This window comes from Egretta garzetta, unplaced genomic scaffold (genome assembly GCF_000687185.1).
Source record: "Egretta garzetta isolate BGI_Z169 unplaced genomic scaffold, ASM68718v1 scaffold126, whole genome shotgun sequence".
NCBI lineage: Eukaryota > Metazoa > Chordata > Aves > Pelecaniformes > Ardeidae > Egretta > Egretta garzetta.
The window spans coordinates 5791549-5863637 of record NW_009260128.1 but is presented as its reverse complement, the minus strand read 5'-3'; positions in this window follow the sequence as shown (position 1 = coordinate 5863637).

Here is a 72089-nt window from a genome sequence, read left to right as displayed (position 1 = left end):
AACTCTTACACATCTTTGAAAGACCGTGGGTGAACAGAGTCTCTTCAGTTTCCCCACTCACGATGTTAAAAAAAAGGAAAGAATAAAATCATAACTTCACTTCAGAATCTGATTGGATCCCAGAGAGGCTAGAAGGGCAAGAAATTATCTTTGCAACTGCATACACTAAGAGACTGACTTTTATCAAGGTTGATACTAAATACATCATTGTCTCGCATGAATAGTTGTGCTATACTCAAATTCAGTAAGCCTAGTGCCTTTAGAATACTGAAACCTTATAAAAATTTTGGCCTCTGTAATGAGTCTTGAAAAACTCTCTATATTGTACATATAACCAGAAATACACCAAGATAGAAATTTTCGTTCCTATATACAACTGGTTGTATAATTCACCTTTAACTCAGAGGTGAGTTTACCATCATGCCTAATAATTTTAAAAGTATTTGCTAAAGTATTGTTCTCATTTTGAAATTGCTTAGAAAACAAAATACAGTATCTGTTATATTTTCTTTATTGCAGGTTTTGAGATGTTTTGAGATCTTTTATTGAGATCTTATTTTGCAACAGGAGAAAGCAGTGACTCACTTTTTACCTTTCTTACTCTTTCAGATCAGAGTCTGTCACTTCCATGAAACTTTTTTTTTCCAGTGATGTTACATACTCTGAGCCATCTCTTATGATGGTAGAGTCCATCATGAATGTTTTAAATATCTCTTTCAAAGTAGTGCTACAAGTCATTGTCCCAGGCTGGCAGCTACAGCTAGGAAGTTGAACCATGATGCTAAACTACAATGAAGGATGTATATGCTAAAGTGTTAATAGACCTCTGTCTGCAGTCTGTCATGCCCTATAGCTCTCTATGTCAAGTACAGCTGGTCAGGAGGTCATGGTGAATAATTTATTTGCATGTGACGTGTAAATTAATAGGAAAATAGAGGAAACCTATATATCAAAAGAGCTGTCTCAGTGCAATGAAACATAGGGAGTGAGCCAAAAGTAGGATGTGGACTCTGTTCTTGAAAAGTATCTACTATGGTGGAGCTCAGCCACATCAAACCATTTATTTAAATGATAGAGTGAGATCAGCTTACCAATACCTTTTACTTAGCTCTGATAATGAAGACACTGCAAGATTTACAAAAAAAAGCTGTGTTTAAAAAGAAGCCACAAGCATTGAAATCCATGTTAAGTGACTTCTTATTTGGCTGTAAAATTGTTACTTGGGGCCTATTCATTCATGCAAGTAACTTTTTCTTTTTTTTTCATACTGAAACAACGGGGGTTTTATTCTAAAAAGAATATAAATGTCAAAGGAGACAAATGGCTTATGCTAGGTCTGTCTGAAAGGGTAGAAAGAAGATGGCCTTGGAAAGTATAAAGATTGGGATGACTTTGGTAAAAGGTTGAACTAATATTCTCTTCTTTAGAATGCTTTAGAAAGGCAAAATAATAGAAAATAGGAAAAGGAAAGGAATAAGACATCTGGGAGATTCTTTTATGAAGACTGAAATAATGAGGACTTGATAGTGAATGTATCTGTACAATCAGAGAGGTGACATTCTCAAGGCATCACCTGCCTTAATCTCAGCCAGCAAACCTATGAGGGCAACAAAAAACCTAACAGCTCTTAAGAGTTGAAGGAAAAACAGAGACATGTTTTTACATCACAGCAAGAACCTAACAAAAGGCTGAAGGTAATAAAAAAAAATTGAAGCATTTGTTATCTTTTTATAGGGAAAGTATTCTAAGAACAAGAACATTAGGTAAGCCTCAGTAAACTCATCATTTATTGTAATCAACGCTTTCTATGAGGATTCAGAACAAACCCTGGAATTTTCTGTGGTTTAGTTCACCATTTGCATTTTCCTAATTTGTAGAGTTATTTTAAAGATAAAATCTGTTCACCCAAATACTGTGTAGGTTTAAACTGAATAGGAGACCAACTCAGTGCAAAGCAAAGTAGCATGAATGTAGCCAATGGGTTGTCCATAATAATTTATGTAGTTTAAATCAGTGGGTCTATGTGAATGTGGATTATCCTCTGAATCCTTTGAAAAATCTTAGAGTCATCTGATTTGAATTAAATTAATTTAATGCTAGTAACTTCACTGGAAGTGTCAGTAATCGCAATCTGTCAAAGCAAGAGACTCTTAACCACTTTTTTGAATCATTTGCTCACAGAGAGTATGCCTGCTAAAATGTCATGTGCTGTCGAAGGAAGATTAAATGAATTTATGAAATAGAGTCCATTGGAAGTTGATAGAAATTATGACAGGCTTAAGAATTTTCAGAGCTACAAGTTTTGGAAGATAGACACATTCTCAAGAAGAATGTCATCTATCTCCTCCATTTCTTGTATACCTCCTATCTTCTTTATGTATGTCTTTGTAGCTATTGCTGGAGACAGGATGCTGGCTTAGGTGGATTTTTAGTTCCGTCCATGTACAACTGCTTTTATGCTCTCTTCTCAACAAAATACCTTCTGAGTCAAGTTAGATAAAAGATGACTGAAAGTTTGTTTGTTGTGTCTTTCCTCCCACTTTGTTTCAGCAAACTGTTGTTAGTTAAAACTGTTCCTAGCTTCCCAACTCAGCCTTCTGAATTGTCCAATTGGAAAATCTCTTTCTAATTGATTGACTCCAGTCTTGTGAATTCTTCTACTAGCTTTTTCTATAACAAAATATGCAAACATAAAGAATCTGAGCCGACTGAAGTATTTTCGGCGCACAGAGTATACCGAAAACAATGCAGTTCAGAATGAGAAAAGGTTTGTAAATATCAAATTTCAATACATTGAAAAACTAAGAAGGAATAAAAGAGAGGGAAAAAAAAAAAAAAAAAAAAAAAAAAAAAACAGGCTCTCACTTTAAAATGTGTCTTTTTAGATTAACTTTTGGCTTCAGTTTTGGATTTCTGGTTTTCAAATTTTTTGAGGGGGGGTCAAAACATCTATCTGATTTGGAACAGTGTTTAATCATTTTTATTTTTGTCTGCCATCCTGAAAAATCCATTATTTCACTAGGTTGGCCAAAGATATTAGTCATGTGACAGACTCTGTGATAAAAAGATGTTGGTTTCATTACCTCAGGTTTTAACTATCTTTGGGCAATTAGAAACTGACTTAGCTATTAACTGCTATTTTCTTTCTCTAATGATTGCTGCAAAGACTCATTTTCCACCTGTAGTGATTTCCAGATTGCCTATTTTCAGTTTAAATTATTGAAATTATTTAAAATCATGCTTGTCTTACTAGAAGATTAAAGATATAGCATGCTGAGAGAGACATTGCTCATTATGAGACTAATAGGTAAACTCTCTTTTTCCTCTGTGGTTGTTAGAAAGAGAAAATTATTAATTTTAGATTTCTTGTCATGGCACAAAATGTACAAAAAAAGGTAAAATGTCTGATACTGTGAATTATGAAGAAAAACAAACTGATTGTTTCAGAGCTAACGGTAGACCAATCCTTTATTTTGCTGTTTTTTCTTGTGTGGAACATTTCTACTTACAAAGAACAGTAGCTCTGAATATAACTAACTCAACATAGCCATGTCCTGCCCTGCCCTCAGCACTCAAAGGAAACTATCAGGAGATGTTTTGGGTGCAACCAGAAGAAAATTATTTCTGTAAAGCAATTTTAAAGCCTAGTTGGATTTAAAAAATATGAAATACAAATCCATATGTAATACATGCATATTATAGAAGGCATCTTTAACTATTTATTGCTATATACTGCAAACTATCTCCTGGGGAAAAAGGATCCAGCTCCAAGGTCCTAGTTTGTAATGAATGTAAGATTTTTTTTCTCCCCCACTACTATTTAAAAAAAAAACAAACAGAACCCCCCCATACAGAAAAAAATAACCTATAGGCTAAAAACATTTCATATTGAGCCAGATATATCATTAAATGGTGCAGTTTGGAGTGAGTAACTGTAGAGATTTCACTGTAAATTATGGCTGTTCTTACAGTCAGGAAGGAATTTATTTAAAGAACTGTCACATTTACAATTGTCACTAAAGTAACTTAAGTAGTAGCAGTTTTGTAGAAACAAAAGCAAGGATGCCGCAGAATATTTGTGAGGGATATTTTTTTAACAAACAACCTCTTCTTTAACACTCTTCTTCTTTAACAAATTTAACAAAGCAGAATATTTGTGAGGGATATTTTTTTAACAAAGCTTTTCATAAACACCCTCTTCAATTGTAAAGTGCTGGTTGATTCCATTCTTCAAGGTAGTTTATGAGTACTGTGCTGTTTGCTGTGTCTATGGATCTCTCCAAGATATCCACAGGCCATTTTGTTACAAACCCCAATTCTGTCCTTGAGGCTTTCCTCCACTCCAGCAGAAACACTCCAGAGTTTTAGTGAGACAATCTTTTCTGAGATAATCTTGTAATGCCTTATGGTAATGAAGACAGCTGCTGTCACAGGGAAAAACTGTTCAGTTCATATTGTTTAAACCAAATCAGATCTGAAACAGTTTATTGGTTGGCTAACGACATGCAGTTAACTTGCAAACAGTGAACTATATATCCAGGATCAATATCAGTTGCACAACGGATAAAACACAAGACCAGATATTATGAAATGTTAATAAATGCCTACAAATTTCTAAGCACTCTTTTATAACTAAGCCCCTGAAAGTCTAATGCTGTAGATGGTTATGTGTGCTCCCTCTCCACAGACACAGGCCACAGGCGTTCCAGACTTGCACCCTCTCATCAGGGAGTGCTCCATCCCCCTGCCTGCAGACCCTCCTGCAGGATATTAGGTGCTGTGGCTCTACCCAGACCCATCCCACTTCCTGTGACCCCGCAACAAGTGTGCTGGTGAGAAAGCCCTCATAAGATCACTTCCATACCCTCTGATGCAGGTCTCCCGGTGCCATACCCCCATGAGTGGGGTGCAGGCTGCCCCCAGCATCTGTCCCACAGGAGAGGACTCTGCCTGTGCCCACCCTGGTGTGCTGCAGCTCTTCCTTCCCTCCTCAAGGTCTTTCCCTTCCCATTGTAAATTATCATGTTTCTTTTATGCTTCTTTTTGAAGGTGACCTCTTCTTTGTTTCAAAAGTTTCTGCAATTACCTGTAATTCTCTGATTGCTCTTTAATCTGGATGTTGGCCATTTTCCTCTTAAAAATTACATATTTTTTTTGGCAAATACTCTCCCAGAATGTTTTATCCCCACATTATTTCTAATCACATTCCTGTCTTTACTGGTGTGGTTATCCAGGCTATTGGCTGAGGCTGGGCCATATAAGGACCCCCACAAGTAGCCTCATTCAGTGGGACTGCTGTTTTGCTCTCTTCCTGTCCTGTTTCCTCGATACCCACCCTGGTGTGTCCCTTCTAGATGTGACATCAATAAGCACATCAGATCTGTGGCTGATATTCTGTGTGTGGCTTCTTATACTGACTTTGGCAGTCTGTCAGAATTCTTGGTTGAAAAGTCTCCTTGTAACTATTTAACTATTTCACTATTTCTACTTTCATTTGGCTTCTTGCACCTTCCCCCTTTAATACCTCCCAGTTATGTGCTGTAGGAATTCTACATCATTATGTATATTTTTTCTTTAAATTAATTTCTTTTCTGACTAAACAAAATTATTTTCTCAACCTTTTGTTAGCCTCAGCTTCCTTATTGTGTCATTTTTCTCATTAGATTTTACTATGTGTTTTTGGCTCTCCAACCTGTTATTAAAGTTGGTGATATAAACTCATCTTCTACTAGTGTATGGGATTTAGGTTTTCAATACCTAGCAAGCTCACCTTTTCTATGCCTGAGGACAGACTCTGTCTCATTCTGGGAATTAGACTTCTTGGGATTGAGGAATAAGGAATGGATATAGGAAACACCAAAATTATTTCCCTCCTCTTTCTTCCCAACCCCCTACTGAGAATTTTACTTCCTCACTACCATCTGCTCTTGTAGGTTTGGAGTATCAGATTATTTTTTTTCCCTTCCTTGAGGAATTCTCCTGGCTTTTCTAAAGCAAGTTTTTCTATATCCTTCCTATATGTGTTATAGAGGTGAATATCTTGCTAAATGTCACATTTTTCTTTTTCTTATTTCATGTAGCTTTGTGATATAGGGCAAATTTTCAAAACTTGTGTCCTGTTTTTGGAGAATCTAAAAGTGCAGACCTCTGGGAGGATTTGAGACTGTCGTAGAGAAGCTACTTTCTGCAGTCTAAAACAATACTGTGATTGAATACATAGAATATAAAGAGGTCTTCAAACTGCAGTAAGAAAAACAATATTTGGTTTTCCTTGGCATTTTGTTGAAACACTTTTTCAAAAGGTGAGCTAATTTTCTGCACAGGTGCTTTCTTAGCAGCATGGATATTTCCTATTGAATTAGGTGATGAAGCTTCTGGAGTGATTCCAGGATAAGAATCTCAGTTTATTAATGTATATTCCCTATCAGTCTTTATTGCTGTTTATTCATCTTTAGCAGTTCCAGATTTTTGCATTGCTTTATTTTTGCAGCTTTACTAGATCTTTGAAAAACCCATGTAAGCATCTGCTGCATCTCCAATCTTTACTTCAAACCAAACATGAACACTTGGAAAAATTTCAGCTGGTCAGCTAGACTGCATGACTCTAGGTCAGGCTAGCATTGGGTACTGAGATTAATGTTTGTTTCTTTGTCTGCCTTTTATGCCGCAAATGATTCTTTACTGATTTTATTCAGTGAACACTTTTCAATACCTGAAGAAAACTTTTCACTAAATCATTCCTGCATTTCATATGTGTTCTATATTGGGTTATCTCTCTTTGCTTAGATGGTTTCACATGCTTCTTCTTGATCTTCTTAATTAGGTCATATTCTCAACCAGATTGTGCTTGAACAAAATTTAAATTATTTTTCTTGGAAGATAGTTATCAGATAAAATGTGCTTTTATTCTCCATGTTCTATGGATGACCTTGTACAAAAACTATATTTAATTTGAAAAGTTTTTGAGTTTCTATCGAATGAGTTAGAAATTAGATGGTTTTATGCTAATATTATAGTCAGATAAAGTCCTGCTTTACTGTTATACCTCAGGGATGCAAGCTTTCATATTTCTACTTCTGGATGGGGGAATTAGAACCTTAGTGTGTGACATGTAGGAATATGCTAATAATCACTTCTCTACCTTCATAAAATGTGGACAGCACATATGATTTATTAGTAGTTCTTGATTAAAAATAAAGATTGTATTAGCCAGGTAGTTCTGGAACTACAGATGACTGTAAATCTGGACTATGAGAAATACAGCGACACAAACCAATTTTAGGGTCCAAAAGATGTTACCTCCCTAATTACAGGTCTGGTGTCAGCATGCAACATGAGGCCATTTTTCAGATTAGGTTTAAGCAGCAGTTCCTATAAAGAAGCTGGTGTTAATGCTCTGGTTCCAAACAGGTCTGGAATTGGGATTCAGTCCAATGGGAGTTGATACATACAGATAAGGGCTGGAATAAAGAAGAGATACCAGGCTATATTTTGAGTCGGTTCACAAGGATCTTCTGCTATGCTTATATCTCAGATGTGTGTAAGTTCCTAAGATAGACTTGAGTTGAGCTAAGGTTTGGCTCTTGTGAAAGGAAATCCCTACATAAATTTTGCTTGCACATGCCATTCCCATCAGTTCTGGAGTCTGCTGGAATAGCTGTCTACTCTAGTCACCTCTGACTCTTCTGAAATTTCTTCTGCCTCCTATGACCACATCATGGGATAGCTATATTTTGGATATTCAAAGTCATCATTCTTAGCAGACAGGTTGGCAGTTTGTTGTCTGGAATCCCCTCTTATGATGCTGTGACTTGTAAATAGCCCTTTCTTTCAGTTTTGCACCCTCATGGGTTTGTCAGTATACACAACCTCAGCAGGCATTTGCATTAGGAACTGTCATACTAAATTGAGAATAAAACCAGGGAAAAATAGCTTTTCGGTAAACTTATCATAACTAATAGAAGTAAAATGCAGCTAAGTATAAGCAGTACTGTTATGAGTACACTGACAGTTTTAAGAATGCTACTTCCAGTACTTGTTAATACACTTTTTTCAATACAACTGGATAATCTGTGAAGTAGTAAACAATGTTCAGAAAAGAACTATACTTTTTTTCTATTTAGTGTTTCTTCAACACAAGTTCCATTCTTGCCTCAGTAAACAATTTAAAACAATAGGGAGCCCACATGGGATAGTGCAGATTTTATCTGTGCTTGCCAAAGATAAATAAAATAATGAATTTTGCTTTCACACTCCCGATTTGGTAAGAAAGAAAAAAAAAGAAATTGAAATTGCTTAAAATCATTTACTCAGCAAGTGTTAATGTTAGTGTCCTGAGTGACAGAGATCCTGTGAATAATTCATTCTATTATTAGCATATCAGAGCAGCACGGAAAGATGCCTTGCCAAGCATCTTAAACCTTTGATTTGAACTTGTCTGTGCACACTGGTACCTTATTCATTTGTGTTGGATTGCTAGAGTTAATGCAGAGAAAGAAACAGCTTATTTGAAAATTTTAATTCTTTAGTTTCTTACTGTACAAGCAGAAGTGGGAAAAGAAATATGTATCATCCAAACGTCATTGTTCCTTCAATCTTCTTTTATCCATCAGATATTGAGCTTGTATTATAACATGTTATGAGATGATGGAAGTTTTTTCTATCACCAGCAATTTCATGGTTTGATTATATTTTTTTATCAAAACTGCATGAAAATCATGTTGATGGAATCAATTCCAGGATGCCCCAAAATGACAGTGAATGAAACTATTAATATAAGAAAAAACATCCCAAGACTTCAGAATCAGAACTGTTCCTTCATGGTGATGCCTGATAATCTCTGTATTTAACAATCAGTCAAACCTTCTGCTATGAACACTCTAATTTTTTTCATATTTATCTCAGCCTATGTAAGGTAAATTCCATTGGCTTATGCATGGAATATAGCAATGACTGTCAGCACAGATAGATATTTTGTTCATCAAAATCAAAATGTATTCAGGTTTGGTTTTCATTTTAGAAGAAACAGTGATGACAAAAGATATAGCTCAAATAGTTGGTGCTTTCTGAGTTCTCTTACCCACATGAAAAAAAAATCTCATAGTAATTATTTTAGGAGTATAGGTTTGTTGGCAAAGATAATAAAACATCTTTTAAGTCCTAGCAGAAGTTGTTTGTTAGAAAAATAACCATTCATATAAGATATGATTCTTCAAAATTATACACTTTGATGCTTACTGCCAGAGTCCTGCTTCACATAAAATCAGTTGTGGTACATAGTTAGATAGAATCAATAAAAAGAGAGCAAATGAGTGCCCCCAGTGACCAGCATGTATCAGAGTACCACATTTGTACTGGAAAGGTAAAAAAAAAAAACATCACAGAGAAGATAATGGTTATGTTGAATAAACTAGACTGCTGAGAACTACTTGTGAATCAAAAAAGAAATCACCAATCTGCTTTCAATAAAGGGCAGGGGTCAGGGGCTAAAAGGAAAGGTAAACCACAGAGGTAGAGTCTCACTTTTGCTTTGCCAAGCAGCCTGTCCTGAAATAAGTTTTTCTCTCAAATTTGCCCCTGAAACGCTTTGCTTCCTTTTTGAATAAAAACATTGATGGGGGGATTTGGAAGCCAATCTCCTACTTTTCAGGGGAATACAGACACCCATGAGATGATGGCCCTCTCTAAGTTTTTGTGGTAAGTTTCAAAAGGCCTTTTTTTAATGAAGAAAAGAAAATATTTGATGTTGAAAACATATGAAGTGTTAAGCCTCTTCCTTTTTTATCTTTTTTTTAACTCATTTTACATTTTTTTTAAAATGGAAAAGGTCTATAAAAACTATTTTAAAAATAGTATCAACAAACAAGTGTCTGAAACACAGATAGAAGTAACTAATAGCTGATGATATATTGATCGAGTAAATGATTTACCATTCCATATTTAGAAAAAATTGTATATGAAAGAGGAACAAATCTTTACTCTTCAAAATGATACTTTTATCATAATGCTTGCTACGGAAAGTTCAGAAAAATCTTTTTTTTTTTTAATTGTTATTTACATTAGTACAAAAAAGATCAAGTATGGAAGAATCACATATTTTAAATCCTCTACAAACAAGTATCAGAAACAACTTTAGAAACATCACAGCATGGTTCTGAGAAATAAAGTTCAGGGCATGAGTGGTAACTGGAAAACTCTATTTAAACCTTTTGTGAATTTATGATTTTTTTTTTTATTCCAAAGAATGAAAATTAAAACTAAAAAAATTTGTTCATTTAAAAAAAAAAATCTGAAAAGAAAAAAATATATGTATAACAAATATACTATGTATGTAATGGGAATGTAAATTCACACTTCAGTTTTAACTAAGCTTTCATTTCCTTATGTGTATCTAGTCTATTAACATTTTTCAATTGTCCTTCATTAACACCATGCATTCTAAATATTCTCATTGAAAACAGGGAATATATCTTACATAACGTGTATAAATCTCTGGAGAACTGAGGCTGAAGTAAAAGACAAAATGATTTTTTTGTCTGCAAGAAGGTGAAATGAAAGCAATGTCTGAATAATATATAAATATGCTGATTGGATTATTTTAATTTGTTTGTGCTTTAGGTGGCAGCTAAGAATTCAAGATACAAGTAAGATGTCATCTCTTTTTATATTATGGCTTTATGCTTTCTATAAATCTTCCTTTCTTCAAAGAATCCTTTGATCAGGCCATCCCACTTGTTCTTTTCCAGCAAATGAAGAGCACATATGATGTAAGAACACTTTAGTTGTAAGTGAAGCCTGTAACATTGCAAATATTTCTGTTGTCATTAGATAACTTGAACTTATAAGGACAGTATAATTTTCTGATACATCTCTGGACTTCTTAAAAGTTATTTACACTTAATAGCTTGTGTTTAGATACTGCTAAGAGGCGCTTATTGTATTATGAATGTCTGCTTTTCAGGCTTTGATTAACAATGTATAAGTTTTGTCTGTTGAGATATTTGAGTAATTATGCATCTGCGTTAGTTTTATGATTTTTTTTAGCTGGAAATTGAAATTAAAATAATCTTTACAAATTGTTCTGTGTGAAGCACAGAACACAACATTGTAGAATAATGTTGGAACTATCATATTCCATCTGATATGAAGTCTCTTCAAAACAATATTAGTTTCTGAAAGTTGCCAATAAGTGATTCAAGGTCTTCCTGTGTCTTGGAAATCAGATTTGAAGAAATCATGTTAATATTGACATTTCTCAAATTTGTGGCTGATAATTGATAAAAGTTTAAAATTATGAATTCAGGTCCCAGGCTCTTCAAAAATGTTTTGGGATCCTCTTTGACATGGAGAATATTATCAGTGTGAAAGACGAATTCCTATCATGCAATCTGTGGGGCATACCTGACCTGTAAGGATGAGTTTATGCTCCTCTTTTCTGGAACACTGGAAACGTGTTCATTTACCAGATGGAGATATATAAAATACAGATGAATCATTGAAAAGTGGTCTGAATGCACAGATTAATTATTTTCCAAAAGTGCAGTAAAGTCTACTTCAATGTGTGGACTTCAGGTTACTACTCAGGACTTTGGGGTTGTATCAGTACTGATACATCAGTATGAGAACGAGATCATATATACTAACAAATCTGTACCACATTTTTAGTGTATTACCTTTTTGTAACATTTGACCTGTTCTACCTGCTATCTTTACTAAAGAACTCTTGGGTTCAGTTTAGCTATTAGAACAGTCCATGGACTATTCCCAATAGTCTGTTTTCGTTCAGCTGCCTGAAATTGAAACCTAAGACAATTTACTGGCAGAGGTGTGGGCTATTCTGTGTCAATTAGCATTAATACATAGTATTGAGCTTGGATACATTTAATTTATTTTGTATATAGGTGTAAATAAATAAATAATACATACCTACATACATAAAATAGTCTAATATGTGACCACCTGAAATGAAAGAATTCTGGCAGTGATTTAACCTGCATCTGAGCATCATGAAGTCTTTAATATATTTTTCCCCAGCATTATACTATTAGGTATGGAGGTATTACTAGCCCATGTCTGCAAATAGGATATAGAGAAATTACGATTGCAAAAGTATGTCTTGAAGGACTCACAAGAAATATTCAGCATAGATTTGAGTCTGGATTACTTACATCAGTTTAACACTACAAATCCAAGCACTGACACATCCTTTTTTCTTCAGTATGGATAGAGAAGTATGGGTGTCTATCACTGTCTGTTTCTCCCAGGATTTTACTATCAAAGAAATATGAAATCTAAGCAAAACATTCAATAACTTAAACACTCTTCAGAAAGAGCTCTCAGAAGCATTTTCAATGGAAATAAACAGCTCTACATGGTCCTAAACCACAATTCATTGTCTTGCAGGTATAGGAGCCTGTACTATACTGGACGGGACACACTTTTGTGAGTTTAGCACTGCATAAAGAAATGTTTTTTCCAATATACTACTTATATATTTTTTTAACTTGAATTTTGTGACGGTAACATTATATGTACATTTATTTATCACTTTTACATGAGATTTTGTGGGAGTTGTTTCAAATTAGGTATGGATTTTAAAGCAATTTAAAATATTTATTTCAGAAACACTTTCTGATTCATTACTGAATAAATTTGCCATGCACAAAGAGAATTGATATTTAGGGCAAGAAAGCATATCTTTTATTAGATTGAAAAATGTACTAGTGAAAAAGCTTACATTATTTTTATTTTATTTATATATATATATGTATATATATGTATAAAAGAGAGCTCCTTTGATCATGCTGTCAGGTAACCCGGAAGAGTAAGTCTCTGATGCAAACAGTTACAATATCTTTAATTGTGGGATTTGTCACCTCTGTGGGAGATGTGTTGCTTGGTGGATGAGATTTTCTTCACACCATGATATGTGCTTCCACAGTACTCTTCTCTATTAACTTAATTAAGAAATTACCATCAGAGAGGCAGTGTCTATTAAGCATTTATTTGAATACAGAGTGTGTCTGACCTGTTGTTTTTTCTGTGTCCCACTGATGCTACTGTAAGATGAGCACCACTTACAGAAATTATAAGGAGAGCACAAGCAGAGGCAGCAGAGGTGGGATAGCTATATTATCAGAATACAAGTCTTGCAATGTTTACTCTTACTCATTAATGGAAATGATATTTGGCTTTGAGTAAAATATCTTTACTTTTTCCTAGCACAAGTGTTTCTTCTTTATTTCAATACAGTACAAATATTTTCTTTGGATGAGGAAAAATAGATGCTTCACTAAGGATAACAGATTTTTAAATTTTTTTTTTTAATTTGACATCACTGTATCAAATATTAGAGGAATATAACTTATTTCTGCAGTAATCAAATTAATGAAGCCTGCTTTTGTATGGATGTGTGTCTTACGTCTCTTTCTTTCTTCCCGGTGCTCCACTTCCAAAACTCTCCCATATCACTTCCCACCTTGACTGGGCAACTGGAAGAAAGCCCTCCCAGTGACAGAGAGCACTGACTGTGCAGGCTGACCTTCAGCTCTAACCAGCCCCAGGCAGGTGCTGCCTCTCATACAGTCCCTTCTCCTTTGAGGAAAGTAATTTAAAGACTGATCATAGAATACACCTAATCTTCTTGTCTTTGATATCTCTACTTGTCTGGCAAGCTCAGCTGAATTTAGACAACCAGTTTTAAAGGTATCTCAGGTGGGATGGCAGAAACAGTTGGAGAGCCAGCAAAATTATATGTACTTTGTTTACTTTAAAAAACAGGCTAAGAATCTTAAAATAAAAACCTCACATAGCTTTATCTGAAGTGAAAATGTTACCTAGTCTTAAAATAGTGCTTTGTTAATAACTGTGGTGAATTGACGTTGGCTGGACACCAGGTGCCCACTGAGCCGCTCTCTCACTCCCCCTGCTCAGTAGGACAGGGGAAAAACATGACAAAAAGCTCATGGCTTGAGATAAAGACAGGGAGATCATTTACCAATTATTGTCATGGACAAAACACACAACTTGGAGAACATTAATTTATTGCCAATTAGTAAGTGAGCAGAATAATGAGAAATAAGAATAAATCTGAAAACGCCTCCCTGCCCCTCCCATCTAACTGGACTCACATTCACTCCTTACTTCTTGACCTGAGTTGTTCAGGGAGATACGGAACAGGGGTTGCAGTCAGTCTATGACTCTTCATTGCTGCTGCTCCTTCCTCCTCATGTTCTTCCCCTGCTCCAGCATGGGGTCCCACCCACAGGAAACATTAATTTCATTAACTTCTCCAACATGGGTCCCTTCTGCAGGCTGTAGTTTTTCAAGAACTGCTTCATCATGGGCCCTTTCCATGGGGTGCAGTCCTTCAGGAACAGACTGCTCCAGCTTGGGTCTCCTGCAGGTCACAGGTCCTGCCAGCAAACCTGCTTCAGTGTGGGCTTCTCTTCATGAGTCTGCAGTTCCTGCAGGAACACGCTCCAGCATGGGCTTTCTGTAGGGTCAGAGCTTCCTTCAAGACACATCCACCTGACCTGGTGTGAGGTCCTCTGTGGGCTGCAGGTGGATATCTGCTCCACCATGGACCTCCACAGACTGCAGGGGGACACTGCCTCACCATTGTCATAACCACAAGCTGCAGGAGAATCTCTGCTCCATTGCCTGGAGCAGCTCCCTCTCTTTCTTCACTGACCTTAGTGTCTGCAGAGTTGTTTCTCTCACATACTCTCACTCCTCTCTGTGCTTGCTGTCACACAGCAGTTTTTATCCCTTCTTAAATATTATCCCCAAAGCACTACCAATGTCACTGATCTCAGCTTTGCCCAGCGGCAGGTCCTTCTTGGAGCCAGCTGGAACTGGCTCTGTCCAACATGGCGGCAGCTTCTAATATCTCACAGAAGCCACCCCTGCAGCCCCCCTGCTACCAAAACCTTACCATATAAACCCAATGTAATAGTACTTCAGAACAGTTTCCAACAGTAATATTTCTAAAATATGTTTCACAGAAAACAGTTTTCTTGACACCTTCCCTTTAACTACCTGAAATCTTCCCTGAGATGGTCTTGATGCCAGCAGCTTCCATTACATTAGTGTTTCTGTTGTTCCTTTGAAGAAGTAACACTTTACTCTTTTTAATTAATTGCAATCTAAATAATAGCAACAACTTTATAAAGAACATTTAACATTTATTATAATTGAATTTATAGGCTGAGCAGTTTTAGATTTGACGATCTTCTTAATAGGTATATACATGTATGCTCCTACTTATCACTTCCTTTTAGAAACAGAAGGGAAATCACAGGAGTGCCTATTTTGTTAAACGAAAAGAGAATATAGGATAACATGACATTTTTCAGTCTATTGCAAACAATATACTAGAATAAAACAACTGCAAAGTCATCAGCTGTAATTTTCAGCTCCTCAGGATGTTACTGTTTGCCAAATTTTTGAAAGGCCTTACTGCAGTAGCTGCTGGGTTTTTTCTAAGTTTGGCCCTAAGTATTGCAGTGGGAGTGATAATATGCTGAGCTCTATTGAAAACTTTGTTGGTGCAGAACAAGTGAATGAAAACTTTTGGCCCTGAGCCCTGTAGAATAACAAATTGCACATCACCAAGCTCATGGTTTTATTTTATAGCACATGGATGTGCTCTTGTTCAAAAAACTGAATATTGTTGATGGATATAAGCAAACACTTAACCATATAATTCATCTTAGATATACTCTGGGGGAAAGAAAGCCCCAAGGCCAACTTTTTGATAATAACCAGATGTTTATATCAACTGTTGCAATGCTAAGTGAAGATTCTGGGATGTTTCTGGTTGAAGTGCAGAATTTTCGTTATAGTTTCATATTTCATTATTTCTTTTTTTTTTTTTAATTTAGAGAAAGAAAGAAAGAAAACAGAAAAAATAATTAAGCAGGCAAGAAACTAAGCTAACTAAATGAAATTAGGAATGATGTCTTAAAACAGTAAAGATTGCTTACATAATTGTATTATCATTTTAGAAATAGTATATATTTTCCAACTTTTTTGTATTTTATTTTTTTAACATTAAAGATAGACTATTTGGTTTTCCACAACATAATTTTCCTTAGCACTTGTCCCCTAGGTAAATAATCTTCTCATACTGTTTGCCAAATCATCAACCATTGTAATTATTTCTTTCATCTGTATTCAGCTGGTGCCTTCACACTTTAAACATGAATGTGGTTCTGATCTCCTTCTTTTTTACATCCTCCCCCTTAATGTCAAAATACAGAAAAGGGCAACATGGATAATAAAGACACAGAATAGTTTCTGCTTAAGATAGAGATGATATGACTTAGGAAGGATATGAAAGAGATCTAAGAATCTTGACCAGCTTAATAAAAACGATTAGGAAAAAACTACTTCACTCTTTTTCTCATAATAAAAGACTCAGAGACATGTAGTGAAGTTAGATTACAGGTTCAGAGCAAACAGAAGGGATTTTTGTTTAATTAAATATGAAACTCACTGACACAGGTTCCTGTGGATGTCAGGAGTTTGCTTTTTTCCCTTCTCTTTTATTATTGTAAAAATGTCCTCTGTTACTTCGAAAAGATAGTGAGCAGGTGAAGCGGAACTTTTTGGAAGGAAGGATGGGTTGTACTTTCCTCTGCTGAGTATGGTCATGGCAGCGGGGGAGAAGGGGAAGAAATTACAGTCCTTTAAATATCCGAATAAAGCAGGAAGGTGGAGATAATTCCTATCATATTACAACAAGAGGTGTTGCTTTATGGGATCAAGACAATCGCAGAGAACAATAGCAACAATATCAAAAATCTTTGTTAATGTGAATGTATTATATATGACAACCCGTAAGAACTTAGAAGCAGTGTAATACCTCATACTGACAATTAACACACAGCTTGTTGGGTCATCTGAATTGAACAAACTATTGACCAGTTGTTGGTCAGTGGATAGTAAAAGAGTTTCTGTTTAAGATAGAGAAGATAGGCTTTGATAGAGAAGACTAGGATAGAGATAGATAGAGATAGATAGACTAGAATAGAGAAGATATTTGTAGACCCCTGGATCTGAGCATGATTTTATTTGCTTTTTAATCTATTTTTAAGTTAGTTAAACTTATAACCATAATGGGAAAAAGTTAGTTCTATTCAGTTTATTTGTTTGTTTTGTGACTTTCATTAATAGATTCAAATAAGTCTCCCAGGAAGGAGAGTCTGGCTAATTAATTAATATATGTAGAGCTTACTTACCTGTTAAAGGAGATTTCAAAAACATTTTCAATATTTCAGAAATCAGCATCCCTTTTATCTTTTCCTGGGTCATCTCTTTGTTTCAAAGAATGTGTTTTTCTGTTTGCATGGCTTTCAAAAGGTATATCTTCTGCTTTTCCCTCCCACTAGTTAGTTGGTAAGGGTGACCATTAAAAGTTACAGCTGAGTGTCCCGCTACAGTTTAATTATTGTGGAAATCACTCATCAGAAGGAATGGCCTTTAGGGGAATCTCACATGCACAGATCAGTAATCCTAATCAATCTAATTAAGTTTCTGTGAAATAAGCATTTTAAAAAGACTTCCAGAGGTCCAGAAAGTTTGGTTTATTGTTTAGTGTTGCAGAATTTATCTTTAATCTGGGAAGGTTTCTCAAATGTTGCAATGAATTATGCATTAGATTTGAATGGAAAAGTCCTTGCACAAAACCACTGCAATAGCATAGTAGAGCATACTTCCCTTTTGAGGACAGACTTGATGTTGTAATTTCCTGCGCCCTGAATGACCGAAGTGCTTAAATTACAGGATTCTTGTAAATGTCAGCAGATTATTTTCACAGGTAGAGGAAGTCCTAATGTTAACAGAAAGCAAAGTGGGGGAAATCACTATTTACACTAATGTCTTTATAGTATAAATGTCTAACTTGCGATTCAATATGAGGTTGGTAACCATTCATTTTGCTGTAATTTACAGCCTTGACAGTTTCTTAGAAGCATAAATTGTTCCTCTGGATCCCAAAACACTGTTTCCCCTGATATCTACTCTCTATGTGTTACAATACTGTCAGTGAATGTAATGATCACTTGATCATAATTTTTGTAGTTTGCTAAAGGAATGCAATAATCTCTAAAAAGCTCTTTCAAGCATGTCTTAAAGATGGAATACAAACAAGCATACACTTAGTGTCTCTGCGTTGTACATGCAATGTCAGAACCTCAGGTTGTTTTGCTCTCAGTGCTGAACCACAGATGAATCTCACAAAGTTCTTGTCCATGTCCCTGTATCATCTCATAACTTATTCACATTCCAGGATAATTGCTGAGACAGAGCATTTGTATTCCCAGAAACAGCAAGTGGTAAAACTGTTGCTCTGTCACTCTCAGAAAGATTAATTCAGAGGTACAGAAACTTGCTAGTCTTTGTATTTGTTTTATTAGTCGTATTTCATCTTTCTGTATCTTGGCTGAATATATTCTACATTTATGGTGATAGGATCACAGGATAATTCAGGCTGGAAGGGAGGTCAGGAGGTGTCCAGTCCAGCCTCCTTCTCACAGCAGAGTCAGCTCTGAGGTCAGACCCGGTCCCTCAAGACTTTACCTAGCCAAGTCTTGAAAATCTTCAACAACAGAAGCTGCAGAGCCTCTCTGGGCAACCTGCTCCACTGCCCAACTCTCCTCCTGAGGAAAAAGGTTCTCCTTATGCCCAGTCTGAACTTTTTTCTTTTCCAGTTATATCTCTGTCTTTTGCTCCCCTACTATGCATTGCAGGCTGCTGCTAGGTGCTCCCAAAGTCATCTTTTCACCAGGTTGAATCAAAGTCAGTCCCTCAGGTTCTCCTCACAGGGAAAATGCTCCAGCCCTGATTGTCTTTGGTTCCTTTGCTGAAGGTTGTTTCATTTTGTCAAAATGTTTCCTATATTGGGAGACTGAAAACTTGACACAGTATTGCAGGTGAGGCCTAACAAGTGCTCTCTGGGGGGGAAAATCCCTTACCTCCTTCCCTGGATCTTCTGGCTGTGTTTCTGGCAACGTATCCCAAGGTGCCATTTGCTTTTTTCAATGTCAGGGCACACAACTGGCTCATGGTCATCTTGCTGTATACCAGGGCCCCCCAGGGGGTCTCCCACACAGCTGGCCCCCATCTGTTTGTCCCCAGCCTCTGCTGTTCCCAAAGGTCCCCCCGTCCCAGGTGCAGGACTTGACATTTGTTATTGTTGATTTTCATAAGGTACTTGCTGGCCTATTCCTCCAGCCTTCCTAGGTCCTTGAACAGAAGCTCTGCCCTCAAACATATTGAATGGTCCCCCTAGTTTGGTGTCATCTGCAAACTTTATGAGCAAGCACCTCATTAACTCTTATAGGTAATTGATAAGGATGTTAAACAGGACAGGTTCAGGGATACAACACTACAACCCTCCCCTTGTTACCAGGCTCCAGGTAGAGCACAACCTGTTAACTGTAACCTTTAGAGCCCAGGCATCCAACCAGTTTTTTAATCATTTTGTTGTCTACCCATCCAGACTATATCATCCCAGCTAGTGTATCAGAATTTTGTGGAAGAATGTGTTAAACACCTTGCTAAAGTTTAAATAAATTACATTTACTCCTCTCACCTTTTCCACAAATCTAGTCATTTTAACATGCAATCAAGTTTGTCAGGCATGATTTATGAATGATCAATCCATGCTGACAGTTTCGAATCACCTTCTCCCTCAGGTACCCAGAAACATGTTCCAGAAAGACTCACTACTCATTTTTTTTTCCCCAGGGATAAAGCCAAGGCTGAATGGCCTGTAGTTCCCCAGATCATCCATCTGGACTTCTTTGAAGACAGGAGCAATATCTTTGCATTTTAAGTTGTCAGAGGTCTTCTCTGTTCTCTAAGACCTTTCAAAGATGATAGAGAACATCCAGCTCTCTCATTACCCTTTACTGCAGCCCATCATGCCACATGGACTTATATGGGTCATGTTCTCTTCATTGATCCCTGACTCAATCTTTGTACACTTCTGGTTCTCGTCCTTGAATCTTTTCACTAATCACAGAGGCCTGGGAGACCTTGCAAGAGAAGACTGGGGCAAAGAAGAAACTGAGGACACCAGCTTTATTTGTGTGTGCAGCCATTGAATGACCTGTCCCACCTGGCAATGCTCCTATTTTTTCTTGTTTAGTGTTATATTGCAGATGTAGCAGCAAAATCTCTTCTTGTTGCCCCATGTGGCATTTTGCCCATACCTAAATATACATTCCAGACATTCCACCATCTTGGCTGAGGGGCTCAACTGTGTCCTGCAGTGGGGCCATTCAAGCCAGCTGGAAACAGCTGTGTCCAGCATGGGGAAGCCCCTGGTCTCCTATCTGAGAGGCCACCCCTACAGCCCCGCTGCTGCCAAACCTGGACACCTGCAGCCAATATACTTGGCTCCATCCTTGCCATCCCTTCCAGGAGCTGGCAGGAAGGTTACAGGCCTCTGTGAGAACTAGGATCTGTAGTACGAACACTTCCATGGCTTGTTTAAAGAAGACTTTGCCAACTTTATCACCATAATTAGTTGTTTTGTAGCAAATTACTTCAGTCATGAACTGTTGCACTGTGCCAAAGCTACCCCAGCAATGTCACAATTTTGTGACTGCACATACAGCTCGAGTTTCTCCAACTTGTTTCTCAGGCTGCGTGCACTCATGTACATATACTCGAGGTGGGCTGCTTTCACCCCCAGTCTGTCATTTCTGAGGTCCTTCTTGTTCTTGTACTACATGCTTTGGTTTCCACCCCACCCATCGTTTTCTCATTTTCTGTGGATTGCTAGCTCCCTTCCCATTGTTCCTAATTTAAAGCTGTCTTCAGCAGGTTGCTACAAGCTGCAATTGTAGTGCTATTGACAAAGCTCTGCCATTTTACTGCAGCACATAAAATTGACATTTCCCTAAAAACCAAGCATCTCAATTAACATTTCATAGTATTTTAAATTTAAAAAGGAAACAGTGCAATTGCCCAACACCTTAACCTGTGATTTTTACTGTTTTTAAGCACAGCCTGATTCTAGATTTATTCCAAAAAGTTAGAGGACCACATTTTCAACCAGAAAATAATTATTCATTGTTAACAGTAAGCAAAAGGAGATGAGCCACCAAAATGCTCTTGCACTAGCATAAGTAAGGAGCCCTACTCACCCTCAAGCCCTATTATGTGGTCTGTGCACCTGTCCATGAACTTCATCATTAATTCACAGTAACTCTAAGGGCCTGCAGACACAGCCAACATGGGGTTCCTCTTCTGTGAAACCCCCTGACTTGTCAACCACTGCTGCTAAACCTCAGTGGTATCCTCATAAGCCTCAGGACAGCTGACTTTAATCTAAAGGTGAGCAGCAGAGAGTCTATCCTGTTTCTAAACTGCTTCAAGCTGAAGAAAATATTGGCTTTTCACCCACACATGTCATGATTGCATGTAATGGCTTGGGGATGCTGCATTGGCCAAAAAGACTGAGGGACCCTTAGACCCGGTACATGTCTCAGTCAGAACTGATTCATGCTTGGCTAGCTCACAGTGTGAGCTGAGCCAGACCATAGGAAAATAATGATTTTCTTCACTCAGACATTTAAACAGGCCTTTTCCTTTTAGCTTCAGGTCGGAGAATGAGAGAAAATGTCTTACAGGGTTCAAGGCTGTGGCTCTGGTTGCATCTTTGTTTCTCTCTGGTGGAGTGCCTCCTGCCCTGACAGTCCTTTAGCTTTTACCTATCTTCAGATGACATTTTTCTTACCTGTTGTTGATCATGCACTCAGTCTCAGTATACCTTATAAACAGCTTGCTTGAAAATTCCTGGTGAAGTCCTTTATTTTTCTTCTCTTTCTGGAGCCTCTGACCTGCAATGAAAAAAAAGACCCCTCCTAAAATAAAATTTCTGCCTGAGTAGACACAATACTTCCAATGAAAAAACTGTCTTGCCCTACACAGTGTCCTCTGTCTGCCTAGTTCCTTCAAAGTGATGCCATCTCCTATTTGAAAAAACCTGAATGTTGTACCCAGAAGAACTGAGAGCGGGCGCCTTCCGTGCATTCACAAAAAAAGAAAAAAAAAAGTAAAATAATAGAAGACTTAATTTTGATAATTAATGACTTGCATAGATGGATTTTTGTTTCCTAAATGATTAGCTCTTGATTATTGTTTTCTATATAATCATTCATGTAAGACATCAAAATAACCAAGATGGTTTACTTTGAATGTAATGTTACTTTTGCTCTGCTGCAGTATTTTCTACAGAAAGGGATAAAATGAGAGTGTTTATGACACTTGAATTAAAAAAAGAAAAAATCCAAAGCAAGAACAGCCTGACTTTTACTAGTTAAATGATATTGAAATTCAGAAGAATAATATACCAAATATAGCAAGATAAAATTACAGGGGGTGAAAAAAACTACATGCAGAATTCTTCAAATAAATTCAATATTGAAAATGGCAGCATTGTTCAGCTCCACAGGATACAGACACTAGGTTTGAGAAATTTGGAAAATAGGGATTCCAAAATATGTATTTAAGCTATGTCTTCTCTCATCCCTCTTCTCTCTCCTTCCATTCCCAGCTAGGTGCCCATTTCTCAGTTTTTTACAACTTTAATGGTAGATGTGCTGCAGAATGTAAATTTCCTCCATTAAACTTAGAATTAAAAAGAAAACTTGGATTTCAGAACTAAACTTCCTGTAAGTTTGAATCATATTCCCATTATTCCAATGAGGATTGATTTCTATTAAAATTCCAGCCCATTTTAGTCTTTGTAATGAACCTAAAATAGCTGCCAGCTTGCAGTGCTGGAATTAATGATAATTAAATGTAACACAAAATGTATTTCCATATTTTGTATTGCTTAAATGATCTCATCTCAGATGTAGTATGATTCTTTTTAGAGATGACTACTTCTATTTAATCTCTTTTCCAATTTTAATTTGAATTTCATATTGTTCCTGACTGTTTAATGAATATTTTGGGAGATGGCCATAGTGTTGTTAATTATACCGGAGACTGAGTATAATTAATTCTTTTGGACCCAAAGTCAGCTAGTTAATCGATTTCTGATGAAACTGAAGATTAAACACAGATAGTGCACTTCTTCCTTCATTCATTTTAATTTTTCCCTCTTTGAATTCAATCAGATTACTTTGGGAAGTCATTGCTGGCAAATCAATTTGTGGACCCATTTGGGGTATTATCCAGATGTTAATAGATGGATGATCCACTCAGGCCAGTCACCTTCCTACCAATTTTTTTTTACATGTTTAAAGAAAACCTTTTAGTTCTTTTCAGATTTACCAGCATTATTTTTAATTCATATTTAAATGACTTCTAACTGCCTACTAACAATAAGTTCATTAACTAAGTATGGAATAAAAAGGAGGCCTCAAAAGAGTTCTCTGAAGACCAGACAATTCACACAGTGAAGGGCTTGTAACGATGTGGAAGACATTCCTCATATTAGTGAGGCATTAACTCATGTAGCTAAATTTGATTTTAGGAAACAGTCTGCAAAGGTTTAAATTAAAAAGAGAAAAATACATTAGTATGCCCAGGAGTTCCTGTCTCTTTTTTTCCCCCCCTGTGCTATAAATAATGGTATATTTTAATTTTTGACAGCAGGAAAAGCCCTAAAGGCTGTAAGGAGATAATCAAAAAAGGGCAAGGAAGAAATTAAAAAGAACAGGAGGAGGACTTTCTTCTAGTCAATGAGAGAAACCTTGAGCATTTTTCATTTATTACTCTACAGATAGTAATACATAGCTCTAGGTTTCATACTGCAATGGCTCACAATCCAAGTATACTCTATCACTGTATTCAATATCCTTCTGCGAACAGACTTAAGACAGCTTTTAATGCTACTTCTTTATGGGTGAGTCAGAGAAGAGCAGAAGTATTTCCTGTGATTAATTATCTATATTTTTTAAGAACTGGGGCAAAAAATGCAACATTTAACTGTGGTTTCCTACATAGATTAATCCCTTTTGAACAAAATGTGTAAACATATAATTCAATCTCCTCAGCACTTGAGCACTGTATATGTTAAATTTATATTAAATGCATTACTGAATAAAAGCCTAGGTATTAAATAAGAAATATTTTCTGTTTCTCAGATGAAGAACAGATGTGCATGGTCTTTGTCAGCATTTGTACTGTTTAACATTCAAACAGTGACTTTGTCAATCTGTAGAAACAAAGACTTCACCAGTTTAAAAGCTATTCAGTTTTCTAATTAATGTTCTTATGTTATACTTTTGGCAACCCTTCTGCATATTTATAGCTGTCAGTGGTTAACTTGAAGTTTCATTCCCACAGCCATTACTTTTACATTTAAAATTAAATAAGTGAAATGTTTGTAGTTTATCATAGTATTAAGTCTTTTTAAGTTCAGCCATTTTGAAGGGGAATGTGGGTTAGTGTTAAACCGTCATTGAAATGTAAAAATAAATAAATAACTTCAAAACTTTACATCTAAAGTTTACATTACAGAACTACAGAGGTCTGGATAAGGAATATATTTGGTATCAAAGTTATGACATGAGGAGAAGCCTCGCAGGAGTAATGTGAGATGTTTTGACTCAGTAATACCACCACATATTAATGAAAGAAGTTTATCTTCAAGTTCTGCCTTGCTCTTGGAGATCATGAAGGAAACTAACAATTGTTCCAGACCCAAAACAACTTACCCTTTAAATTTTACTGTTGTCTCATGTATTTGAGCCTGGGCACAGAAGATGGTAGTGTAAGAATATAGCCTGCCTCTTTAGAGTCTTCTTATCCCTGACGTCTAAACAAGGAGTAAATAGGTGATTAGATGTTCAGACTCATTAAAAACTGCACACTAAATCTTACTGTGTTTTAGTGCTTTGACTGGGCACTACTATGGTTATTGTATTTAAGAAATATTAGTTGAATATTAGATTTGATTTTTTTATTAATAAAGTGGAAGGGACATTATTTGAACAAAAATAATTAGAAACATTTTACTTTAATGTACGTCGTATGATCAGAAAGTTAACAACTTCCCTGAATTTCTGAAATTTGTAAAACTAATATGTGGTCTAATAATATTCCTCCAGAATTGCAATAATTTTGACTTGTCCAATCATTTAATACTTAGAACAAAAAGCATAAACAGGGAAGCCTAACCAAGAGACTGAATTTTACGTTTTATGTGGGGTTTTTTAGTGGTAAACACTCACATTCATGTTCATGTGCCCTGTGGGGATAATGAGAATCAGGGAGTCAGTCTGTAAGTGTTGTTAAATTCACATTTGTAGTGACATTTAAAGCTAAGAGTTGAGAGATGTTAATTTCAATTATGCTTTTGGTTTTGTAGCTACTCTCACATTACCCAGCTATAAATGGACAGTTGATTATATGCACAGAGTTACTGGATGTGAGACAAACAGCAGAATATGATACTAACTACATTTTTCCCTTCCTTTCTCTTTCCGCAGTTTCACCCCGAGCCAGTGTAATTTGATCATTTTGTATGGATACCAGGATTCCAATAGACATCTGACCATATTACTTCAGAAGTACCCAATTAGTATTCAGTGAAATAGTGTCCTTTTCTATTTCTATATTTGGCTTTTAATATGTATTTACCTAGATACATTAGATGGAAATAATAGGAGGATCTGCTGAGTTGCAAGTGTTCCCTTTCTAATGAAAGATGCAAATTCAATGAGACTACTTATCATATAACCAAAACTGATTCTCGACTTTAGGCTGAAAATATCAACAGCTAATTTCATGTTGTTTATTTACACCTTTCATGAGAGGAACACAAGAAATCACCATTAATTCTAGCAAATATAGGCAAAGGACACTAAACATCCTGCTGCAGCGATCTGCCACAATGCAGACTGCAATAAAGCAATACTGTTAAGACTCAGAAACAAAGGACAGCCCCATGTCCTGGCACTCTGTCTTTCCACTGCTGCATTCCCTTGATTTATCTTTCTAAATGTAATTATAGTTATGCTGATAATGATGATGATGATGATAGCAGTGATAACAATAACAGCTGGTGTGGTAGAAGTTACTGCAAACAAAATTAGTTCCATTCATTTAAAAAATAATCTGATCCATCAAACTGCTGGATATTGCTAAATGAAGCTATTGGTTACAGTATGTGCCAAAAGACTAAAAGAAAAGCATTGCAAAATTTTGTGTTGAAAATGCTGAGAATGACTCCAGATTTTTCAGTTACTTCTGTTGCCTACAGCCAGCTTCAGATTTTTTTACGTTCAAGGTCAGTGCTATGAATCAGAATATGTGCAGTGAACTTTAATTTTGCTTGCTGGCTCGTTCTGTTTTTTACAGATGCCAAGTATAGTCAAAAATCTATCTAAAAATCAAATCATATTACTTTGTCTTTAATTAGCTCTTTGTTTCTTCACTGTAAATAGATTATGATTATTTAACGAGTTTTCTGTGCTGTAATTAATATTTCATACCAAAGAGAATTGTTTCAATTTTCAATTTTTCCATAGGATCGGACTTAGATATATAAATAAGTTTATGATAATATATTTTCTCATATAAAACTACACTTCAAGCTGTCAACCAAAGTGATTCTGTGGACAAGGTAGGGGAAAAAAACCCACAATAAAACCCAAACAACAACAACAAACAAGGAAAAAACCAAACCGGAATCTAGACATAAGAACACATGCTCAAAAGTGTAAAAATGACCACTTCTCAAGTTTGGCTTCAGAGACTGCATGATTTCTGTTTGCTATACACATGCGTGACAGCTGTTTCTTAAAATTTATCAAAAGGCAAAGTGCCAAAATAGCAGGTTTATTATTAATACTGGTAGTGCTATTAATAATAATAATAATAATTTTACCAACTCTAACTTTACCAGTCCTTTAGCTTCATTATTTGTCCTTCAGCAAGAGTTCTTCTTTCTTGTGCTTATTTTTTTACCAATGTGATAGTGATGACTCTACTATTTTTTCCCCTTAATTAGTTTCCTTATTCAGTTGTTGAAGAATGAAGTCATTTCAAAGGCAAAGGTTTCTTATGAAAAGGTATTTTCACAGAAAGGTTAAGCTGATGAAGGAGTATGATTCCGTAATGTTATACATAAGCTCCTCATTTCAAAGCAAAGAAATTGCCTGAAGATCCAGTACCTTCTCTCAGAATTACTGAGGGACTTAAATTATGACTGTCCATAACCCAGAAACCCTTCTATGGGCATAACCTTGAACTCCCTGATCCCAACCTTTCTGAACCAGAAGGTTTCTTGATTGCTCCTATTCTTTGGGTCTCTTTGGAGTGGATTACTTTCAGCATTCATTTCAGCACACAACCTAGCTTCACAAGGATAGAAAATGAGTCTTGCTAAAAGATGAGATTATGGCCTAGAAAAGAGAGCAGTGTCCTGGAGGCAGCTATCTCTCCAGGCTGGAGTGCACAAGTCAGACAGTGATTATAGAAATGACCGCAACATGTCAACTTAAAAGAAAACTGTTAAAACATTTCTGAAGGGAAAATTTCAAACTGTTTTAAACAACAGTTTAAAGATACCAGTGATCAAAGCAGAGGAAGAAGTTCAGGCTAGTCCTTACTTTTCCTCTAGGTGGCTCCCTTATTAACATGTAATCTTTTAGGGGCAGCAAACTCTTCCTGCTCTTTTAGTACAAAATCTGGCAGTGGTAAGGTCTGCCTGATCCAGACATTATCCTGCAAGAAAATCCTGAAAAAACAGATAGAATGAAGCTGTATTTCACTGAAGACCACATTTACAGGCTCATTATATATATAGAATATATATATATAGGCTCATTAATGATCTTTTTTTTTTTACAAAATGTATTCTTTACCTGAACATATTTTAAAAATAGCTATTTTTCAAAAAATAAAATATTGTAGAGAACATGGGCATTTCATACAGAAAACTTAGCAAAAATCTGTCTTCTATCCTAATCTAAGAAAATATTTAATGAGAGAAAGTAGGATGGTGATGTATAAAAGAATCCATGTACATGTGACTTTGAATGTTTGTATTTAATTTTTTTGAGGATAAATATTGAACACCTGATGCTTCACAAAGTTAATTGTCTCATGCTGGATAGACCAGCTAATATCATTATTGAAATATTCTGAGTGATACACTTGCAATTGCCATGCATATTGCAATAAGGCAGTGTGGTGGGAACTCTTATTTGCCATGGCAACCATTAATTGGATATGCAGGAGGTGGTGTTTTGCTTTATATAAATGTGACTGGGTCAGCAATTGAATGTTTCAAATAAATGATTTATATTTTACACATTTTTTTACACTTTTTCTGGTTTTGAATTAGTTTTTTCTTCATGTCCATGTGTTCCTCAGAAAAGAATGGGATAAAATTGAGTGGAAGCCTGGGAAATTCTGGTTTATGATTATTTTTGTGAATGCACATTTTGTATTTCTTAGTCTGACAAATAAAAGCTGATTGTAATTACATTTGTGTTCCTGCCATGTGTTCTCAGGCCTCTTTCTCTGTTGTTTCTTTCTCATGTGACTATTATTACGGATCAAAGAGCTGTTTTGCATAAATCATTTCCATAAAAATGTATAGTTAGCTTTTGATTTACAGAGAGTTTGACATAGGAGATGGTCTTTTTACGTATCAGACTGGGTGTTTGATTAAAATACATTGGGATGTATACATTCAAAATTAACTTCCAAAGAAATGAATTCTAAGCAAGTACCCAGGGAGAAATTAATAAAATCTGAAGACAATAAATATTTCAAGGCAGGAAAGTGTGAAGTGCAAAGAAAATACTCTACTTTGAATTATACGTTCCATAGCTATGGCATATTCACTAATGATTTGTTTAGAAAGAATCTGACTATCTTTGTGTTGAGCCATGTTCTCAAGCTACTGTTTTGCAAGTGTTGTCACAATTAAAGACAGATTCAACTCGGAAGACATTTATGAATGTGATTAATTTTATGCAAGTGAGTAGTCATGCATAAGTCAAGGAAAATGACTGCAGTATTGAAGTTCATATTATTTTCCTTGCTTATCTGTGGAGGCTTCTTATGACATTAACAAGTCAATATTAATGTTTTTCCATAATATATTAATATTTTCCTGGTTTAGGAATGTATCTTGATTCAATACAGGACAAAAACATCGCCCTTGTATGAGCCAATGATATTGATGCCTCAAAATTATGTCTATAAAACTTCATCCTAAATGGCAGTCCTGGACTTTGTCAGACCCCTGGGCGTATCACTGCTCACAAGCCTGAATCCAGCCTCAGAGCAGAATCCAGAGCTGGCTGTGCACAAAGCAGCTGCATACTCTGTGTGGACCAATACATGCATGCTCTAGGCTGGGGAAGTCTTATCTATAATGCACCATATCCCTGAATAATTTCTTGGATGTGCCCCAACCACTTGCAGTCTTTGTTTTAAAGATGTGGTGAAGGTGTGAATTTTTGGTTTGGTTGTTTTCCCAAGTAAAACAATTGTGATGTTACATTTTTTATATATAATAATTTGGTAAGTAGATAAGCCTTCCAGAAGTGGTTCTTGGACCTTTGCTTACCTGACAGAAACCATCAGAGGAGATAGTAGATCATCATATGTTCTTCTTGAGGATACTCTATAAAGTTTTTCCATGGAAACCACACCACCATATTCTAGCCAATAGACAGCTGTATAAAAGGTACATTTCCTTCTTTTTCTGCATATATATCTCAATCTTTCTTATGCAATGCAGCACTGATCCAGAATGTCTGTTGGATTGGGCATCTCAGAATACACAAATTGTGAAATTTATATTTAGCATTTGATTTCTTTATTCCTCAATCTTAAACTGATCATCCTTCTGAAAAATTTCTAATGAACATTTTGAGTGCATATAGTTTTATGTGCTTTCCAGATTCTTTCCTGACTCAGGGCCATAATATTTTTATACCCTGAGGAAAATCCCCTTTAACTGTATGAACTTTGTTTGAAAACATACTGCCCTTTTTTTTTCATAGGTGAATACTAGTTTCCAGAGCAAGCAATGTGCTTAAGTGAATTTAGTCTTGGTATACCAAAAAAAGTGACAGCTTTCTTCTAAACATAATGAGGAGATATTAACTTTAATTGAAGTAATCACTAGGACATATTGAGCTGAAATGCTGATGAAGAGCTACAGTGGTCAAAGTCATGATGGTGACACAAAAATTTCTGGTTTTAAGATACTCTGTCATGCAAGCAGTTATAACTGAATCTGTCTAAAAACATAAGTATAACCTTCTAAATTATTATATTATTTTAACCCTGAATTATCCCTTTTCACCCATCATAACAAAAATAATATCAAGGAGTGTTATCAAAGAGTGACCAGGTTTAATTAAAAAATAAAATGGTAACAAGTAAAATATTTCATGTGACCATTTTTAGCCAATGGAACAAGTATTTTATTTATACTGTATTTAATGTAAATGAATCTATTCCTGAGAAATTCTGCATGTCTGAATATTTGGATTTTTTTCCATCAAGGTTTCATGTTTCTTCCTCCAGGTTTTCCTGAGCTGGTTTATTAAGGGATTTAAATACATGGCCCAACCTGTGTTATATTTGATACCTATGAATTAACAGTTTCAAAATTAGTGTACTGTTGTTTGCCTGGCTTACGTATAAACAATCAGATCATTAGCAACAAGAATTCAGCATAATTGTACTCTAACGTACATCGAAGTGTGCCAATGCTCAGTTTACAACAAAGTCCTTAACCAGTATGGCATCATTTTCCATATTTATTTGGCCTGAACACTGACATACTTTATAATAATGCTGCAACATGAGACAAGACCTACTATTATCTTAGAGCGGCCTCCCATGCAAATGAAGAGTCTTCTTGATCTCTTGATTTGTTCTTAGTTTTTAAATATTTTAGGAAAGCTACAGACACGTTCTTGCGTATTCCTGGCTCCATACGTTTAAAAACATTTTTCTTGTGGAAGAAAAGGAACAAAAAAGGCAAAAAAGACAGAAGGTTTGGTTAGAGAGGTTTTTTAATGTAATATTTAAACAAAAATGCATCTGATTTATTTGCTAGCTCTTTTTTCTGTGTGAAATGCAGCATCTCTTGGGGGGGGTGGTGGTGGTAGTGATGGTGTTATTGCTGTGATCCAGGCAGCAATCATTTCATAGAATGTGACATTACTTGTTTAGAATTCAATTATGTTTTCTCTCATGTGAGACAACATTAAATGATCATTTGAATTTTAGTCCTTTGACATCAGTAATAGTTACAAATCATGGCAGATGACTGCTCAGATGTCAGAAGCTTGGGCCAATGGAGAAAAACCTTTTTATTTTTCACGTAGATAACAATTGACAATCAGGATGATTCAGCAGTGCCTATTACACTGGAAATAGTCTTTATTCATTTCACTTCTGCATAAAGAGATACTCAGAAGTTTGGTTGTGCACTCATTCATTTTAAAAGACATATTTTCATGACACATAAATTGGTAACTGGTTTTCTTCACTCAGGGACCACCTGCATCGCAACCAACAAAAAACCTTCTCATCTTCCTTCGTCTTTGTCTGGGCTTTTGGTCACATCAGTGACTGATACCTTCACTACACTTCCAAAGACAGGGACCTTCATGTTGGATGTCTCTCTTTCATCAGGTTTATTTGGTGTTGTTGACCTTCTCACCCACTGCCTAGTAAGAGTTGATGCATAGCTGGTAGCTAGAGCTCTTTGAGAGTTATCTAACAGGTGTTAGAAGGGAAAAGACTATGAGGGAATGAACAAATCGGCCTCACTGGTGAATGAGGGTGTGCAAATTTACTTAAAAATGAAACGTAGATGTCTGGTTAAATTTCCATCTAATGTTTGGGAAATTGTACAGAAATACTGGCCAGCTATTCTTTTTCCTTTCTGTTTTCCTTTTCCTTTAATTTACCTGCCTGCAAATTATGAGAATTCCTTTATGATACAGATCTTGCTACAGTCATGCTTGCCTACTTCATTACTAGGTTAACGATCTACGCAGGCTGGATCTCAAATCTTTTTCAGGAAATATAATTGTTCAAATTCAGAAAGGTTTGTTATTAGCTGCTCTAATTTATTAAGGGGATTATACTTGTAATCTTTTATCCACACTGATTTAACTTTGTTTCTATATAGCTGTTACAATTAATTATTTTGACCTAGTTCTCCCAGAAGTGTTGATTTTTGAATCCACAAAAATGAGTTAAAGAACCTGTCACCTTTCAACAGAAACCAAGTGTCTGTTCTTTGACCCCTTTGAAATATTTTCTTCAATAATTTAACATGATTTTTTAAAAGAAATCACTCTTTCAAAAGATACAGTATTAAAATTATCACCATTTTTCTTACATTGCTTGTTTCATTTAATGGAGTTCATGAGAGGATCTCCTTTTCAGAGACACTTTTCCTTAGTCAGTAGCCTCCTCAATTCATGCATCTTTAGGACATTTTGCAAAACGCATATATTTTTCATGAGCACTAAAAAAATGGGAGGGTTTGTTTTCTTTGCATGGTGATTATTGGCTGATACAGATATTTTTGTTATGTCTATATAATGTATTTATTTTTTAATAAAATTTTCCTTTAAAAAATATTTTCAAAATTTCATAGAACTGAGCAAGTTTTCTCAGCCACACTGTACATGGCTATGAATGTATATCTATAAAATTGTGGTATTTATTGCTTGAAATATCTTATTAAAAACTATTAAAAATGGGTGGTTTAACATATGTCTTGGACTTTAAGTTGCTCAGATATAAAACTGACAGTGACCAGTCATCTATCAAAACAAAAGTTATTGTAGAATAATAAAAGGCCATTGTTGGTTTTCTCAATGAGTATTCATAATATCAGAATATTTAAGGACTTCCAGACATGTCTGGAATGTAGAGTTGCTCTATTTACAGATTTCCCAAAGAACCATCCTCAAATTTTTTTTTGATGTTTGTATCAAAAACTTTTTAACAAATTTATGAAGTTCAACATGTTTATTTGCATTGTATTATAGCATAGTAGATATAATTTCAAGATAATCTGTACAAACAGCCTAAAATAGAATGTTTCCACAATCCATATACTTCTAGGCCCAGAACTCATTACCAGTAGAATAAGTTTTTGAATTAGCTGTTTAAGCACAATCAAATATTGCAATATATAAAACAAGTCATTTAGCTCTAGAAGCCAGGCTCGCAATGAATAGTGCCTACAGAAAATAAATTTGCAACCTTTGAGAACCCTCTTAGAGAATCAGGAACTGAAAAAGAGTTATGGCAATTGTGTGGTTTCTCCATTTTCAAATTATGATGTTCAAAAGTAGTTACACAGGTATCACGTATGTACAAAAAAACACTCAGAAATGCCCATTTTGGATTACTTGCTGGTCTCAACAGTACAAGGGGAAAGAAAGTGTAAATTATTAAACAAACATTAACACTTCACCAGCACTAAGATGCCCTTGTACTTTATGTACTCTTATATTTCAATTTTTTAAAACAGATTTCACGGAATAATTTTGGTTATAAGGGCCCTTGGAGGTCATTTTGTCCAACCTCCTGATCAAATCTTAGCTAACTTCAATGTTAGAACATTAGTCATTATTTTTTATTTTTTTTTTTAATATCCAACTAGATTTTTTCTTGATGCACTTGTGTCCTTTCTTTTCACCCTTTCATTGTGCACATCCAAGAGGAATTTAGCTTAGTCTTCTCTATATCTGCCCATTAGATTGCTGATGAGAGCATCGAAATCCTCTCTTAGCTTTCTCCAAACTGAACAAATCCAGCTGTCAGTGTCTCTCCTTCTTGCCTTATGTTTCTGTCCCTAATTATCTTGGTGGCCCTCCACTGGATTTATTGTCCTCTGCTGAACTTGCTCCAGATAATCAATGTCCTTCTACTACTGAGGAACTCAAAAACCCAAAACAAAACAAATCCATTCAGATTTGCTTAGCATGCATTCATGAGATATAGAAAAATATGATTATTTGAAATAGGCAATGGTGATCTCATTTGCCAAGTAGTGAACACAAACAGATGGCTAAGCACTGCATTGGCTGATCTTGCTGGATGGATTCCTTTATACTTATTCTCCGTTGCAAACCTCTACTGCCAATTTTGGATGCAAAGTAAACAGGAGGGCATCATCAATGTATTTAACTGAATCCAATTAAAGAATTACTACTATTGAAGTTTTCCAATAGTTCCTACAGAATAGTTAAACTGGACGATGTCTATGAAATATATAAGCAGTAAAACTTCTCTGTAGATAAATAAATTTTATATCTCCATCTCCAAAACAGTATTTTAAGAATATTTTTGCTCCAATTAATATCAAGTACCCACAAAAGGATGTAAAAAGCTGAAAAGTATGTTTCCCATTAGAGTTTGGCTGTACTTTTCCACATTACTGCGTACCCAGATTTGGCAAAATGTAGAGTAGAATCTTTGTGTAAGAAGATTAAAAAGGCCCCCAGAATATATAGTCAAAAACTGTATTCATCTGATGCTTTTCTGAACTTCCTGAATCAGCAATATTAAATGACATTTCACACAAAAAGAAGCTCATTGACTTTTTATTTTTCCCCTGGCTACGGATGTCATGAAAACAAACTTTCTCCAACAAAGATACTTTTGGCTTTCCCTAGAATCTTGTAAATAAAAAAAAAAAAAAGAGAGAGAACATGAAAAAACAGCTTAAATAACTTATTTGAACTTATATTCTCAAGACAGAAAAAAATTTCTTGATATTGGGCCACAGTGATTTTCTTCCTTCCCTAAATTCAAAGCTCTCATTCTTATTCTCTCCACCCTCAAAGCAAACAACACTTAAATAACTAATCCTCTTTAAACACCTGCAGTATGCTGCTAATGCAGTACTCTAATGGTCTTCATAGTACTGTCTTCCATTGCATTTTGCATTGGATGCAATGAGATGCAATGAGAAATAAGACTGTCCACTTACAGACTTTTATTATTGACAGTGACTGTAAAAACATCTATATTTCTGAAGAAAAAAATACCCTCTTACTGAAACAAAGTAGCATGGGATTTTCATATTTTCTCATTGACAAATGAGGAATGTAACAAAACATTTCAAAACCTTCATGTTATCAAATAATTACACACAAACCTATGCAATTAAAATTATTACCTATGTACCATGCTGATGAGGGAATAATATTTGTAAAATGTTCTCATAAATTTGTAACTATCTTCTTAATATGAAATAAGAGCTTGAAGCTTACTTTTAAAAAAAAAAAAAAAAAAGTTTGTTCAAACCAGTGTTGTTATTGTTACAGGGGAAGCAAAAGGAAAAATCAAATCAAACCAAACTCATGATAGATTCCTTAATATTCTGGGTGAGGTGTCCATATTCTGCATTTATCAAAATAACTAATTAAATAAATAAAACAGACAATATAAAAGAAAAAATCCAAGGGTCTCTGTTATTTAAAACTCTACTAAGTAGAGTGAAAAAGTCCTAGCCATTTGGCTGTTCTCAGATGTGGGCACTTTCAGAGCAATGCTTAGCAGGCTTCCAGCTACCTATAGTCAAGAGAACTGGAGAATTAGAAATAACTGGGTTTACCTGATTAGGTGTTATATATAAGCCAATTGGTGTTTGCGGAACATGTCATGTTTTTTATATGGTTTTCATTGTAATTATGTTGTATCACTGTGCCTCTACTGCACCTTTTCACATCGTATTATACCAATGGCTGGAAAGTTGCTTGGCAGAGAGGGACTTGGGGGTACTGGTCGACAGCTGGCTGCATATGAGCCAGCAGTGTGCCCAGGTGGCCAAGAAGGCCAATGGCATCCTGGCTTGTATTGGGAATAGCTGGACCAGCAGGAGTAGGTCCTGATCCTTCCCCTGTACTCCGCACTGGTGAGGCTGCACCTCGAATACTGTGTTCAGTTTTGGGCCCCTCACAACAAGAAAGACACTGAGTTGCTGGAGCGTGTCTAGAGAAGGGCAATGAAGCTGGTGAAGGATCTGGAGCACAAGTCTTATGAGGATCAGCTGAAGGAACTGGGGTTGTTTAGTCTGGAGAAGAGGAGGCTGAGGGGAGACCTTAATAAATTTCACCTTGGCTAATTTATTAAAACGGAAAGGGAATTAATTAAAAAAAAAAAAAAAAAGGAAATTCCATGCATAAAGTCCAGATAAACAGATTGTCTAGTTATTGTAAGTTCCCTTTCTCCGTGCCAGACTTCAGGGGACAATAAGTAGCTGTGTCCTTGGAAGTTTAGCCCTGGAAATATTTTTTCCTTTTCTTTTTTCTTTTCTCTCCTTCATACAGCTATTAAAAACCCCCACCAAAACTCACCAACCCCCACCCCCAAACACCACCTTAAACAAACACACACACACACACCCTGCTTCCCTCAACCCTGCACAGATATTTTAAGTATAAGGCTAACACGTGGAGAGGTCATCTCTGAGGAAAACAAGGCAGAGACAAACTAAACCTTGATTATTAAAAATTTTTCATTGGAAAATAAATGTTTTCTACTGTATTCTATATCTACTAGCTTTTCTTATTATCAATACACTCAAAATATTGATTAATTTATTTTTAGGTTGGGATTTTTTTAGTTTTTAGCAGCACCAGTACCTGTAGCCACAGGATTCAGTGTTGCTACCATGCTCTACTCAAAACTGTATATCTAGCATTGTTTATACAGTTTGCATTAAACTGTAATGGAATGAGAAATCAGATTTGCTGGTTTGAAATTTCTCAGAGTGAAGAGAGCTCTTATCGATTTTAATTACAGGTCAGGTTAAATTTCTTGCAGGAAATATGGGATTTAAAGATTTAATTATTTCTTATCTGTGTTCTGGTGGGGTGATGTTAGCAGTTTACAAGTCTCTCTGCTGGGATTTAGTTTCCATTTCTTGCCTCAATCCAATGGAAATACACCCAGTAACTTCAGAGTCTTTTATATCATGTACTTAATGCATAAACTGAAAACCTAGACAAGCTTGTGGGGTTTTGTCTGTTTGTTCGTTTCTATCTTTCTTTCTCCTCAACCTTTTTATTTCCTCTCTCTATACTAAAATCAGTAAACAATACAAATGCGTTTGTGGGTTTTGTTAAGGGAACTTTTCCTTGCCTCTTTTCCTGTTATTTAGGTGAGAGCAAGGCACAGTTATTTGGTTTCATTTCTCTTAGAAAGTGAATTTTAAGTCTGGGTGCTAAAACTTTTTGTCAGTGAGTTCCATGACTTGTTCCTATAAAAATATTATTTATTCTGCTTGCACCTTCAAATCCCAAAAGCTTTGTATAGATAATTGCATTCTATGCGCAGTTGTGAGCATGACAATAAGCAATCAGTCAATTCCATTACTGTGAGGGTGATACTGTGAGGGCTATACCCAATGTCATTTGCTTCTCTGTAACACACTCACAACACACTCCGAGTTCCAGTGGTTCCCTGTTATTACATTTTAAATCATACAGCTAACAATAGCTTTATAGTGACTTGGAAGCATGTCTGCTATGAATACAAATACCAAGAGACTATAATAATTTTGTTAAAAAGCAGGAGTTTGATGTATAATGGGATAAGCAGGCAGGAAAATACAACCTATTTCCTTTTATCAATAATAATAATAATAATAATAATTTTACTATAAGATGTTATATAAAAATAAATTATATGCCTATGGTCAGAACATTATTTTCCTCTGTTAATGTCTACCATCAAAACCAAATGGAAGGGCAAGAAAGTAGTAGTTAAGAGTTGTTGTCTTTTTATACTATAATGATGAATTTCTTGATTTTTAATGGCTTTAAACAAAGAAACCCACAAAACTTACTTACAAATGTATCTCTGACACAATGCCAGAATTGTAACAAAATACTCCTTTTAACCACCTGAAAAGAATAACACTAGATAGTACAGTGTCCCGGACGTCTCATTTGTGGAGTACTGTGCTTATCTGTTGACACAAAGCTGGTATAAAAGTACTTTCCCTTGCCTGTGGGATTTTTCTCCAAACAAAGGGGAATCCTGAAATGGCAGAAAGCCACCAGAATAATTTCTGCTATTTGTCTCAGAAAAAAAAGGTGGAGGTATACCCTAGTTTATTCTGAGTGAAGTTTCTGTCCTTGTGTTTGCAACGTTAGAGACAAAAGACACTCTAAACAAAACATGTATGAAAGATTGCACATTTTCATGCTGCATTATTCTGATAGTCTTTTTTCTGTGATGTTAAGGACAATATCTTATTCATGGACTGATTGTCTGTACATGTATGCATCTAAAAATAAGTAGAGACAGTCAGGAACTCTTTTAAGGTACTGTAAAACATTTTGCTCAGCACATTGGGTGCAAGGTCAAGATGAACTTCTGTGAAAATATTCTGTTCAAATATTCACTAGATATCCAAAACCTCACCTGGAGAAGGGAATACAGAATTTAAAAAACTGCCTTTGAAACCTAATTTGGAATAGGAATTTGAAGTAGAGTCTGCAGTATGCTCTGACCGTAATGTCAATAGCTTTTGTAGAGCATTTATGTCTTAATCTTGCAATCTGATAAGCAACTCAGATGTCAGTTCTCTTCTATTCTCTTGAATAGCAAAACTACAAGACTAAATTATTTCTTTTGTAATGACTACCTAGTCCAAAGTATAGTTTAATCATTTGATACAAATTGCAAAAGTTCCAGCATTGGATGTCTGGGTGCCCTTAATACAGGACTGCTGGTTACTCCTTGGCCTGTCATAGACAAAAGTTCAATTTCTATTGTAGTAGGGCTTTTTGAAAAGAGCTCTCTGAATTTATAATAGAGTATCTTACCAGATAAGTATGGTTTTGCAGTGGCAGAAATATTTCTTTCCCAAAATTTTCACTGAAAAATAAAAAAAGGAAAATCCTTAATTTTCTCCCAAATCAGACGGGAAAAATTTTGAAAGCTGAAATATAGCATTAAGGCAAAAGACTAAGGCAGTACTTGTTTTCTCTAAGTCCTTTTTTTTTTCTCTTCAATACATGCATGCATATTCTGGATTCTAAGCGCATGTTTTGATAAAGATGTTATTTCCTTTCTTTCCTTAGAGTAATGCACATTTTAGTCTCTTTGTCAAAATACATACTCTGATGTTATATTGTTTTTCCTTTATGCATATATATGTGCACATACTTCAGTGAGGAGCTCTTTAGTGTGTGATACTTCTATATCTCCCATATCTCATAAAACTTGGCAAGGAGGAAAATTTTCTGGAAGTCACATGCTATGGCAATGCTACTGTAACTAGGTGATAATGGCATCACTATGCAGTTTACATAGGAGAAAATATTGCTCTTGTTTGCAGGATGAAGTGTTTTCACCAGTTGAAAATGCTGTTACTACTATGGAAAGATACTTTCTTAACTATATATTACTTGTTTTTCAGAAAAATACAACTGGCTTTAAGAATATGAAGGAATTAGTGAGTCACTTTTATTGAAATTATCATAAACTTACATGCTGAACATAGAAACCCAGGTTCTTCTTTGTGTTACTGACAATGACACAGAAACAATGATTAAGAGACAAATGAAAAAAAATCTTCTGCCATCAGTTTCTCTCTTCTCACTTTTAAGGAAGGAAAGGAAATGACTTAGCAAAACGGTTATTCTAGTGATATTTATACTCTGCACTGAATGTTGAGGGGCACAAAGGGGTATAATGCCACATTAGGTACCCTCCCACAAAAATCAGAATCGTAAAGCTTGCTCAGTATTCTTAACTGCTGAAGCTCATCTTTTGCTTTCTGTTAGTTTCTGTCGGGCAAGAATTTGAAGAGCATATATCTGGAGGAAACCTCCAGTACTGTGTAATCAAGGGTCCCAGATAACTATTTATTGATGTCCCCACTCTAACATGAAGTCACCTGTAAAGTTTCCTGCCTGTTCCCACTGTCAAGGCAGTTCCAGTAGCTAGAGAGTCCATAGACCTGCTAAATCAGGAGCTGAAGAATGAATTAAATTCCGTTATTTCAGAAACTAAACTATTCCACAAGAAATAACCTGGATAGTAAGGGATTTGATATTGTTGGTTTAAACAACATAAACTTCAAATTGTCTTGCTTCCCAGCAACGTAGCTAGTGGAGATCACAAGGCAAGCCTATTTACAGCCACATATTGGTGGTGGAAAAGCTTTCATGGTAAAATTGCTAAAAGACTGAGAGATGATGGGCCAAGAATTGATGTACAAAACATTGATAGATTTAAGTGTGAATAAAACACTTAAAATTAATTTATTTTAAAGTGCTTATAAGTGGGGATATAGCTTGGTGTGTATAGGACAGTTATATGAGAAATTTTGCTTTTTTCATGAACTGAAGCAGAAATCATGACATATTCCTGATTTTAAACCATGGCAAATTTTCCACTGGACTGGTTATGCACAAATAAGAGATAAATTACAAAAAAGTACCATTTAATCTGGATTAATATCCTTGTCCTGAGACTTTTAATTGACTCCTAAATTTTTCATTTCACAAAAACAAAACAAAAAAAATTGTTAATATTTTACTTAATTAGAACTAGGTTAAAACTAAAATTCATACTGATCTTTGAGAAAATTTAAATCGAGGTCTAAAATGTCTTCACCACCACTTTATACCTATGAAATTAAATCTTTAAAAGGACACTAAAAGTATCAGGGAGGAAGGAAAGCATATTTCGTGTGAGAAGTAAGAACGTCCCAGATGCAGCAATCAAGCAAATATGAGATGAGTCATGGCAAGCCCAGTCAGAACAATGCAAGAAAGGAGGAGAAAGGTAAAGGCTAAGAAAGAAAGAAACTGAATGATTGAAATCCTACTAAAAATTTTCTACCACTCAATAAAAACCTGTCACTAAGAGAGACCATAGATGTAGCACCACAGAGAAAAAAATCTAAGATTCTCTTGTGTACAGGTCCTTCCAGATTAGCTGTGAGTAAGCATTGTTAAAGCAGAAATCTGTGCAGTTAGTACATTTTGCCATGGCAATATTGTGAGACTTCATGGAGTTTGGTCTGAAAGAATAATTTCTACACTTTTCTGGTCCAAGCTGCATTTTTCTTACCCCACCTTGACTTTCTTCCTTTCTTCTGTATTTTAAATTTAGATTTCAAACTTACACTGATGAAAGTAAGACAAAATACAAGGTCATGTAGATATGATGATTTACACCTGCTCAAAATGCTGCTGTGTGTAGCAGCAGTCCAGGAGCCAACAGAGTCTGGCTCTAAACTTGTCTTTCTCAACTCTCCCAACTAGCTTTGCTGTTGACATCTTTGGCTCGATATGTCTCTGTGGCACTGAAATAATTTTTATGTTTTCTTAGCATAGTCTGCTTTTGTGATCTGTCTTTTAATTGATTCCCATTTACTCCATTTTTTTCCTCCCTTTATCTCTCAAATCAGTTTTACCTGGTTCACAAGGTTGCCCACCAGCAGCGATCATTGCTTGACTACTACAATTTGTATTTGCAGACTGGAACCCCCTGGTATTATCCTGTGTCTGTGCTTTTTCTTACCACATTTCACTCTAGAGTAGACAATTCAATTTTATGCAAAATAACTACTTGTTATTACTATAAATCAAAACCACACTAAAACAAATTTGGGCAATACTACCTGACTACCAGGTAACTGTTGTAACAGCTGAACAACCTTGAAACTAGTTCAGGTGAAAACAAACCCAGACAAATCCCAAGATCCTGTGCAGTCAGGTCAGGCTGTGGCCTTTTTACTACAACTGTACCAGTATCAAACTTGTGATGAGACTGAAAACATAGTTAAGAAACCAAATAAATACCTGGGCCATTGTCCTACATACTGTTTGCGGGGATGATTTTAATCTGGCTAATATTTGGGAATGATTTGGAATGGGTTGCAGCTACTGTATTAACTGTAGTTTCATATATCTATTTTCAGGTCTTGATTCAGAGACTAGGAACGATGGTTTAGAAAGAAATTGAAAGGATTACTGTAAGAAAAGTAAGTTGTGTTGGACAGCTAAATTTAGGAATGTAACACTTCCAAGTGGTAGATATTTTTTGACTGGTTGAGGGCTGAAAGAAAAGTGATACAAATCTATCTGTGAAAATAGTAGTGTTTTAAGGAGAAAGATTAGGACCATACCAAGACAGATCTAGGCAGATCATAGCGAATGACTATTCCTGATAGATTTTTTTTATAAAGGTCTGAATATTCTATTTGGATTATTATTTTACTCTCACAAGAAAAGATTTGGCATTTTATTGATGTTGGAAGGAGCTTTCCTAGAGATGTACGGAAAGTCATTGACACATAGAAATTATTTATATTTTAGAAAATTGTAATTTTATACAGAATAGTGGGTGGGATTCATAAAAAAGAATGAACTGTTTAAACCACAAATAAACTGTCAATGTTTTCCTATTCAATATGAGGCACCAATTATTAGCAGTATGAATGTGGCTTTATAAGCAATTGAATGCTTTATACTCTGACAGACATGACATAATAATATGTGTACCTAATATACAATTTTCTTCTAAAATAACATCTTTTTATAGTTCCTATATACTTTTTTGTTACTAGATTCTTATTATTTCATGTATTCCTTTCTATACAGTAATTTTAGCACAGTCCAGTTTGTCTATGTTAGAAAGTTTACCCTTCATGTTATACAAATTCAAAATTTTCAGTTAAAATATTTATTTCCAGTACCTGTGAGTTCAAATCTCAATTTTCATTTAGAAGTATTTCTGGCTTTCACAGTTGCAAAGGTCATGGGAATAAAACTTTTCTTCAAGACTGAAAGCACAGAATATAAATTGCTAAGAATCTTTTACAGACGTTTTGGTTATTTTCAAGATAGATGAAAGCAGTGGGAGAGAAACGTCACTTCTTACTTCTTAGTTCTCATGACTACCTTTGGTATTCATTTTTGGTGGGGTTTTGCAACAACAAATGTAGTTGATCAAATATTTCTGAGCCAAACAACTTTCCTTGCATACATTCATGTAAGAGTCAACAGGGATCATATTCAGCTGAAAACCAATGTGTTTGCATTGAAGGTTTAGAAAATAGTTTAACTTTTAGTTAACTCTGTCAGCCACATTATCTAACTGTTTAAAATTCTATTTCTGCTGAAAAGCAAGGGTCCTTGGATTGTGACTTTGGGTTTTTTTAAGATTTTTTTTCTGTAAGTGAATGGGTAAGAATGAACATCACTGAAAAGAATCATCCTTGAAGAACAAGAACTTGCATTTCTCTACAGATGGGATAAAATTCCACAATTGTTTAAGCTAGCCAACATGAGAACAACTTTTTATTTTTAAGAGCTAAATCACAAATGTGTCTTCAACGTTTATTTTAAGAACTACTGGTATCAATAGCATTGTTTGTATAAAATATCCCTCCTGTAGCCTGTGAAAATGCAATGTAAAAATGACTGCCTACAATCATTCTTTAAAATTAATTATGTACATAAACCTTGAAAAGCTCAGCAAAGGCAGGTATATTATACACTATTAAAACTCCAAGTGTCTTTTCTTTTCCTAAGTGAAACTAGAAAAACAGCTGGACTCTCGTACAGCACAGTCCTACCCTAGAACAAAAAAAAAAAAAAAAAAAAAACAAAAAAAAAAAACAAGCCACACAGGAAAAAACACAACAAAGAAAAAAACTACAGCAGCAGCAAAGGCACAGGTAAATCATGACTGAACTTGGCCAAGTATATTTAATAAACACTTGGATGAAAAATTAAAACTGCCTTGTATCTTAATGGGAGACTGTGTTTGGAAGGATCAAACATGCATTAGAGCAATACAGTCACCAGTAGCTGTCAGTTCAGCCAAATGACTTAGCTGCAGGATGCCTTCTGTGCTTCATAAAGCCTCCTCAAACTGACAAACGTTCTGCCACTTGCTGCAGATGCATGGCTATTGCGCACAGCAAGGGCTGAATATGTCATTACAACCCTGTATATCCTTAATTTGTATTGTCACGTGAGACCTCAAACCTGGAATGAGGTCCTGAAGGCACAAGAACTAATGAACTCTGCCTGGCATTGGAAGAGTAATCTATCACCAACATGTGGTGGTCCTTTTCTTTAGACTGCGTTGATGAAAATTTTTTAATCTCTCATGCCAAGAGACATTTTCTTAACTATGCAAGATAGAATGTACTCCTAACATTAACCTTCCCATAACAAAATATACTATGGTTAGGATATTCTAAGTTGATTTGAAGTACTTCTCATTAAAACAAGGGAGGAGATGAAGAAAATAAAAAAAAAAAGGGGGGGGGGGGAAACCCCGCAGTTATTAGCTCGGTCTTCCCTGTTTAGCTATGGACTTAAAAAATAAATATAGAACTAAATGAACACAGTTATAATAGTAACATTCATCTCAAATCAAATAGACATATGCATGAATGTCAGTAGCAAGCCAGTTTCATTATGTTAACATTAATATTAATGTTAACACTAACATCAAGTGGCTAATATTGTTAATCCATTAAACTTTAGCTGTCTCTTTTTTTTTTTTCCCTATCCTACTAAATTTTGCACAAAGACTTTCAGGTTGTGAATTTTCTGCAGAAGAAACTTGAAACTCATGACATTCTAGACAGGTATTTTCAAGGAAAATTATCATCCCAGACTTTTTACTTACATTCTAAAGTTGGCTGAATGTACACTTGCTATACTACTCCTGACCAGAGGAAGCAAAGCTTCTATTTCACTGTTCGTTATTCCACTGTTTCACTTTCCCTAATGATATTTTTATCTATCCATTTGGCTTATTTTTAATATTCTTTTCTTGACCCACTGAATGATCATCCCTAATGACAGTAATACCTGGCACCTTCAATCCCACCATTTAAAGTGTTGTTAAATCAAGTGCTGTAATGAGACCCTTCAAGGACATTAATCTGTGGAAATTGATAAATTATGCTGTTCCATTTTTCTGGAGTTATGTTAAATGATCAGTCCCCACTGCACAAGACAAGGAGTATTGTATGTGGAGCAATTCTTATTAAGATGCTTGGCAGCAATTTCATCCAAATAAGTTCAGTACAGACAGCTACTACATTTTTGGAAGACCGTTCATCTAACCTTGGTTCTCCTGATTTCAGAAAGCTTACATTATTTCAGATAAAAATTAATTAGCATGCAGATAATAAATCCCCATTTCACTTCTATTAAGCTACTATTTTAATACTGAGCTTTTATTAATCACTTATATGTCATAATTGTCTTTTGCATTCTTATATTTTAATTTTGTTTGCAAGGCACATGTTTTTCAAAATAGGAAATTATCCTTCTTTTTCTCAGTAATGCAGTGGGAAATAGCTGCTTACTTAAAGATTTTTAGAAAACTCGTTTCCTTTTGGAAAGAAAATCAAAAATTTTATTTTTTTCAATTTTAAATTGAAGTGTGAATTCAAAGGTTTCCACAAAAAAATATAACTTTATAAATTATAAAATGTCAAGGGAAAATAATTTTGAATCCTGATGGAATAAATATTACGTAGTTTTTAATGAAAAGAAAATGAAACCTAAATTAGTATCGGCAGTCTTACACAAAAGAGATGAAATCTTGTTTGTCTGCACAATGTACAGATTTTCAAGAAACTTTATCCTAATCAACTAAAAATATAGCAATTATTTTTTAACTACTATCACTTATGGGTTTAGCTTTACTCTTCATTAATCACTGTGTTTCTTTTATCTTCTCTGAATACATTGACTCTCTAATCTTCTTGATGTCAACCTGTAGGGTAACTTAAGCACTACATGTCTTGACTGCACTGTTCTATGAGATTTGTTAAAGTTTTATTTCCTGTCAAGCATGTAGAGCCCTATAAATTTCTCGTAAATATTTACATATTTACAGAACAGCTCCCCACTGTTATCTGTTCATCTCAATCCCATTTAAGCAGGATAAACCAGGAAGACTAAGTTTTGAGCTCTGAAGATGATGATACAATCAAGTGACTCTGTGAATTCCATGGCTTTGATTTAATTATCTGGCTTTTATGTGCTTTCAGGAAGAAAATGTGAAGTACAAGTTGATATTAATAGACAGACTATGCCTATTCTTATGATCCTTGTGATTATTCCTTTATTATATCCTAAGAAATGTTTAATATAAAAATGGTAGAAGATCATATGTCTGAGTATTATATCACTGACAAGGAAAAAACACCAGCTGAACATGTGCCCTGCTCAAGTCTTGTACAGAAAACATACTCCTAAGCATGCTATAAGAAATGCTATGCTCTTCTAGCTCAATAACTGTTTTAATTTCTTGCATTGAATATTTATCCCAATGTGGATGCTTCTTAAAAATACAGTAAAAGTCTGAATAAGGTAGAGATAAACTACAGGAATGAATAAGGAGTGTTTAATCATCTTTTCATTCTTAAGCATTTATCACAAATTTTTCTTTTTGGGGTTCGTTTGGTTAGTTTGGGTTTGGATTTTTTTATTGGTTCTTTTTTTTGGTTTGGTTTTTTTGGTTTTTTTTCATTTTTTCTTTTTTTAACCTTTACAGCTGCTTTATCAGAAGTAAAATAATTATTTTAACAAAGCACAGCAGGACTTTTATTTTTTGGTTATGATGAGTAATCCTGACTTATGTACTTATGCATGTACTCTTATGCAAGTTTCTTACTGTTACTTACATACTTTTAGGGAGATAGAGTGCAACAATACATCCCAGACAACAAAAGTGTAGCCTTTCCCTTACTTTTGGGAATGTTTCCTTGAATATAAGGAGTGGGAAAGAACTAGACATAAAACACATAAAGAGCAAATTTTTTGTAACACAAAAGTGTTTTTTGAAAGAGGATACCTGGTGCACAGAAAAGGCAATAGACTGTTTCTCATGCTTTATGTAAATTTTGTGGGTGGATCAAAACTGGTGGGAGGGGTCTGACTGCTGCAAATATACATTAACTGTGAGACAATTCTAATTTCATATTTATTTAAGGCAGAAAATGGAAAGCTTGAACTGAAACCAGGACCTGAATCTTTCAGATTTTGCAGTCTCTTGAAATTGAGGATTTTCATTGTAATAATCTCTTCCTAATTTGGATTAAAATAGTCCAATAAAGGCTAAGAACAACAATCTATTGACAATAAACTGTGAAGCATTGATAGTATTCAAAGAAAAATAAATATGGTAAACAATAATGACAGAAGATGAATTAGTGTCTTCTCATTTGCCTCTGACTTTCAAAATTACACAAACACAGAATTCTACTAATTAAACCTGGCTTAATAGACTCGGCTTTTATTACGTTTAAGAAATACAAGAATATAAATTAATTTTTTTAAATAAAAGTCTACATAGTACAAAATAAATTATATTAGACACATTAATTGCTTATATGCTGTCAGTAATTTATACATTCAGGTGTTTTTTTTCACTTTTCTATATTAGCATGAAATTATCATCCTGTGCTACTCAGTCCCAAACTTCTGGATTTCAGAGAATTACAGTTGTAAAATCCAATGTTTTTGAGAGAGCTGTAAAGTCTAAACAGCTCCAAGAACATCTTTTATCATAAAATTCCATATAAATAAAAGAGAATTAATGCAAACTATCTTTGCAGAAGTTTCCAGAAAAGAAGCATTTTTCTTCAGAAGACCATCCATAGATATCTTCTGGATTCTTGAATGAATCCATAGAGTTCTATATCAAAAGAAATTTAGATTATTGCTTTACGGAGAGGTAAACTCAGCTGAATTATATATAAAAAAAAAAGATAGGAGAAATTCATTAGGAAACTTCACTTCATATGGGTATTTAAGGGGAAATGGCTTTGGACTTAAAACATTTCTTTCAGATACCTGAGATGTAAGGGATTCAGAAATACAACCAGGTATATGTGTATATTCTTAAGATTTTGATACTTGCTAGTGTAAATCTACCATGCTAAGCTAATACTTTCCATCTCCCATGACTGTCACTATTGAACTAAATTTTTTGAAAGAATAAGGTTTTCTGAATAAGTTTTCTAGGTGGAAGTAGATGATAACCACTCTCTCTGTCTCTCTGTGGCTATTACCACAGAATTATCCCATTCTGCTTTCTTCCTTACTTTGTATATTGTCTGCTGTCTCTCACATTAATCTGAGATCATAAACTGTTTTAAATGGAAGCTACTATGCCTTCACATATCTCTATACAGTGTTTAATATGCCAGAGTCCTGACTTATAAAAATTTAAAAACTAATCCAAAATTACAAAGCACTTCACACAGCATGTTTATTCAATCCTGTCTCAAATAAACTAGGGGCTATAAATAGGATTAGATAGTTATATTCACAGAGATACACATTTGTTGGTTTTGTGTGCTTTTTCATGAATACAGGTTTTTACTCTGTTCTTTTTCTAATAACCATTTAATGGCAGAGAGAAGAAGTGTGGCAATGAAGGCACGGATCCCGAGTTCATGCACAAGCGCAAGCAGCATCGGGATCACTTTATTTTACGCTTTTACATCCTTTTATACCTATCCCGAAACAAAGCCTCTACTTTTCTCTTATCACCTAGCTACTTGGCAAGCACTGAGTCCAAGCCTTATATGAAAACAAAGTTCATCTTGCAAGGTTCATTAGTCGCAGCATTGACCTTGTTTTTAACTTAGCTCTTGTTCAATTATCCCATGGCTTGCAACAAACAAGGCCAAGGATATCTCTGGTGTCTGGCTCAGCTGCCACACCTGCAGATTCTGTACATGTTCCCACAAAGAAGTGCAATAAATCTAAAAGTTATATTAAATACATACCCGTTAACTTGAATTAAGTTTTCCCTCTTTGTGTGTTTCATGGTGCTACTCACATAAAAAATGCCAAAATTTAATTATGACTGATGAATTCAAGTTATTACAACAAGAAACAGGACAGGCAGAAAGGGCTGATTTGAACATCCAGATCTTTCAGACCATCTATCTACCATTGTCTTCAGTGACTGATGTATTTATATGGTAGACATATATATTTCTTTTTTTTTTTTCCTCATAGCTACATAACCAAAAAAAATGATGCCACCCATACATTCCCATACTACCAGTTTTTACCTGTAAATACCCCTTTTCTCCCTCTGTTCACTTTGGGATCTAGTTAGGGAGCCCTTTTCACAGTTCCTTCAGTGCTATTATCTGCTGTTATTAGCTTCATGCAACCAAAGCAGTAACTATCAGGTTATTTGAAAGGTGTAACATATGGCTCAGTGGTGTCAGGGAGCCAAACTGATGCAATAATGAGGTAGTATAGAAAATAAAAGAAATGAAGAAAAAAGATAATAAGCAAGGAAGCTGCAAGGAGCTAAAACAATTTTTGTAGACAGTTATATACTCTGTGTATATTTCATTCTGATTCAATAAAACTGAAGGAAGAGGTGGACAGACTCTTGGCATGTCCCTATGTGCAGTGCTACAAATCACTGAGCTGTGGCCAGAAGGAATTGCAATCTGACACATCCCTTCATGTGCTGCCTAAAGTCAGTAACTCTTACAGCAGTTGGGATTATTTTATCGGTATTTCACTATCAGTCAGACAGCAGGTCTTACTATGCAGAGAGTGTTTATTAGGTAAAAATTCCAGGTTGTGTGATCTTGCATATGCAGTTTATAATCTTGAGCTCAGCTGAATTTATGCCAAACAATTAAAGCATCAATGTACCAGATTTACAAGTCTAGATTTGATGGATTTGATGTCAGTTTACAGAGTCTATATGTAGAGTATAAGTCCACCCTTGGTGATTTTTTTCTTTTCAGACATCAAAGATGGAGTTCATGTCACCTCATTTTAGCCATCTGTAGTCTAGGTACCTTATCAAGGCCAAACATCTTGGCTCCTTTTTAGTCACCAGAGAGATAAAGATGTCAATTATACATGTTTTTCAGATCAGTTTCTCCCTGGAGGTATCTTTCTCTGCTGACTAGGAAGGTATTTTTGAATCATGTGCACTAAATGCCTAGATTTTATACATCTAAAATGAAAAGAGGTTAATTCCACTACAAGTAAGGAGTGGAGAATTATTTTTTTTGTGTGAAAGTGTTGGTAAATGTTATTACTTTGAATGATTGTCAAGCCTGCCTATATATGACCTGTGTGTGTTGTCTGATTGCCCTTGAAATTTGTGGAAAAGTACCTCCATTAGCAGCTCTTGCAAAGACTCAGTCCCACAGGGCAGGCATTTAAAATAAGAGAACTTTACCCCGTACTCCAAATTAGTGCATGATTAAACATTTTCTTGAAATGGGAGCCAATATTTTTCTCTCATCATGTTACAAAAGGTGTATACTCTGGCTATCTTAATGAAACAAAAGCTGCAGGTATGGAAATACAGCAAATCTGTTACTGAACACATCCCTCCATTAGTGTTAAGGACTGAATGCAGTCTCTGTCATTACCACCATAGCCACTTTCCTTGCCCTCCAAGCTATGGTAGTGGTTCTTATACTGTAGTCAGGTATACAAAATTGGTAGCGGCATTGCAGAGGAGAGAGAGGTTATTGACTGTTGTATGTGATTAATTACAAGAACTGCATTTTCTACATCTATAATTTTTCTCCCTTGTTTCACCTGTATTATTTTGTATTGCACTATACAGCACTAACTTTAATGTTTTTGATATACAATGTACATGATATAGAACTGAGGTTATAGTTACTTTCATTTTTTATATCTCTTAAGCTTCCTTTGAAAGCACAAAAGCCTAGGCTATCACTGTGATTAATTGGAAACCATACTGCCAAAAAGGTGGAAGGGAAATCAGGTCACATGAAAACATTTTCTAATTTTCAAGTGCTTAATGTTCCAACCTTAAAAATTTTCTTCTTTACAAATACTTTGAACAGATGTAAATGCAGTTGCACATGCTTCTGTGGTTGTAATTCCCCTAGCGAGGAAAAAAAAATTAAAAATACAAGACTGAAGTTCTACCATTTAATTTATCAAAACTATCACCACAGTCTCTAGATCTTCTAGATTCCTGAAGCTAATGGATGAAACAATATCACACAATTCCGTGACATATCCAATGAATGATTTGATAGGAACTAATGACATCCAACACACATTCCTGAGGCACACATATTAGTAAGTTTCCCACTATACACAAGAAAGGGCCAGACTCAGGAACTATGGATTTTACTTTTAAAAAAGCAGAAATCAACTTCCCTTCATTCGCTTTTTTTTTTTTTTCCTGTCAGTCTTCTCCAGCTTGATGCTGTCTAGCTGTGTTTCCTTTTAATTTCTCTCACCTTGTCTATTCTTCCCACCTCAGCAGTTCTAGACCACTCATTTGATAGAATAATAGAATCCCAGAATGGTTTGTGTTGGAAGGGACCTTTAAAGACCATCTAGTCCACCCCCCCTGCCATTGGCAGGGGCATCTTTCACTAGATCAGGTTGCTCAAAACCCCATCCAACCTGACTTTGACCACTTCCAGCTTCAGGCTGTTCATGCAGGATTGTTTGAAAACATCATTTTACCATGCTGGAATGGCATTCCCATTCCAAGTCTGTGTTTTCTGGAAGCCAGGATTTTCTCATATCTTTCAAGTCCATGTTTCTTTTCCCAAAGTCCACATTTTATTTACCTGTCCCTCTTACCACTTTTGCCTGGTAAAGCTTGCCCATACTTCCCTGTGATTCCCATATCCTTAATGAGGCTCCTTATCCAATTTGTCTTCTATATCCTGCCTGGTCTCCTAAAGTAATGGAACAGGTTCATTATTTCAGTGGCTCTCTCCTTCCACAATATAAGCTCCCTGTTTATAATATGTGTGTTTCAAACAGCCCCAGAAGCCATGAAGTGAAGAGATCCCGTTCTGGTTTTTTTACCATTATTGAAATATGTAACTCTTAAGAGGTTACAGTTGCTGAAATGTAAAATGTCAATTCTCAGCACATCTGATGAGCAGGGGTTTTTCAAAGGCATTTAAATTAGCTAAATTTTAGCAGAATTCCCCAAGACAAAACATGTCAAAATATGCTATTGTCACAAAGGGATTTTTTTCTTGATTCTAAACTTCAGGTCTAAGCTTTACTATCTATTAATTAGTTACATACTGTGGGAAAGCCCTTTATCTCCTTGCTAGAAGACCCTTGGGAAAATATGAACTCTCTTACAAGAAAGGTCAATGTCATGCTCCAGAGGAAAAAATAGGGGCCGTCACAACTTAAACTGGGGAAAATTCCTTCCTCATCCCACACCTCGCTCAGCTTTTTGACCTTAAATATGCAAATGTGATACAGTAACCAGAAAAGCAACACATTTTGATCATGTCTGGCCCCACAAATATTCCTTCCTTATCAGTTTTCTTCTCGCTCTGATCAAGATCCTGCAATTCAGAGATGTTATAAAAAATTAGTTGTCAAATGCTTTCATGCTAAAGGATAAGTTATTTCTGCATATAACTAACAAAAACTCTAGAGCATGAGATAAGAGCATTTGTTGCACAATGCAACAACAGTGACCAAGATTTATTTCAATCCTACTTCTCACTTTAGGCGACTGGGTTTTAGTGTTTCAATCCCAGATTGCAACAATTTGCATTGGTTTTATCCAGCACTTTTTTCATTTCTTGAAAACTATTTTTTCTTGTCTGTCTTACCACTATGATTGTTACTGTTTACTTATCTTTACAATTTAACTGTAAATCCTTCTGTATATCCTGTCTTTTAGACACAAACCAAAAAGTCTTTTTATCAATCCTTCCTGATTTCTGGTGCACAAGAAAAAAGTCTCAAATTGTATGAGACTGACATACCGTTTTCATGTTAGCCCAAACCCAGTCATGCTAAGACTGCTATGATGAAGCCAGATTTGGTCTACATTTGTTAATACCCTATTTTCAGCAAAGAATTTGTAAGGATTTGTTCATGTGTTAACTTTATTTATATACAATGTTTGTATGCACAAACGTTGAATGTAAAAACATTTTATTCTTTTAACATGTTTAGAAAGGTCAATAGTTTCTCTATTTTGAAATTACTGTCTTTAAATTTACAAATAATTAATCTATTAATTGTTATATTAATCACTACCTTTCGTCCTGTATGTCTATATTTAAATTAAAAATACATGAATATAAATACATTTAAATTATGTTTAATATTTTAACATCTGTATATATTAATTACAATTATATTTCTATTAATTTAAACTAAAATTCTGTCATACATATACATGCATATGGACATATTTATGTGTATACACACAAACATACAGTGAACTACAATGACTATGAAGTCCAAAGCTGTCCAAGCTGGACAAGCTCCATTATTCAGAGACAGGTTCATCATAGAACTATGTGAACTGTCTTGTCTATCATAGTGGTGACCTTCAAGTGTTTGTATTTAAGCTACAACCTAATGGGGGGACAGAGATCTGACTCTCCAAACAGTGCCTAAACCCAGTGATAATTCTGTCCCTGGATGCAAGAAAAGGAAAAAAATATTTCTGAAAGTGTCCAAATATATTGAAAAACATTTTTCATTAGGATGTAGCTCAACTATGAGCCAAAGTTTCCAGAAATGTGCTACCTTCCCAGTTTAATACATCATGCCCATGGTGTCCTTTACTTAAGATAAATAAAACTAAAGTTTCTCAATTAATTACGAGTTTTCCTGATTTCACTGTCAGACAAATTGATTCTAGTTTACACTCAATTTGATTTTGTGCTGGACAGCAAATGACTTGGTTAGAAAATAAAGAAAGGTGGTTTGAACAGGGCTTTAATTAATTCCATTGAAAAATACCTCAAATGCAATGTACCCTGAAGAAATACTCCTCCAACTATATTCAATAAAGGTTGTTTATCAAAGTAATTATTTCCTTTAGGGAATTTCTTAGAATTTTCTCTTTAGATATATGAAGGCTCAAAAAAAGCAAGCTTTTACTTCTGTGACCTTGAAGAAACACCTTAGTTTGAACAATTTACTTCACCAGAGAAAAAAAAAAAAGTCGTTTATTTTTAAAAGTGTTTTCTTGCCTGTGCTAATAAATCTCATATCAAATTAACCCTTGGAGCTCTGCTGAAAACTCTCCGTCTTTATCCACAGTACATCTTCCCAGGTACGGAAATACATTACAAAGGATAGAAGATATAACATAACACAGAGATTATAACACCTTATATCATATTTTTGTTTGCATTTTTATATGTAATAAGAACAATGCTTTTAATAAAATAGTTAGAATCATAGAATCATTTGGTTGGAAAAGACCTTTAAGATCATCGTCCAACTGTACCTGTCCACTACTAAACCATGTCTCTAAGAGACTCATCTACCCATCTTTTAAATACCTCCAGGGATGATGACTTGACCACTTCCTTGGGTAGCCTGTTCCAGTGCCTGACAACCCTTTCAGTGAAGAATTTTTTCCTAATATCCAATCTAAACCTCTCCTGGTGCCACTTGAGGCCATTTCCCCTCGTCCTATTGCCCATTATCTGGGAGAAGAGACACCCACCTCTCTACAACCTCCTTTTAGGCAGTTGTAGAGGGTGATAAGGTCTCCTCTCAGTGTCATTTTCTCCAGGCTAGACAACCCCAGTTCCCTCAGTTGCTCCTCATAGGATTTGTGCTCCAGAACCCCCACCAGCTTTGTTGCCCTTCTCTGGACAGACTCCAGTGCCTCATTGTCTTTCTTGTAGTGAGGAACCCTGTCTTTCTTGCACTGAGGGGCCCAGAACTGAGCACAGCTGTGGTGGTTTAACCTTGGCTGGACGCCAGGTGCTACCAAGCTGCTCTATCGCTCCCCTCTTCAGCAAGACAGGCGGGGACAGAATGAGATGGAAAAAAAAGAAAACTCATGGGTTCAAGAGAAAGGCAGTCTAATCAAAAGCAAAATTAAAGGCCGGGTGTGGTAGCAAAAGGAAAACAAGATTTTATTCTCTACTTCCCATTAGTAGGTGATGTCCAGCCACTTCCCAGGAAGCAGGGCTTCAATCTGCATAGTTGTTGCTCTGGAAGTCAAAACGTCATAAAAGACGAATGCTCCCCCTCCTCTTCCTTTTCCCTTACTCTTTATATCTGAGCTCACGTCATATGGTATGGAATACCCCTTTGGTTGTTTTGGGTCAGGTGTCTTGGCTATGTCCCCTCCCAAGATCTTGTCCCCTTCCAGACCACTGGTGATGGGGGGTAGAAAGTTGGAGACACAGCTGTGATGCTGTTCGAGCACTGCTCAGCAGTAACCAAAACATGGATGTGTTATCAGCACCTTTCTACATACCAACAGAAAGCACAGCACTATGCAGCTTGACCCAATACAACAGCATTCAGGGTGCAGCCTCACCAATGACGAGTATAGGGGGACAATCACTTCCTTGGTCCTGCTGGCCACACTGTTGCCAACACAAACCAGGATGCCATTGGCCCTCTTGGCCACCTGTGCACACTTCTGGCTCATATTCAGCCCGCTGTCAACCAGTACCCCCAGTACCCCTCTGCCAAGCAGGTTTCCAGCCATTCTTCCCCAAGCCTGTATACTGCATTGGGTTGTTGTGACCCAAGTGCAGGACCCAGCAGTCGGCCTTGTTGAACCTCATACAGCTGGCTGCAGCCCATCCATCCAGTCTGTCCAGATCCCTCTGCAGAGCCTTTCTACCCTCAAGCAGATCAACACTCCCATCCAACTTGGTGGTGTCTGCAAACTTACTGAGGGTGCACTCGATCCCTTTATTTGGATCATTGATAAAGATATGAGACAGAACTGTGCCCCGTATTGAGCCCTGGGAAACACCACTTGTGACCAGATGCCAAACGGATTTATTCCATTCATCACCACTCTTTGGGCCTGGATATCCAGCCAGTTTTTTGCCCAGCAAAGAGCATGCCCATCCAAGCCACAAGCAGCCAGTTTCTCCAGGAGAATGCTGTGAGAAATGGTGTTAAAGGCTTTACTACAGTCCAGGTAGACAACACCCATAGACTTTCCCTTGTCCACTCAGCAGGTCACCTTGTCATAGAAGGAGGTCACGTTAGTCAAGCAAGACCTGCCTTACATAAACCCATGTTGACTGGGCCTGATCTTCTGGTTGTCCTGGTCATGCTGTGTGATGGCATGTTACAGTTGTGTACGTAAAACTTCTTGTATCTACAGCTATGTATTTTTAAAAAAAATCACAGAAGATTCTGTTAACATAAAATACTTTTGATTGGTGACATTGAGAATGACAGTGATGCTGACTCAGCTGTGTTCAATGATTTGCTAGGCTCAGTGCTTTAAGTCAGGAATCCATTGGAGCTTCCAGACACAACAGCTCTGGTATCTAGTAGGGTGCATTGCAGTGGGTTTGATTTGATGATTCCCTTTAATAACTTACCCAATTAAATCTCAAGCAGAAAGGGAAGAGGTTCCATAGAAAGCCAAAGTCAAAGCCAAAAAAACCCCTGGACCTAACTTTATGATCATGCACCCAGAAATATATTTAATATGATAGAAAACCTTCCAGAGACAGTTATATATACATACATATGTACATAAAGACCCTCATACATATAGAATTATACACTCCACTTTGTAGATGAATCAAATCACAATCCTTTTATTCACCTGTAATGCTTCCATTTCACCATGAAAATTTGTTTATATTGTATTGAGAAGACTTTTGAGCAAACCACTTTCCAAGTTATTTCATGTAAATTACCATACGTTAGAAAGTGAGACTAAATTTAAGCTGGTATATTTACATATTGCCTTAATGGCAACAGAGAAAGTTTCAAGTTTTCTGTAGGTGCTGATTAGTTTGATTGCAGACATGTTAATAAGGCTGAAGGCACTTTTTGTTTTTTTAACTTTTCCTTCCTTTAGTAATTTTCAGTGGAGATTGTACAAGCATAAAGAAAAAATCAGTTGTACTTAATAACTCTGAATTCTTTGACAATACAGTTTCCCTCTTCTCTTTTCAGTTTCCCCTAAGAATTTTTCAGACCCAAATTTTCACATACTTCTTTGGAAATCAAACTCCTTGTTTGTACTAACTTACTCTTCTGGGCTTTGTTTCTGCTTCTCGCTGATGCACTTACAGAACAGGACAAGAATTATCTTTTTGTCTCCCTTTGAAATTCCACAGCTAGAACCACAACATCTCCAATTTGCAGTGGTATTTTCAATACTGTCTTGTGATTGGTGAGATAGTATTTAACATGTTGGTTGTTTGGGTTTTTTTCCTCAGGCAAGCAGTAATCCCTGCTTGTTACCCTGAGGTCATATATTTAACTTAAAATGAAGACTGATGACTATACTCTTTTTGCTCCTGGAGTTTTCCAGCAGGACAAGATCTTAGCTTCTGGCTTCAATATTAATTCACAAACACTGAATCTCATAAGTTTTTATCAGAAGTAACTCCTTTTCTTTTTACAAGTGATTTTCATTTCACTGTATATAATAGTAAGTATCATCATCTCTAGTACTTTTGAAAATATAGAGGAAAATATGATGATTGCGATTTTGGGGGGAGAGAGGAAACATAATCAATTACTTTACTATTGGTATATACTATTTTCATGACTACATCTTGAGCAAATAACTCATTGAACATCGAATTATGAGCTGAGCTGAAATGTCATCTTTAATGCAAGGTGATGATAACTGTAACCTCTCACTGTAACCAGTAGTTTCCTTTTTACTACAGTGGAACACTTTTATTTCTAATAAATAACTTCAAAACTCGTGCAGGAAAGGGATTCTCAAAATGGAGTGCAATGATATGTTACTATATTACTTATATTTTTATCACATAAGCACTCAATGATATAGGTATTATGTTTTTTACTGACCCCAAACAATTCTTGTTTTAAGTAATAATGTTTACCAGAAACAGTATTTTTCTTGTAACTGATTTACTTTTTATTTCTGTCTTTCTTTTTGATATCCCTTGAGTTAAAAGTAATCAACAGTAACTATTGGTCGTTCATTAATTACTCTAATTCCATCTTTTTTCTAATATATATTTTTGTCTGTTCAGATTTTACAAATATTTCTTCATCTGCCTTAACTAGTTGTGTTTATACTTTCATACTTCATCGTTTAATTTATGCCAGACTTTCTCAGGCATTTGCAAGTGTTAATTTTGATCCTTTTCTCACTTATTAATTAAAATAATTGCGGATCGGTATTTATTTTCCTGTTACATACACCTATTTTATTCCCTTCATGAATGAAAACGGGAATGTTGTGGTGGTGGGTTGACCTTGACTGGCTGCCAGACCCCCACCCAACTTCTTTCGCACTCCTCCTCAACAGGACAGCAGGAGAAAATAAGATGGAAAAACTTATGGATTGAAATACAGTTTAATAAGAAAAAAAATCTGTGCACAGAAGCAAAGCAAAAGCTACTTCCCAATGGCAGGCAGATGTCCAGCCTCTTCTTGGAAAGCAGGGCTTTAGCATAGTGATTGTGTGGGAATAGAAATGCCATAAATACAAATGTTCTGCCTCACCCTTTCATTCAGCTTCTATTGCTGAGTATGACACCTGGAGAAAGGAAGACCTTCCCTTGGTTGAAGTGGATCAGGTTAAGGATTATTTAAGCAAGCTGGACGCCTACAAATCCATGGGCCTGAACGGAATACACATACGAGTGCTGAGGGAGCTGGCAGATGTCATTGCTGAGCCACTCACCATCATCTATGAAAGGTCCTGGAGAACAGGAGAGGTTCCTGAGGACTGGAGGATAGCCAATATCACTCCAGTCTTCAAAAAGGGCAAGAAGGAGGACCCAAGGAACTACAGGTCAGTTAGTCTCACCTCTGTCCCTGGAAAGGTGACAGAACGACCCATTCTGGGTGTCCTCTCCAAGCAAGTGGAGGAAAAGAAGGTGATCAGGAGTACCCAGCATGGATTCACCAAGGGGAAATCATGCCTAAACAATCTGATAGCCTTCTATGATGGCACAACCAGCTGGGTAGATGAGGGGAGAGCAGTGGATGTTGTCTACCTTGACTTCAGCAATACTTGTGACACTGTCTCCCATAACATCCTCATAGGGAAGCTCAGGAAGTGTGGGCTGGATGAGTGGACAGTGAGGTGGATTGAGAACTGGCTGAATGGCAGGTCTTAGAGGGTTCTGATCGGCGGTGCAGAGTCTAGTTGGAGGCCAGTAGCTAGTGGGGTTCCCCAGGGCTCGGCCCGGTCTTGTTCAACGTATTCATCAATAACCTGGATGAGGGGACAGAGTGTACCCTCAGCAAGTTCGGTGATGACACAAAACTGGGAGGAGTGGCTGATACACTGGAAGGCTGTGCAGGACCTGGACAGGCTGGAGAGTTGCCAAAAAAGCCAATGGCATCCTGGGGTGCCTTAAGAGGCCAGAAGGTCGAGGGAGGTTCTCCTCCCCCTCTATTCTGCCCTGGTGAGACCCCAACTGGAGTACTGTGTCCAGTTCTGGGGTCCCCAGTTCAAGAAAGATGAGGAACTCCTAGAGAGAGTCCAGAAGAGGGCAAGAAAGATGATTAGGGGACTGGTACATCTCCCTTACGAGGAAAGGCTGAGAGAGCTGGGCTTGTTTAGCCTGAAGAAGAGAAGACTGAGAGGGAATCTCATCAACACATACAAATATTTTAAGGGTGGATGTCATGAGGATGGAGCCAGACTCTTCTCAGTGGTGCCCAGTGACAGGACAAGAGGCAATGGGCACAAACTGAAGCATAAGAGGTTTCAGTTGAATATGAGGAAGAACTTCTTTACTTTGAGGGTGACAGAGCACTGGAAGAGGCTGCCCAGGGGGGTTGTGGAGTCTCCTTCTTTGGAGATATTCAAAACCCTCCTGGACGATGTCCTGTGCAACCTGCTCTAGGTGAACCTGCTTTATCAGGAGGGTTGGACTAGACGATCTCCCGAAGTCCCTTCCAACCTTTGCCATTCTGTGATTCTGTGATATGGTGTGGGATATCACTTTGTTCAGTTTGGGTCAGCTGTCCCAGCTGTGCCCTGTCCCAACCACTTGCCCACCCCCAGCCTACAGGCCCTTGGGGGAGGGAGGTGGGTTGGAGAGACAGCCTTGATGCTGTGCAGGCACTGCTCAGCAATAGTCAAAACACTGATGTGTTATCAACACCTTTCTAGCCACATATATAAAGCACAGCACCATATGGGTGTGTTAACTCCATCCCAGATAGACCCAGTACAGTTATCCTGGTTCTCAAGTTCTAGAGTATGAGAAATAAATTGCATGGGAAGACATAATGTGTTTTATTGATCACAATGTAGTTAGGTTATCCAAGTAACCCACTTACACTGCTGGATTGATTAACACAACTAACTTAAAACTCTGAGAAATTTCTCTAGGTTACATGCAGGTTGTAATTTGTTGCTTCATTTCAACTTTGTACTTGTGAGTTCACAGATTTGTAAATAAAAAAAGCTAGATAATCTGCTACATAAAGAATATTCTTTGTGCCTACACACCTCTCCAACTCTCTCCAATTAGCATTCCTCTTTTTTTTGTTTCTATTTTTTTCCTTTTCCTTTTGTTCCAGACTTGATTTCTTATAAAAAAAATTTAAATGGGTCTGTGATTCTTCACTGACTTATTCCTGCCTTTACATAATAGTTTCTTAGATGACTGAGAATCCTCCCATTAAATCTCTTCAGACATATTTTGTTTCTTACATTATTTTCCTCCCTGCTTTCATACATCAAAACAATTACAGTGTCTTGAACTTTAATTATAGCTATTTACTTAGTCACTGCAAGTAACTTGTTTGTTATGCATCTCCAGTCCTACTTTAGGAGAAATCCATGGGAACTCAATTTCTGATATTTGTGGCTTCAAGATATACCTTTAATTACCTTCAAGCTTGGATTCTTGAAATATGCTTATCTACTATGACACATTCTGTGTACTTATGGTATGAACAAAAACTAAACTCAATCATAATTTATAAGAAAAAATATCCTTGAGCTATACCTCTAAGTTCTGAATATGTAAGCCTTGCCTCCTGTCATATAGTTTTTACACACCCAGTGAACTCTCCCAGAAATATATTGTTCTTGCCCTTCTCTGTCATCATGGTGAATTCTAGTTTCTCTCATGTTCTTTACATGGGGGTGGGTGGGTGGAATAAATTAAAAAAAAAAAAACCAGCCTGTCTTAATAAGGTCATGTCTAACAAGTAGTGAGTAAAATAAAGTAAGAGAAATTCTTACTATATACCCTTGTTTTCCTATTGAATTCAGCCAACAATGGCTGATCCAGGAAATTCTGTTTGGACACAAAGATGGGAAAGCAGCAAGATTTCAAAAAACAGTGACATTATCTCAGCATTTACCACAGAAAAGATAAAATGAAACACCTATACATGAAAGCTGTGTTCTATCACATTACTTGTCATGTATATGGTGTTTATACTGCAGGCTTTATTGCTCCCTAATAATCATTTAAGGTGTTGGAAAGAGAATATATAGATGACCATTTCAGATTTATAATGCAGTCTTTCTTAGTAAATGGTCTTGTCTCCATTTGATTTACAATTCTTCTTGTCCACTTTGAGGAGGAGGAGCAACCTGACACCTCTGAGAGTAGTAGCTATGGTTCTTCCAAATTTCTGCTCCAGAACAAGCTTTTGTGTGCTATTGCTAGTATATATTTTCTGTATTATATGTTGCTATCTTTTCTATATTATAGCCATTTGTTTGTTGCAAAATCACTAGCTGTATACCCAAAGGAAAAGATTTTGGGTTTTCGTTTTTTTTTTTTTTTTCCATGAGGACTACAGAAAGACCTTCGACAAACCAGAAGACTGAAGTTTTTCACAGTGCCAGAATATGTAATCCCTCTCCTATGTGTAGATTCTCTAACATCTAATACCGTGCTAAGATTCAAACTATAAACACTCCAAGAAATGAGATGAGTTTATGTGTCTGGCCATTCTTTTTGACAGAAATAAATAACATTTCAGACCTTTTTGACCTTGCCAAGTTTGGATAAAATTGGAAAATAAATTAAAAAATTATGAGCAAGGTAATCCAGAATAATGACATGTTTCTTATGTACCTGAGAAGTCAGGTAAAATATTGCCAGTATTCACAGCATACTTGGAGTGATTCAACTTCAGCAGCACTGTGGGTTTAGATCCAAATGTATGCTACCTCTTCCAGCTTCCTGGAATGGAGCTGGATCATCCTCCGCCTTTTTGTCTTTTACCAGACAAGCAACAGCCTCTCCATTTTTATTTCTGCAGCTTCAGCTATTGTTTCTCTCTGTGACTGGTATTACACAAGCGGGCATTGCATGGTACAGGACTGATGAGCTGATAACAGTAGGGAAGGGGAGAAGGACAGATGGGAGTTAGGGCTGGGCTGAATGGGACCAGAAAAGCTATTTTCAGGGTGAGGGGCCCTGAGGGTTATGCTGGAGGGGGAGAATATGGGAAAAGGGCTGATCTGAGCTGATCTTCAACGAGTGGTGGCTGCTGTTATGGGATGCATTTCTTCCTAGAATAATGCTTCCTACTGATGAGGAAAATGTAGCACAACCCATATAAGGCAGTACCTTGCATGCTGCATCAGACTGGGAGACCACTTACTAGATCACACTGATGAAGTTCTGAAAAGGAGAGCAAAAACCAAACAAAAAAAATTTAAAAAAAGGTGCTGCCATGTTAAGGTTGGTTCTGATATATAAAGCATACCAAGAAGGTGACTTCTAACTGTTTCTAAACTTAAAAAACTGTTATACTGCTTAAACTAAGAAAATCCAGTTATTTAAGGGGTAATTCATTCACTAGTTTGTTTGCCTTGCTCTTTGCTAAGAAAATAGCTGAGCCTGAGTGAACATGGCCTGAATAGTTGTTGCCTTTTCATTGTTACTGTTATTTTTGACAAGCATACCAATAAAATAAATATATTTATTTTGAATAAAAAATAATCAGATTTCATTTTTCATGTCTTAAGCTGGAGTTCATCACGAGGTACTGGAAAACAATCTGAAAGGCTATTTAAATTGGAGTTGTTGGATTAGACCCATTAATTAGACTTATTTTAATCCAAGAAGTTGGTCTGATTTTGGATGAGCACAATTGTACATTCCGTCTAAAAAAGTGTTATCATTCAATATCAGTCTGAGAGAATAACAGGTCACTTTCTTAGCTGTATCTCTTAAAAGAGAGTTGATTATTAAAATTTGGTTTAGTAAGAGCATTGGGCCAAATTCATTCATGGTCAGTAAACCCACTGAAGATGATGAAGCTCTATGAGGGATAAATTCTGCTTTGAGAATATGTCTAGTCTGAGTGATGAGGTACATTTTAGGTTTAATATAAATGCTGTAATCCTAGAACTTGCTCTAACACTGACAAATTGGGTATGTACTCAAGACTGGTTTATGAGTAATGGAATACATTTTAGTTTAATATAAATACTCTAATCCAGGAATTTACCCTAGCACTGACAAATTGGATATTCTTTCAAGACTTGATCTGTCCCTGACATAACCTCATTGACTCCAGTGTGGTAAATAGATATTGCAAGAACATGACATACAGTAATTATTTGTGTACATTTTAAATAGAGATTATGTAACATGATCTTGAGTTTATAGAAAATTTTGTGTGAGAAATTAAATTAATCCTTAAAATTACCCTTTACTGTCTTGAATTCTTTTATGAATTCTTAACTCAGTTCCCAGTCATCTGTGGGAATTCTTTGCTATCTCTCAGAATTTCACATTACTTGAAACCTTATACTTCAATGTTATTATTCTCCTGATCAGTTATGTTCACTTTTCCTGCTAATGTTAAGTTGAACATTTCTTCTGGCATTTTTAGTAGTTCTTTGTCAATCCCTGTGTGTCTGTTTCAACTAAACAGGTACTGTCTCTTAAAAAAAAAAAACAAACCAAAAAACCAACAGTCATTTAAGTTATATACCAGGAGATAATGAAATCAGATTTTCTCAGTTTTACATCTTCACTAGGAAAAAAGGGTTTCCATGTGTTCTCAATGGAAGGGAGAAGATACTGGATGGGACAAACTAAAACTACTTTGGCAACAACAAGAAGATCTTCAAGAGGTAAGGGAACTTTGGGTGAGCATTCTAATTTTGGTTTTTATTTGGTTTTGGTTTTTATTATCACACTTGCTATTATCTTCTCTTTGGCTACCTATTTAATATTTTCTAACTTCTAGTTTTATCAAAAATGAAAATGTGTCCACCCTTCTAATGTATCTATCAAAAATAAACACAAAACCAAAATTGTTTATTTGTAGACCAGAACATTGAAAGAAATTCCTGCTCATATTTGTTTTAAGTCACAATGAAGCAGGCAAAGTTGGGCAAAATTTTATGTGCTGAAAAATATGCACACAAAACTGTTCTTTATATTTTTTTAAGTACAATAATTCATTACATTTGCTAATTTAGTTCCATATCCAAGATATCAGAGAGCTTTATGCCTCCAAAAATAGGGATTTATGTGTCTAGAGCAAAACTCAGATTGGATGTTGCATGTTTCCAGATCAGGATCAATTAAATAATGGTGTATAATCTCTGGAGATGATAACCTCTCTGCACTGGTTACCAGACAGTAACACTTCCTTAAAAATCCCATGGGGACCTTCTTTCTCCTGCAGTGTTGAATAATTGCATCTTCTTTTGCATACATACCTCTAGGTTTCAAGAAACTAGTCTGTCTCTGAGAAGTCTTCTGGAATTGACTTTCTTTCAGCTCAAGATGCTGTACTGCTGCTGACAGCTTAAGTGACAAGTGCTGTTTGCTCTGTCTACAGGTATTGAGGCCTTTTTTCCTCTGAAAAGAGATATTGATGAAGAAGAAGTTTTTGGAGTGATCATTTCCCAGGTAATTTGCTCAGCGCTGTGGTTTAGAATAGATTTTCTGTGTCAAAGCATTCATGTCTTCTTTCTGGGTGTGGGATGAGGAGCTGAAATGCATGGCTCACCCAATCAGCTTGTTCCTACCTCTTGAATGAAAACAGACTGCAGCTCCTTTGAGGTCCTCAAAGAACATCTTTTAAAACAGCTCTGAAAATTGACAGGCTTTCCCAATTTTCAGATGTAAGGCTATCATCTGTTAGGAATGTCAGTCTCAGAGGAATAGCTTTTGTTTAAGCAAAACATGAGACCATTTGAACACCAGGAATCACAACAGTAAGGTCAGTACCACTATCACTCATTAAGCATTGGTCTTTCAGAACTGTAGCTCTTCTTTCTGCTACAGTTTCAAGAGCAAACAATGAGGTTAAGAAGTCAAGTAAAAGAAGTTACACTTTTTGAGTATTAAACCTTTTCACTAAATGTCTGTGTAATGTTTTTTACTTAATGAGGCTGTGAATCTGCAGGTAACGAACATTGTGCTGTTCTAAAAGTATCTATATAATTCTACACCAGCTAGTATGACATTCTGCACTGCAGTTTCACCTGCATTTTATCTTTATGCCTAAGAAGAGTTTTAAATGTTTTAAATACATATAGATTTTAGAAGGGCAGGTTGCTTTTTTGGTCCAAGTCATTTGATATCTTTGCACTGTGCCTTTGCCTAGTGCCAATACCTGGAAAATATCTGTTATACTTGCTTTAGAAAAAAACAGTTTTCCTTGTGTGTGATTTCTTCCTATATATAAGTTTATACTATCTGGCAACATGTGAAGTCCACCCAGCGTTATATCCAAAATATACATACTTGTGAGAATATTATGACGACTGAAATTCAAAACTTTTTCTAATCAGAGAACAGCAATGGATTTTCAGAGCAGAGCATCTTTTCAGATATTTATTTCCTTGCTGTTTCCTTCAATGAAATATTTATTGTGCAAATTTTGAAATTCAGCACCTATTAAAGCTCATACTCCATAATTTCTTTCATTTTTAAAACTCAGTATTATTCTTTTATCTGTTTTCACTTTTTTCTAGTATGCATTCTTCTTTTTTGATTTAATTCTTCCTTCTCTTCATTTTAATTTTCTCCTTTCACAGGTAATTTGGGGTGCTTCTTTGGGATTTTTTTCCTTGTTTTTAACAATTTTGCCTATAGTTTCTTCATTTGTGTTCATTCCTCTTTTTATCCATCATCCTCTATCAACAGTCCTGTGTCCTATTTTCATTTTTAAAAAGTACACTGGAGAAGAAAAGTCACATCTTCTCCCTAGTGCATGCAATTGGAAATTATTTTTCCACATATATAATGTGTATGTGTATGATTTTATTTACATTATTCTAAAAGAAAAATTTATGCCAAAAATGAGAAGAAGCTGTTGTCAGCAGCTACAATGAAGTTGTCGCACTTTGGGCAGAACAGATTTTTTTGTCATTACATTACTTACTCTATTTGGTATTGGTTACAAAAGTTTATTTTTCCATCTGAAATTAAACAGAATGTAATTCAGGTACAATTAGGTTAATATAGTCAAATCTTATTCTATGAGAAAACTCAGGCTTGTCCTACTGGTTCGCTAGCTTCTTTTAGATTATGCTACTGGATCATGGATTTTTCTTCAAAATCTTTCTTTACAGAAAGACAGATTTATTTATTTAGGTATTTTTGATCATGACTAAAAAAAAAAAAATCAACACATGAACAGTTTTTTTACTGGGAATGGAAAGCCTACTTTGCAGAATCCTGCTTTTTTTATTTATATTGTAACAGGATAGAAATTGGCTTTTACTGCTCATCAGTACACTAGTAAGGATGAGTCAAGTTCTGTATCACAATTTAAAAACACTAGACCAGAATATCATATGGGCAGAAGAATATTGTAGAAAATGAGGATGTTTCATCCTGGTGTAGACCAGGACCAACTCTGAGTAGGAACATAGATTATTCTGTTGGTAAGAAGATGAGAAGCAATTACATATACTTATAGAATCAGAAACAGCATAACATAGGAAGTCCATGGACACTTATAATGATGTCTGAAGAGTCTAAAATCACAGTTTAATGAAAAGGAAAAGTTTAACCTCTAAATCTCTTTTTAAATTAACCATTCATATTTAATTTTTTTTCTATGATATTTTAGAATTAGTTTTATCATTAGTATTTTGAATATTTTGTAATAACAGACTGTAAAAACTGTTACCTGTGTTCATCTCTGCATACTTCCTTGTCAACAATAATGTAAAAAATATTTACCACAAAAAGGCATTAATAATTTAAAAGACATTAAAAGTCTACAGCAGGAAGAATTAATTTCTTGCTGCAGTTATATTTAATTTTTCATGTCCCCTTATATTCAGGGACCGATGCACATTTGACCCAATTATCAAATTATTGCTAGTATAACATATTGTTTTAACCTGTTTCTAAATTTTTATTTATTTGTTTGGACAAGTCTCTCACATCTTCAGGATTATTCTGTATAAATTTGCTGTATCAACTTACATCAAATATAACATTTTGAAATACATGTAATAAATGTCACATAAATCCGAACTATTTTTTAATAACTTTTACAAACAGATGTGAAAAATACAAGATTTTTAATTTTTTATTTTAATCTGTAGAGCCTCTGGATCACTGCTGTGCTTAATTTTTTAAAACAAAGCTTGTATTTTTGAGTTTAGTTTGTACCACTTTCCTAAAATATTTTAATTAATATTATTTAAAACCATGGTTCAGATGGAGATAGCTTTGTTCTAAATTAACATCCTCTAATATGGGCTATAGATATGTCAGTTTTTAATACTTTTAGAAATATTTCAGTAAGATGAACTATATGTCATGTCTGATACAGAATATTCATCATTAAATGGCTCCTTGTCATCCATTGATACTTTCACTATTAGTCTTTGTCTGAAAACTCAAGCTAGATAATGTGACAAGAACTCATGTTAAGATGAAGCACATTTTACAAATGATGTGGCAAGGACAGGTTAAGGCATAATAGCGTTCAAATCATTGATATAATCTCAAAATGCTCTACAACTTTACTTATAACAGGCAACCTCTGGCTTCTGATGGGTTGATAGGTGTTTGATAATCCTGAGCCAGAGTGAGGTTAATGTGAAGTTTGACTCTACTGACTCCTCAGCTGAGCTATTCTATCAATTAACAGGGTTATCCATCACATATGCATTATCACTCAGAGGTGTACAGTGTGTCCTACTTTAAAGGGCACATCAATTTTTGAGTCATGAAAAAATGTCTGATGCCACTAGTCACAGGCAGGAAAGAAGTACTAAAATTGGCTTATCCCCATTTGTGATTGTGATGAATGTGCTTTGGAAACAAACAGCCACCATGACAGGAGCCTCCTCAGTTCCTCAGCTGCTTGAAGAACTTTTCCATTCCACTATGAAAAGCTGTTTCTGCATTTTCTGTATCCAGTGGTATGTCCAAAACATATCCAGATGTTTTAAGCCCCATGTTAAATGTCCAGCTCAGTTCACTGTGTTGGGATCTGCCTACAGCTGCCTGCTCAGCATTTTTTTTATTAATTTCTTCAAGAACTGTGTGGAGATAAACACAGAGCAAGGGCATGACCTAGCTTTTTCCAAGCTGTGCTGCCACACATCTTATGTATGTCATTGTCAAATGGGAGAAAAATCTCTCCAGCTCTCCACCAAGTACAGCAGACAGCACCTATGGTTTCCTGAACTCCTCTCTCTCTGTTCCATCTAGCTGTTCTACCAATGTGCGCCACTGAAATACCGTACTGTATACTGGGATGCAGACATCACTGGTGAATTGGCTTTACTGATGAAAGATAAACATGGGTGATATTTTCCAGAGTCTAAATCAGCCTACATTAGGAGTTGGCATTATGAGATGATGTGCTATTATAAGGACAGTAACACATACATGAAGTGCTAACTATAGACATAACCCCCCTTCAGGGTCTGTTTTACTTAGTAAGCATCCAAACAACTCACTTCAAAACACAGGTAACATTGTCTTACCTGAAGAAATCAAGACACATTTAACATTGCTCTCACTTCAACCATCCAAGAGGAGAGACTTGCCCATAGCTTCCTACTAGTTTTTTATGTCTTTTAGGCAGCTTAGCAATGAAAGAGACACTAATTTAGTGCATGCTGGAAATACATCTCTATTCCATCTCAAGGACAGTCAATAGACTTTTGAAAGAAAATATCCCCAGTAAAGTATTTTTTTTGTAAAAAAATATCCCATCCAGCAAAGCTTATCTAATGAATCCTTTTGACTCAATAATCTGTGAATAACTTTATATTCATGATAACCAACACATAACAAATGAATGAACAGAGAATTCATCATTTGGGAAAGATAAACACAAATTCTGGATCATTTTCACCAACTACTGGAAGTTTTGGTCTGTAGAAACAGCCAAGGATGCTTTCAAATAGTAAGATATTTACTTAAAGCCTGAGGTGGACTATATAAAAAAGGTCTAAAATCCAGAAAGTATAATTCAGTCTGAGAATAAGGTATCTTTGGACTAGTTATCTTAATTAAAAACTGAAAAAAAAAATACATGGATGTAATGGATTCCCTGCAATTTGATTTTTTTTTAAAAGAATATGCATTTTATGTCAAAATGAAGTTATATTCCTCATGTAAAAAGTGTTATATAACATACTATGTTCAATCTTATGCAGGGCTTTTAATTACTAAATTCAGACCACGAGAGTAACTATAAAATGCTTTCTTTCTGAAATTCCACTAGCAGATTAAATTTCTAGTACTCTTAGCCAACTTTTACTTTCAGTAACTGTATGCAAAGGCATTTTTTTCTGTATTGTTTTTGGAAGAGATACATAGGACAAAACCATTTATGTTTAAACAATAAAAATATATTTTACTTTTTTTTAGACACAAGACAAGATCCTGACAAATGTCATAAGCTCAAATACTTTATCTAAATTTAATTTCAATATAGTTAAATGAGTTTGTTTCAAAAACTATTTCACCACACACAGGTTCTGTGTTCTGTCAACTTTAGTGCTAAATTTGCAGTCTTTTTTCCTGGAAGATGAAATCAGATTCATATACTGAGATATCCAGAATAAAGGGTGTTTGAAAGTGGCAAATGGGCATTTTCACAGACGGTTCCATTTCATAAATTTATCCTATCTCAACCTTACTCCCACAGAACCTCTTTTTTTTTGTTGTTTCTGTTGAGATACTAACAAAAGGAGAATGAGTTTTAATGAAAAAAAAAAAAAAAAAAACAAGCCAAAGTCCAAACCCAGCAATATGGTTTTGTTAATAAATTTGACAGAAGTAGGTCTAGGAAGGCACTGTAGCATCTCAGTTGACATGAGATCATTATTGAAAGATATGGGTAAATGTCAAATGATGTAATACCTTCAATCCTAAGTAACTTCAAGATAATTACAGAACAAGCAAGAGTAACAAAAAAAGAGAGGTTTGAACACTAACCAGACAGAAAGTGGTGGGATATATATTTAGGAGGCACTGGCATAAATAACACAATTTTGGATCAAATAAACCATAAAATTCTATACACAATTCTGGATGAAGTAAATTGAGCAAATGTCACTGACTTCTGCAACATGAAAAAAGCAAAGAGGAATCTCCATCACTCATAATTAGCATTTTTCTCTAAGGGAATAATCAAGCACTCCAACGAAATAGGGATACTTGAGATGTAAATATGGTGAACAATCTTTCCTACTCACATTACTTCAGCAAGTAGACAAATAAACAATGAAAACCTATTAAAGCTTCAAATTAATTAGAGAAGAAAAACTGGTAGAAAAAGTATGCTTTTTATTCAAACCAAATAATAAAAATGGTTGAAAGGTATCTAGGGAAAATATTAATAATCACCATGTAAAAAATCACATGGATATAGTAGACAATTTATTGTCAAAATCTCTTTACCTAGAAGCAAAAATGCAAAGCTATCCTAAGATAAAGGAGGAAATTTGGAATTTTTTTAATTAAAATATATTTTAAAAGTATTCTGAGAATAGTCATTGGGAAGAAAGTTATAAATTGCAAATACATATGATAACTAATAAGACATTAACTCATTTTGTGGAGAGTCATATAGTTATGACATAAATAAACTTAGAAAAAAAATTATTTTTATACTTATACAGGTGAAACTGTGAATTAGGTAAGGACTGTGGGCAATTTCTCTGTCAGTATTCATCACCATGTTCTTTCCTATGATTCAGAGAAATCTGCCCTGAGCTATTTTCTTCTGCAGAATTCTTCCACTATAACAGTGAATTCTCTTCATGCAGCATTGCCCAATTCCTTGCCAAAGGCACTGCTTCTCTAACTTTGCAAATTCCTTTATCACTCCTATCTATTACCATCTGTACTTAATTCCATACTTTCTACTTTCTCTCTTTTGCCTTCACAAAAGGTCTAAATAACTGTATACATCCATTCATACACATATCAACTACTGTAACCTTTCTTCTTCTCCACCTTCCTTGCTTTTGTAAAGAAAGTCTTTTCTCCACCCACCCCGCCGCCCCTCAACAATAATAATTCTGCAATTACTTATCAGCCAGCGTCAACTGTAGACATAAGCAAGATAACTAGTTGCCCAGACTGATGTGCTGCCAAGGGTAACAATGTTTGTGATGTTACACAGTTTGCTCTGGAGCACTGGAAAGATCACTTTTTTCCTAATGCAGATCCTGAGGAAAAGGTCAGAGGCTGTGAATAATGGCCACTGATGCTACAGGAGAGCTCTCACTTTTTGCAACAGCATCAGTGGAATAACAAGCCTGGCACTTTTCTGTTGTTTGGCTTCATATCTCCAATGTACATTCTGCATCCTAATGTCAATGCAAAGGATCTGGGAACAAACACATCTTGAAAAAATCCCTTTCATTTTGTCCAGACTTCACCTATAGGTATGAGACCATTGGCATTTGAGCAACTTGTTCTTATTCATGTTGATGTAAAAAGGGCATTCACATCAGGTAGCCAAATTTGAAATTCTCACAGTAGGGTTGCTTCTTTCACACTGTTGCACTCAGAGAAAGCAGAAAAATACCAGCCACATGAATAATAATGAAAACCAAAATCAGTTTAATGTTCTACCTGTTTGATCTCCATGAGCTGTCATTACCTGTGGTAAATATTTCCCTTTATAATGTTTTCATATTTCTCCAATATTGCTCCCAAAATTTTAGTTCAGTGTTTTCAACTTTCTGTCCTACAA